At 36.6% G+C, this 65226-nt stretch overlaps 4 non-coding genes across 4 annotated transcripts; 3 read left to right on the top strand and 1 right to left on the bottom strand.

Moving 5' to 3' along the window:
- The first annotated feature begins 20218 nt into the window (after positions 1–20218).
- On the top strand, positions 20219–20290 carry trnap-agg (transfer RNA proline (anticodon AGG)). Its single transcript has one exon. It is a non-coding gene; the product is annotated as a tRNA-Pro (tRNA).
- A 13292-nt stretch (positions 20291–33582) lies between these two features.
- Positions 33583–33655, bottom strand: trnav-cac (transfer RNA valine (anticodon CAC)). Its single transcript has one exon. It is a non-coding gene; the product is annotated as a tRNA-Val (tRNA).
- A 121-nt stretch (positions 33656–33776) lies between these two features.
- trnag-ucc (transfer RNA glycine (anticodon UCC)) lies at positions 33777–33848 on the top strand. The gene has a single exon. It is a non-coding gene; the product is annotated as a tRNA-Gly (tRNA).
- A 19775-nt stretch (positions 33849–53623) lies between these two features.
- Positions 53624–53695, top strand: trnap-agg (transfer RNA proline (anticodon AGG)). Its single transcript has one exon. It is a non-coding gene; the product is annotated as a tRNA-Pro (tRNA).
- The last annotated feature ends 11531 nt before the right edge of the window (positions 53696–65226 follow it).

Raw genomic sequence — 65226 nt, 5'->3', positions numbered from 1 at the left:
GTCAGGCTGTTTATAGTTAAGAAATCATGAACATATTTAATAAATGAAGTGATCGATAATCATAAACAATTGAATTTTCATTAGGTCCATTTCATTAGGTGGTCATGGGTTTGAAAGTTCAGAGGCTGGCTCAATCTGAACTTTCACACCCATGACTACTGGCATGGCTAGCACCTTCATCTACCAGTTTGACTACAGGAACACATTTCCACTGTAATTATCTATGACATTATTACAGTCTATAATGGGGGACTCTTCTAAAGTTAATTAAAATGGAAAGAAGGCTAAACTTAACCTTTAAGATTATCTCTAATGTTAGCTCACCATGTTAATTAGATGATGTTTATTCAGTTGCTTCTGCTAACATTATGTATAATAGGATATCATATTTTCTTATGCTATTGCAGTTTTCAAGAGTAATGTCCTGTTAGCTTTTCATGCTAATTATAACTGAAACCATTGTTTAGCTAAGGTTAGATAGTTACCATGAGGAGACAATTATACTAGCTGAGATGATAATGCTGACTAGTGAGAGCAGGTTAATGTTGGTCTACCAAAACGTTAAAACTTAGAAATTTCGTAAATGTAACATTATCTTATATTCTTGTTTTCAAATGTTCTTAAAACTTTGATGCCTTTAAAGCCATTAAAAAATTGTGCTTTTTACAAGCAACCAAAAAGTTTCTATATAAGACAGTTAGCATTTTCCAGTTATTTTTGCTAGCTAGCTTGTATTCCTCAAGGCATATATTGCAACTGTTATTTAATATCTCATTTGTAACGGTAAATGTTATGTATTCATTTATTTCAGGATTTGTTTGTTCTCTGATATAACTGTGAGAATATAGCTTGCAAGCTAACATTAGCTATGTCTGTTTATAACAGTAGCTTGCAGAATCAAATGCTGCACTCATACAATAATTTGAAATGATCAAACTTGTTACCTATACAGCCTGAATACAAGTATAGCTTTTCTATTCCAATTTCTGAGTTAATGATCATTTATTAGGACAGTAAGCAGCTGTTGATATTATTTATAAGGTATAGTTGGTGTGATCATGCAATGTGTCTCATAGCAAACAAAAACCTAGTAAATCCTAGCAAACCTATTAACAAAAACCTGCATTATGACCAAAGCCTCTGATGCTAATTAATGAAGCTAGTGAACATGTAACACCAGCCATACAACATCATCCATGATTGTTCATTAAGTTTGACAAAAGTGGATCTGTTCATCTCCTCTGCAGCAGTGACAGACTCTAAACTGTACTACTCTGGTGCACACAGTGACAGGAAACCCAACTAGACTGTAGACAATGTACTACACATGATTCATTCATTCTGTGGAAATGCTTTCTTTATATTATGTTGGTAGATGCAGCTCAGGCTCTTTTGGTGAAAGCAGGAAAAAGAGCTGAGAGAGAAGAGGGACAGAGTGATAGCAAAGCTAACAGAGAAAAAGATTCTCCTTTCCATTTTCTTACTCATTAATGTGTTAGTCCTGTGCATTTTGTATAGTACATGACCAACAAAACCTACATACTGTTCTAATGAACTGATGTTAAACAAAATAGCCTCACAGCTCTACATTTAATGAGTGTATACACCGACCAGGCATAACATTATGACCAGTGACATAACACTGATGATCTCCTCATCATGGCACCTGTTAGTGGGTGGGATATATTAGGCAGCAAGTGAACATTTTGTCCTTAAAGTTGATGTGTTAGAAGCAGGAAAAATGGACATGTGTAAGGATTTGAGTGAGTTTGAGAAGGGCCAGATTTTGATGGTTAGATGACTGGATCAGAGCGTCTCCAAAACTGCAGCTCTTGTGGGGTGTTCCCGGTCTGCAGTGGTCAGTATCTATCAAAAGTGGTCCAGGGAAGGAACAGTGGTTGGAGCGAAGGCTGGCCCATGTGGTCCAATCTGATAAACAAGCTACAGTTGCTCAAATTGCTGAAGAAGTTAATGTGAGTTCTGATAGAAAGGTGTCAGAATACACAGTGAATGACGGGTCAGGGCCGTTTTAGCAGGAAAAGGGGGACCAACATGATATTAGGCAGGTGGTCATAATGTTATGCCTGATTGGTGGAACATTCTGCTCATTCAGCCACTCAGAATAAACTGTTTAATGAAGTCACACAGGACATCTTTAAGTAGCAAAACATAACTATTAGATAAATACAAAATGAATTTTTTATGAGTTTCTGGTTGTCAGTGAAATGTGGTTATAGTGAGAATGTTCTTTTAACTGAGAAAAGTTTGTGTCTCCAATCCACTTACTGTCGTGTTTTTAGAAGGTGATAGGAAACTGGATAACCTGGAGAAAACACACACAGGACTTAAGAAACTAACTTGTGCTAGTGGCTCCTTTCTTCACAAGAAGGCGAAGTCAGTTAGTTTATCATGGGCTAAGTACAATACTAGTACTAGTTCCTACTCACATACCCCAGAGATGTAGATTTATTTGATTATGAATAACACAATGATATAGGCTATACCCTTTCTTCAATCATACACACATAGTACTTTCAGATATCATGCATTGCATAAAAATAGATTGTATATGATTTGTAATTTTATTGCAGTCTTAAGCAGCTAAAGAAAGCTTTCCATTATGTGTGACAGAATGAATAGAAAATGATGATATGGACACCCATAATTTTATATCATACACCAATAATCAATTCCAATCCTTCTTTTCTCTTGAGTGAACAAAGTTATCTTGTCCACCATGTAATCCTTTGGACACAGTGGTTTAAAGAGATATTTTGAGTTTAAAGTGAAATAAAAATATTTGTAAAAATATGCTTCAAGTGTCCTGTATTGATCATTTATTTTTCATATAAAACCTCAGATGGAGTGGTGAGTGAGCCTGTCGGTCACATTAGGTGTTTTCAGGGTAAAATAATGAATAAAGCCTGCTACTGCTTTCAGGTCAGCTGTGTTGAGCAAAGCTATCACTGCACTCAGAATACATGCTGCTCTTTAATCTTATTCTGTTAATACTTCTACTAGGTATGTTCGTTTTAATAGAATAATTACATTTTTTAATATTTCATTCAGTTTGTACATTTTTCTTTTCTCTTTTTTCCACAGGGAGCACATCAATGTAAATGACTGAGCATCTTATAGCAGAAGAGCATGTCTTGGAAGATAATTATGTCATTCTGTCCTCCAGTTTCACTGCTACTGCAGGTGATTATATACCAGAGTTTCGTGTCTCCATCTATGTATTTGATTCTGGAAAGCAGTCAAAGCTGAGAGATTGTGATTTTTTTTTTGACATTGATATTTTTTAAATAAATAACGTACTTGTAAACATATTCTGTATTTTAATTTTGTTATTCAGTGTAAAGAATGTAAATTCTCACTTTTATGCCGATGTATGCCAGGCAGCTGTGGAATTGTGTAAATAATACCTTACTTTGGATAAAATTAAAGGAAAGTTGAATGAAAGAAAACTTCAGTTTACCAATGCATGAGTTATGGTGTAGTATATGTACTACATGTGTAGCTTCTGAGAAAATCCATCAGATATTACTGTGAATAAACTCTGGAAAACACTCAAACATTATGAAAAAGATTGTGCTTGATAAAGACCCATATTAACAAATCTAGTAGTAAATGCAGTCAGTCTGCCTAAAGATGTCTAAAACCTGGTTAGTTATGCTGCATTTCTTCAGTAAAGATTTTATCCTGATCAGGGTCACGGTGGCTCCAGAATCTATCATGGACACACTAGGCACAAGGAGGAAACACACCATATCACAGGAGTGGAAAAAGTACTGAGAATCAAGCACATGGACACTAATACACATCATGAAGCCTTGTACATTGTTACTCTTTGTGTACGCCTATTTTTTATGCTGGCTACTGGAACCAGTGCTAGTCTATAGCATTAATGATGAAAAGAAACTTGTAATCAGTTATTTGTTAGCTGAATTTATACATATTGTAAGACTTTTTCAAATTTAGATGGTGTTCATACCTTCTGAGACAAATGGGACTCATTTAGTCAAGTATTTGTTTACTCCAGCATAGTGAAACATTTTATTTAGGGAGTGCTTTATCAAGGGGAGGCTCATAGCATTAATTACATTGTGTAGCATGTAGCACTACAGAATAACTTAAATTAATTTAAATATATGGTTGAATGCAGTTATTAAATACAGACACAACATGAGATTAATAAAGGGTGTCTTATTCTAGTGAACTGCTTAAAATTATCATTAAATTCAGCAAAAATCAGCCTTAACAGATTTAAACATGACGTAAAATATATTATGACCATTCATTGCTTGTTTCAGTCAATTAACTTAAACAATGGATTTATTACATATGATACCAGAACTGACATGACTATGAGTAAGTAAAAGTGGGTGGAGCTAGATGTGGTAAGATACAGTTTAGAAAGTTTCACAGAGATCCTGCCATTTATACCTACTGCAAGAGAGACACAACAGTCATGTTACTCTTCTTTATTTTCATAGTTGTTAAAAACATTGGTAAGTCGTTTATTACACACTTTATACACAAACTTTAGGTGAATGCTGGAAATAAACTGATACTTAATCTGATACCTAAACATGATTAATTAACTTACACAATGAAAATAGAAATGTTTATGTTGTTGTAATGTTTTATAGCAGGTGCTGTTGACAGCAGCATTACACCAGAACAAACCATCATATCTTCAAGTGAAGGCAGCAACATCACACTGACCTGCACATATGATGACTCAGCTCTCTATCTCCACTGGTATCGACAAAAACCTCAATCAGGACCCGAATATCTCCTGCTGATTCATAAATCCTCAGATGGTGTCACTAAATCTGAACATGACCCACGACTATCCACCAAAGTTCATAAAAAGGACAAGAAAGTAGATCTGGAGATCTTTCCTGCTGCAGTATCAGACTCTGCACTGTACTACTGCGCCATGGAGCCCACAGTGACACAAAACTCAAACAGACTGTACAAAAAGTCAAGCTGCATTTGTTTCTCAGCAGGGGGAGATGTTTACCTGTTTCATTCAAATACACTTTTCTTTCTTAATTCTCAGACTTTTTACGTTCGTTTGCTTGAATATCAACAATGATCGTCTTGGATATGTTGCTAATGCTTATTGGTTGAATAACCAGAGAAGAATAGATCCGTTAAAAATAAATGTTAATATTTAATAAAAAAATATATATTTTTGCTAATGCTCATGGTGTTATTTTGTTATTCTCCTGATGTAATAAAATATAACACAAGGTTTAATAACAATATGTATTTAAGTATTTTAAGGTGCTGATTTTTAATGTAACACGAGTGAACTGAAGACTTCACTCTTCATTATTTGGCAGATTATAAAATAGCACTTGAAATCACAAGTTGTGGTTGAAATGGAAATGGTTGCTCCACTCCAGACTCTCACTGTGCTGCCACATGTTCACTCAGTCTCCACAGCACTAAGGGCAGTTCTCATAGTCAGTGGTGGCAGCTTTATTAATATTAATTCTAAAATATGAATTCTTTGATGAACAGTTATTTCTGTGTTTATTGTGCTTGAGATCTGACGTGTTCAACATATGTTCCTGTGCAGGTTTACTTTGGTCTTGAGTCTTGAATAATAAGAATGTCCACTAGTTTGATTTCCCAGTGTGTTTTTGACATTGATTGAAATACTTCAGCACTTAATTGCTGTGGGTTTTGGGAATATGTCTGTTACCCTCTGAGACCCTGCATCTGCAGAACTTGTAAAAAAAAAAACCTGTCTGTTTAGGAAACTCAGTCAGATTTTTGTTTCAGGCCCCAAGTCACAGATGATCCTAATTATATTTGATAATAAATCTGTACTACTGTTAATAATTAGGGGTGAATCAATACTTTTCTGTGAACTGCAAAGTGCAGCTGCTGTGCCTGGATCCATCAGCTAAACTAATTTTTTCACAGTGGCTTTATTAAGCAGATGTCTATATCAATTACATTAAAATCAAAGTCAGATCAGAGTCAAATGACATTCTTAATGGCCAATTCAGTGGAGTTGAGTTTTATAGCTGCTTTCAAACATGAAAATGAAAAATTCAGCAGTATTTAAAGAGAAATATATGGGGGTTATGAAGACATACTTTTGTGTGAATATTTCTTCTGTATTCTCAAATAAACCTTATTCTTTTAATGGTTCTAACAATAAGCCACCTTCTGCTGTACAAATGACACACAGAGGAAGGTAAATACACAAAACAGATTTCTACACACAAAACCAATAAATACCACTGCTAAGTACATTTAATCCAGTAAAACTGTCTTAGATAGAATTTCACAGAACAATTAGGCAATAGAACAATCTGTAAAATTACTAATGGAAAGTAGCACTATGCAAAACACTGTGATAACCGTGTGACCCAGTGATGGGTTTAGTTTACACACCACCAAAACCAGTGTCACACAGTGCAGTCACAAACACCAACTACTAAAGAAAGGACTTTACTGAATGTCCATCTCATTTTATTAATGAGAGAGAGAGAGAGAGAGAGAGAGAGAGAGGCAGAGAGAGGGAGAGAGAGAGAGAGAGAGAGATCCAAAAACAAGTGATGTAACTAACAATGTCAAAATATCACAGGAAAATTGAGTAAATGGTACGAGTGAATCCATGGCTTAGGACCTTAATACAAAAACATTTTTACAGATTTATATAAACAGTATACAGTATAGAACAGTTATCATGAATATACATAAATACAAGTAGGTGGAGCTAGAGGTGGAGATGTACATCAAATAGTAACACTGACATTCATTTCTAAAGCTAGAGGTTTGAACTAAACACTCAGGAAAACAATGTTGTTCCTCTTCGTGGTGTTTTTCACTCTTGCTGATGTTGGTAAGTCATATACACTGCACACAAAATATTATTTTTTCTAAATAAGAAGACACAAATTTTCATGTGAAATGTGTCATTTATGATTAAAATAATCAAAATATTGTTGTAATGTTTTTATAGCAGAGGCTGCTGACAATAACATTAAACCAGAACAAACCAATGTATTTTCAATGGAAGGCAGCAACATCTCACTGTCCTGCACATATACTGGATCAGTTGACAGACTCCACTGGTATCGACAAAAACCTGGATCAAGACCCGAGTTTCTGCTGCTGATTGATGAAAGCAGTGAATATGTCACTGAGGCTCAACCACCTCATCCACGATTGTCCATAAAACTTAACAAAGAGCAAGATAAAACGAGTAAGAAAGTGGATCTGATCATCTCCTCTGCTGCTGTATCAGACTCTGCTCTATACTACTGTGCTCTGCAGCCCACAGTGACAGGAAATCCAGCTGCACTGTACAAAAACTCTGACACAGTTTTGTTATACTGAAAGAAGTTCTCCCAATGCTTTAGAGAAAGTTACATGCCCTTTTGGGGGATTCTGTCATGGTCATGGTTGATATGGTATGAACTTTGTTCACATGAGGTAGGAAAACACCCTTTGGAGAGCTCCATATACAAACCATATACTTACCCTTTCACACACTCATTCATACAAAAGCATTATTTCTCCTAGAAAAATGTCCTACTGTCATGTTTTTGGAGATGATGTAAAACTGCACACAAACTGACAGTAACCTGAACTCCTGCTTTCAGTATGTGTTTACTTAAATGTGCTCTGGACAGGTTCCCCATATGAGGCTGAATGTAAAGCCAGGATGTTTCAGTAAGAATCAACAATCTGACAACAACATTGGTGACACTGTCATGTGATGCTGTGGGGTGGAGCAATTTTGAAGCTTTATGGTGTTAACATATTAGATTACAGAAAGATCTCCACTATTTTCACTGAGCTAAGACCAGTCATCATGTTCACTGTTATATTCATGTATCTGTGGATTTCACTAGGTGAGTTAACATTGACTTTTTATTATTACAGAAATATTAACTATATTATATTAAATATTAGTCTGTGTGGTGATGCAGTGTGAAAATGCAGAGTGTGGGTCTGACTTAAGTATTTCCTGTTGATTATTTCAAGGTTAAATGCTTTATGTTCTCTTCTCTATGACAGGTGACTCCATGGCAGATTCAATAGAACCACGTTTCACTCCTGAAGCTGTAGATGAAGGTGATGATGTTACTCTGTCCTGCACACACAAACCCAGCACAAGTTCAGCAAACAACTACCTCCACTGGTACAGGCAATATTCAAAATCTAAACCTGAGTTCCTTCTGTATATTCACCAAAGAGGAACACCAATCAGTCCCAACAATCCATCAAGAATGTCTGTTAAAGTTGATGATAAACAAGTGGATCTGATCATCTCCTCTGCTGCTGTATCAGACTCTGCTCTATACTACTGTGCTCTGAGGGCCACAGTGACAGGAAATCCAGCTGAACTGTACAAAAACACTGACACAGTTTTGTTATATTGAAAGTAGATCTACTAATAATTTTGCATTACCATAGCATTTTGAGAAATTACTCCTCTGCTGGTCTGAGGTATGGGGGTGCAAATCACCTAGGATCTTTTCTGGGCCAGAAAATCCCAAAAGCGATTCAATTTCCTGCAGAGACAGAACAACAGACATCTCCCTCAGTCTCTGAGTCCCAGAGTCTCAGAGCACAAGTACCTACAGCAGAACAAAAAAACACTAGAAACATCAGGGTCTCTCTGACGTTTAAGATAAATATTGTAATGAGTAATGCAAACCTTTTAACCGGTAAACAAACCTTTCCTTTATTTTACTCAAGCTGTTTTTACTGTAAGGAACGTGACAGAATGTTAGATGTGTTATTATGAAACTGCGATGAGAAGAAGCACTTATGATGGGGCGGCGGGAGGAAATGTACAGTACATCATCTTTTTTGGAGAACAGGACATGTTTAGGCTTACATCCTGCTTCGTGTTAAGGTGTAAATTAAGTAGCCATCTAGAACACCATAAGTGAATTACAGAGATTTTTTTTGTTTTCTTTACGTTTTAACAAGATGCGGTTGGCGTACAGCTGGCCTCCGTGGCTCCGATTCGGTTCCTTGAAAGATTCGTTCATTTTGAATGAATCCGTTAATATGACTCGGGAGAGATTAATTTTTTATTGACCGCGCATGCGCAAGATCCTATCTGGTTCTGTGCGGGGAAACTTGCTCGTCACGTGACAGCCTCATAGACTTCGGCTCTGCAGTCAGTAACGTCTTCGGGTCTGGTTCGTTCGTTCGTTCATCACGTGACCACTTCCTGACTCAGTATCTGACAGTCAATATTACTAATGTAATGTTGAATGATATTTAGGAATGATCATAAAATTATCAAAACTTCCGCGGATTTCTGCAGCACTTGAAGAGCTGGACACTGGGTGAGATCGCCTGTGCTGCGGGTCTGTCAGTGTGTGTGTGTGTGTGTGTCTAAATAGTGCCCTTTGCACTTACCCATTTGTTTTGGGTTTTCTGTTTGTTAATGTATTAGTTATCACAGTATGCATTTGGGGCTGCTATTTTATTTTATTTTATTTTATTTCTAAATGGACGGGTTTTAAGCTGTAGCTGGGCTGGAAATCTTAGGTCCAATCCGGAAATCACTGGTTACTATGGTTACCGCGTCCTGCGGTCTTCACTGGTGTCCTCAACCGTTTAATAGCAAAGTAAAATAGAAATTAGGCTAGAGTATTTCACACCTCACAAGGAATAGTCAATTTTATTACAGTCTGCCTTGAAAATGCATGTGTAAGGATGTCTGCCACCAAATCGATTTCTTCTCCTCTGTCAGTCATTGTGAGTTAAAATAATTTTATTTAGTTTGTGTGGTTCTCTGCCTCTGACTACTCCAGTTGTCCAATCAATGGACGGGAAATTGCTGACGTAATCGTATGCCTGCTAGATGGCGCCAATGACGCCAACTCGAAATCTGATTGGTTAATGTAACAATTTTAATTGCCACTTATAATAAGCTACGGGCGCCTGCACTATTCATTCTGAAGGCCTTAAGACAGATTTCTTTCACTCTGGCAACACATGATGTCAGCCACTGGCTGAAATATGATTAGATAAATATTCTTATCATTACTGGAAGCAGCGCAACCAAGAGCAAAGCTAGGAAATGTAGAGAATAGACTATTGGGAATAATTTAATACACACGCATGGAAAAATATATTAAAATGCAAATCAGTGATTCAGATCACTGCTGTTTAGGCCAGCAGAGAAGGCCTTGCTGGCACTGATGGCCCACCACTGGTTTAGATACTTCAGAAACTATTTTGGATTGGAATATTCCAGATGTAGATGCAGACACCACTGATTACTTTTTAACATTTCATTTCTGTACCACTTATCTGATCTATTCTCAGGTCAAAGGGAGCCTGTGCCTATCTCAGGCATCATCGGGCATCAAGGCAGGATACACCCTGGACAGAGTGCCAATTCATCGCAGGGTGCACACACACACTCATTTACACACTACAGAACTCCAATCAGCCTAGAAGCATGTCTTTGGGAGGAAACTGTAGCACCCGCAGGAAACCCACCAAGCAACATGCAAACTCTACACACACACACACACACACACACACACAGTGAGCAGGAGCAAGACTTGAACCCAGGACACATGGAGATGGACGCGTGGAAGTGTGAGGCGAACATGCTAACCACTAAGCTGCCTGATTGTAAACATATAATGTGTAATTAATTTAAAACTTGTTTAATTTTTATATTATGGCTTAACAATTGTATAATTATCATTAGAATAATTACATTTGTTTAATTATATTGTTGCTATTATCTGTATATTACAAATAGTTCCTGCTTTGGGTTTGCTTAAAATATATATAGGTCCTTTAACTAAAGTTGAATGTAAATCCTGGATTTATCTGTAAGAATCAACAATCTGTCAGCAACATTGGTGACACTGTCATGTGATGCTGTGGGTGGAGCTTCATAAAATGAACATATTAGAGTACAGAAAGAATATTTCTATTCAGCTAAGACCATTCATGGTATAAAAAAAACTAATAATCTAAGGTGCACAAAATCACAGAAAATAATGAACTGCTGAAGTGCGTCTGATGTAAAGTTTTGTTATTTATTTTATATGGTGTTTATTTTAAATCCTAAACTTTTACACATGCACTCACCAACTGGCCTGCACTTCACCTAGCATTATCCTGTCATCATCATCATCATCATCATCATCAGTGTCATGAGATTTTATAAACACTACAGTTGACTAGAACTGGATCATTCATTACTGCATTGGTTTGTTTTTGTATTCAGTGTGAGAACATTTGAAGAAAAGACTAAGAATCATTTCATAAAAGTATGTTGGTTTAAAATATTATGTTGAGATTCATAACCAAGCATCTAAGTAAATTTATCTAAAGGCAGTTGTGTGTGTTTAATCCCCTGATAGGACAGAAAGTATATCATGTGAATATAAAGCATTTCTCAGTGGCCAATTTAGTTTAGTTGTTGAGTTTTACAACCGTGTTCAACATCTGTTTTCTTTTAGTTTTCCCTTATTATTTATTTTTTCTGCTTTGTATTAAGTAATGTAAAGAAAATATAAAAAACAAAGATACAGTGACAAACCCAGCAGTATTTAAGAGAGAAATGGATGACACCCCAAACTGTAAATACAACTTAAATATAAGGTCTAATAAAAATTAAAAATCCAATATGTGTGGCTGTATGACCTTTTTGCAGGGCTTTATTTATTAGTGTGTTAAGGTTTTTCTCTTCAGTGAACACAAGATGGCGCAGTCACTTATCTTATTGTGGGTCTAGATCTAGAGCACCACACAACCTGCTCACATTCTCTGAGATGATGGAAGCTACTTTTCACAGGAAAACCTTTGTGACATAGAGTATACTTGTTCTTCTATCATACATACTGCTGATATAATATCCTAACCCCTGCCCTGGTTACTCTTAGATGCTGTGGGGTGGAGCAATTTTGAAGCTTTATGGTGTTAACATATTAGATTACAGAAAGATCTCCACTATTTTCACTGAGCTAAGACCAGTCATCATGTTCACTGTTATATTCATGTATCTGTGGCTTTCACTAGGTGAGTTAACATTGACTTTTTGTTATTACAGAAATATTAACTATATTATATTAAATATTAGTCTGTGTGGTGATGCAGTGTGAAAATGCAGAGTGTGGGTCTGACTTAAGTATTTCCTGTTGATTATTTAAAGGTTAAAAACATTATGATCTCTTCTCTATGACAGGTGACTCCATGGCAGATTCAATAGAGCCACGTTTCACTCCTGAAGCTGTAGATGAAGGTGACAATGTTACTCTGTCCTGCAAATACAAAACAAGCTTTCCTACAGGAAACTTCCTGTACTGGTACAAGCAATATCCAAAATCTAAACCCGAGTTCCTTCTTAATGTTGACCAAAAAGGAGATCTAATTTCCAACACTGACCCAAGAAAGTCTGCTAAAGTTGATGATGAACAAGTGGATCTGATCATCTCCTCTGCTGCTGTATCAGACTCTGCTCTATACTACTGTGCTGTGCAGCCCACAGTGACAGGAAATCCAGCTGCACTGTACAAAAACTGTACACTGTTTATCTTGAATGCAGTAAATCCATATGTATAATACTGAAACTGTATATTGTGGCCATTAATAACAACAATTTAAACCTCATCAGAATGAGATAATCCCCAAAACAAAGGAATATGGTTCAGGAATTAGACCTTCTGTTGCTTCTGTTAAGATGAATAATTAATTGCTGCAGTGCGTCTGATGTAAAGTTTTGTTGCTTTATTATATATGGTGTGTAGTTTGATTTGTTTGTTTGGAAGCGTAATCTTTTACAGATGAAACCACTGACTGGCCTGAGCTTCACCTGACATCTTGTCAGTCTTATTATACTGTATTTTGTAAACATTTTTTCAAACAATTAAGTAGAACTGTCTCATTTATTAGTACATTGTTTTTTCTACACTTTTGCACAGTGCTCAGTGTGAGAGAATTTGAAGAAAAGACTAATTTAATAAAATTATGTTGGTTTCAAATTATGATTCATGATCAGGCTTCTAAGTAAATGTATCTAAAGGGAATTGTGGCTAATTCAGTGGAGTTGATGCTCCACATCTGTTTTCTTCCATTAATAATGTTGTTTTTTGTGGAAAAGAAAATGCAAAATGACAAATCTAGAGGTATTTGAGAGATAAATATATGGGGGTTATGAAGATATCTCAAAGTATCTTAATATATAAAATTATTAATCCAGAGCATATGTAAGTGGCTGTCTGGAAAAACATGCCAGATGTTGCTGTGGCTTCTGTTTCTACTGTATTTTGACACCTCCATGTACATATTTCAACAAAACTATGTCTAAATGTTTTTATTTTCTATAGAATCATGCCTAGGCTGTTTGCCTGCAGAGTAAAAGTTGAATAAAGAGACAAACATGGCAGTAAAAACAGCAAAGCTGCTTATGGACTTGTAAACCTTGCTATCTGAGGCAGAGCACAAACTACAAGAAAAAATCACTGACTCTTTTACACTACACAATTGTACACATCTGACCACTTAAGACTAAACTGTAATAAGAATAAATACTCATCTAACGTCATTTCTGTGACAAACAAAAGCACCTGCTGTTTCAGAAACACTGAACTCATCTGAAACTCTGTCTTTATTGTTCTTTCACTTCTGATGCTATCTTGAGTACAGGAACATTTTATATTTTCTATTTAACTCCCTGTAACCTTGTGTGGTTGTTAGGGCTGAGCATTATGGGGTTAATTAAAGTTTGTAAAAATATTTCTTCCTTATTCTCAAATAAACCTTATTTTCTTACTTAGTGGTTCTGACAATATGCTGCCTTCTGCTGCACACATGACCCACAGAGGAAGACAAACAAACACAACAAATTTATACACACAAAACCAATAAATACCACTGCAACATACATTTAATCCAGTAAAACTGTCTTAGATAGAATTTCACAGAACAATGAGGCAGTGGAACTGAGAAATGGTATTAGTGAATCCAAGGATTCTTAGAACCACATTTTATTATTAATGCAAAAACATTTCTACAGATTTATATAAACAGTATACAGTATAGAACAGTTATCATGAATATACATAAATACAAGTAGGTGGAGCTAGAGGTGGAGATGTACATCAAATAGTAACACTGACATTCATTTCTAAAGCTAGAGGTTTGAACTAAACACTCAGGAAAACAATGTTGTTCCTCTTCGTGGTGTTTTTCACTCTTGCTGATGTTGGTAAGTCATATACACTGCACACAAAATATTATTTTTACTAATTAAGAAGACACAATTTTCAATGTGAAATGTGTCATTTATGATTAAAATATCACAATATTGTTGTAATGTTTTTATAGCAGAGGCTGCTGACAATAACATTAAACCAGATCAGAAAGAGCTCCTTCTGACAACACTCGGCCCCTCACAATAGGATGATCTTTATCCTTTAATGTCACACTGATTTTACAATAAATATACAATATAATATAACATAATATACAATACAATGTAATATTTACCCCAGTAGTAGGACACCTTTAAGAACCCTGGCTACTGTTTAAAACTTAAACATGCTAAGTCTTGTGATTGGGCAGCTTGCTAGCTAGTGTAAATAATAAATTATAGATTAATGTTATCTACTGAGAGAGCTTGTCTGTTTGTTGTAATTATTACACAATTGTTTGGGTCAGTTGATGTAAATATAATATTTAGTTAGCCTGCTAGCAAACTTGCCTACTGGTGCTAATGCTAAACTCCTGAACCAAGCTGATGAGCTCGGCTAACGAGAATTTATTTCCACATTATAATATTTACCCCATCAAACAGGTCACTTTTCCCAACCCTGAGTACTGGTTTCACACTAAATCATGATTAGACTAGTGATTATCCAGTTAGCGCCCCAAAGGACTTGGTTACAGATGTATGTTATCTAGCTAGCGAACCTCGCTAATCATTTCATTTACACAATATCATGTAGAGTGTAAAGCTTGCTGAACTCGGGTGAAGGTTTTAATAATTATTCCGTATAATATTTAGATAGATTTCGGATGATGGACTGGGACAGGAGGTTTTTGAGACTTTAATCGGTCACCATGTACGGTGAATTTACACAAGCTAATGCTAACTAATGCTAATATTTGTCTGTTTATTCTCAGCTTAACTAGCTTACAAACTCACAGGTTTATTAACGTTTCGGCGTTAAAAAGGAAATTTTTGATTTTTTACTTCTCCCTTTTTAAAAAAACAAAACAAAAAAACAATCAAAATCCTCTATTTCTGGGTGTGGGTGAAAAAAACACTGGTTTATCTACACTGTTAGCAAGCCTGGATAATTAACTTGGTAGCATCATTAAGATAAATATCGTAATGAGTAATGCAAACCTTTTAACCGGTAAACAAACCTTTCCTTTATTTTACTCAAGCTGTTTTTACTGTAAGGAACGTGACAGAATGTTAGATGTGTTATTATGAAACTGCGATGAGAAGAAGCACTTATGATGGGGCGGCGGGAGGAAATGTACAGTACATCATCTTTTTTGGAGAACAGGACATGTTTAGGCTTACATCCTGCTTCGTGTTAAGGTGTAAATTAAGTAGCCATCTAGAACACCATAAGTGAATTACAGAGATTTTTTTGTTTTTTACGTTTTAACAGGATGCAGTTGGCGTACAGCTGGCCTCCGTGGCTCCGATTCGGTTCCTGAGGACTCCTTCTCATCGGGACTCCATCAAAGCAGAGCTCTCCGGGTCCTGTGTAAGCTTATGAATGCCTGTGTAACATGACAGCTGTTTAAATCTGAAAGACTTTGATAATAGAGAACTCCATTAGGACTCCATTATGTAAAGTTAATTTCTTTTTGTAACTTTTCTGCTCTCTGCAGGCCTACCACTACAACCTCGTGGACGTGTTTTACGAGCTGCTTCTCTGCGGATACTTCACGAAGGGCTTAACGCCTCAGCCAGTAAGCGTCTTATAGGGAGATTTAAAAGCGATGCTTGAATGTAGTTTGAGAACAGGATTTATTTTATTTCATTCTGTTTTCCCATATTTTAAACCCTGACATTAACGGAGCTTGTCGTCTCCCTTTCCTAAAGCTTCAGGGAGGACTCTCGGAGCGCCTGCTTGCTCTCATCAAGTGGGATGTAGACGTTCGGGAGCCTGGAGCAAAGATCTACTTCACAGTGCTTATTGTAAGTGTTCAAATATCTTCTGATGCCACGATACACAAATGGTCAGCATTGTATCTCTAAGACAGTGACATTACACTGGATTTGTGTTTGTGTCATTTGTTGATAGGATCAGCTTACAGGCCTTTTTGTGGTACTGTTCTCTCAGCCCCTGGAGCTCTACACCGACCCGCCAGCTTTAGCCAGCACGGTTAGGCATCTCCTCGGGCAGCATGTCGAGAAGAAGATGGTGAAGACTTTGGAGAGGCTCTTGGCAATGTCCTTCCCTTACTTCTACACCTTCCCAGTACCCACCAACACAACACACACACACAAACACACAATTTATTGCACAAGTTCCCATTCCATACTTTGTTACAGTTCATATTTTGTCCCTACATTGCTCAAGCGCTCCACAGATGAGTATAAATTGATTTTGTAACATTTCAATTGTCACATTTTAAAATATCTCTCTTCTTTTTCCCCTTGACAGGTCTGCACAACGATCCCAGGACTTTAGGACCAGAATTGCACAGTCAGTTGTAGCCTGTGTAGCATTTTATCATTCTCACTAGAAATAATTGCTTTCTCGTTACATTTCCTGGTTTAGTGTTAATGAATTTTCTGTGTTTGTCTTTCATCTAATATCATTTCATCCAATATTAACCCTCCTCTCATCATCCTCCTATCCTAACTCTAATAAAGTATTTCATTTGCATCTATTACAGCCTCGGTCAGATCATTTCTATACATCAAGATATGTGTATATATATAAAATGTTGATTTTCAACTCAACTCCAATACATGACATTAGGTTTAAACTTTAATTCATGATAAAGGCACATGGTTACTTTTTGTTTATTCAGTACACTGTTACTCTGAAATGTTCATATAAGTGAAGCAGAGATAACATTCTGCTTTATTGGTACAAACAATATCCTATAATTATATATCCTGTAATTTATTTTCCATTTATACATTTATTTATTCTTTCATGTGTTTATTATACCTGTGTGTATAAATGTATGTTACTTTACCAAATGTGAACTAAGATCCAGAACAAAATGTGAGCACTCCAGACCATAATTCCATTGTATAGTTACAAGAAGTTAAAATGGATGAATAAGGAAAGTGTTAGTCAAATTTGCTTTCCTTTTATTGATCATAATGAAATTCATCAAGATTGAGTGAAAATGAAATGAAAATGGAAATTTTGTATTAACATTTGTATTTTCAGTTAGATGGATGTACAATGTCTGCCAAATTTTAAATGGATCAGCAAAAATCCATTCACAGTTGCATTTCCCAGGACTTAAGTGTTACGACCCTGACCTGTGGAAACAGCACTTACTCTTCACTTAAGTACTTAAGAAGCCCTTTCTCTACAAAAAAACAAGGCAGCATCTTAACAAATTTGGGAACAATATTTTTTTGGACTGATGGTTAATCATTATTCATAGTTTCATGTTTGGTGAAGGTCAAACAGAGTTTATCACAACAAACACCTCATACCAAGTGTCATGTTGGTGGAGGGGTGAGGATTTGGTTGTATTGCAGCCACAGGCTCTAGAAAACTTTTAATCATTTGGACATTGATGATCTCCACTTTATATTAGAATATTCTTGAGACAAATGTAAGACTATCTGTCCATGAGCTTATGTTGGGCTGAAACTGGGTCATATTAAAGGACAATAATCACAAGCACACCAGCAAATTTGTCTCTTTAAGGATGCTGAATCTGAGGACTTGTTTTTGTCTAGGTTAATGTCAGAAATACAGATAAAAAAGAAAAAGACGGGTTATTCTTGTGTTCTGATATGCTGAAATGCTGTAATGATTCCAAATGAATCTGTGAATTGAAACTGTGAACTATTCCCAGCGTGGTGAGCAATACTTTTGTTTTAAATATATTGATGGTTCTTGAGGTAAATAATGTATATGTCTATTTAAATTCAGCTCCTGCAGATGGCAGTACATGACATGAAAATACTCTAGAACTGAACCTGATTGGACCTGGACACAACAGAACCATGTGGAGTGTTAAAGTAGCCATGAACATTAAACCTGAACAAAGCTTCAGCACAGATACATGGTGTGTGGAGTGCAGTCCGACTGAAACACTTGAATTACTGCAGAATCTTGAGCTTAATACAAGATGCTTATGTATTTGTGCACATGCTCTCAAACACCACCTTGTTAGCGGTTTTATATTGTTATAATTTGGTGTTTTGTTTAGACTTTAAGGGTGTACTATAAATCTGCTGAAGAATTTAATTTCACAATAAGAATTGTTTGTAATTGCAACAATATATTTTGTAGATTAGAAAAGGTTTAAGTTCATAGAAATAGGAAATACAGGAAGTAAATATATGAATCTTTTGCTCATTAAATTCTTTTAGAACATGTGTGTGTATTTTACATAATGTGGCACATCCTGCACTCTGATTGGTTAAAACAGAGGGAATCTACAGTTGAGGCTTTGTACACAAGAAATGCTTAGATGCTTCACTGAAGACAGAGTAGAAGGAAACTTGACATTTACAATAACATAAAAAGGAAACTTTCAGAAGAACAGAGGAAATTAAAACATGATGGTTTTCTGTATGTTTCTGTTTTTTACCATGTTCATAGGTAAGCTTATATTTTATTTATCCCCATATATCATGTTTAAATGTTTTATAACTAGTAAAGAAATGTTTCCATGTGTGAGTGTTTTAGATTGTAAGCATGTACTGTATGTATACTGTATAATATAAAATGATAATATTCTGAAATAAATGTCCTCTTCAGGTGAGAGCACACAGGACAGCATTACTCCAACATCTTCTGCTGTCTATGGTAAAGAGGAGCAAGCAGTTACACTCTCCTGTGATTATAAATACACTGTTTCTATGAACAATCTACAGTGGTATCAACAATATTCCAATGCAGCACCAGAATTCCTCGTTCTATTGACGGAATCGGGAGGGAATCAGACAGGTGATACTCCTCATCCTCATTTGCCTGCTAAAGTTCATAAGAGTCTGAAGCGTGTGGATTTGGAGATCTCGCCTGCTTCAGTATCAGACTCTGCACTGTACTACTGCGCCTTACAGCCCACAGTGACAGGAAAGTCAACTTCACTGTCCAAAAACCTACAGAGACCTCAAACATGAAAGTGTTAAAGAATCACAATAAGAAGAAAAGACTGGAAGCTATGCATAACATCAGCATTCTGATTATTGATCCAATAGAAATGTATGTATATAACCATATATGAATACTTTATTTGAAGTGAATAGACAAAACATTCTAAGTGAATCCAAATACAGATAGAAAAGTTAGGTGTGTGTTTGAAGAAGCCACATGTTCACTCCCTCTGCAGTATTAAGTGCAGTTCTCATAAACAATAGTGGCAGGTTTGATGGTTTATTTACTTAATGACAGTGTAAAGATCACATGCTGGAATTTGATTCTGTTCTAGGATTAAAAATGTGCATATTGTAAACTCTTTTGACAAGCAGCTGATCTGATTTATTTTTATTTTATGTTTGTTTGTTTGTTTATTTTACTGAGCATGCTATTTAATGTGTTCATCATGTGTGTCTTTGCAGGGTGTTTAATATATTTTTGAGAATTACAGGATACCTGAAAGTATGTATAACTAAGAATAAGAACTGTGGAAAATAAAAACACAGTTTCCATCACACAATCAGGAAATAAATAAGCTCTACTGAAATAGTGCTCCATAATCAATTCTTGAGGTAGATGAGCTACAACAGCTAAAGACCACATCGGGTTTCATTCCTGTTCACCAAGAACAGAAATCTAAGACTACAGTAACAACCCTGTAAATGACATAATTTGGCCCAATGGCAAGAGCTGCTTACTTGGTTCACACTTAGCGTCTGGATTCCAAAAAGGTTTGAATCCCACAGGAGCCTCGCTTTATTGTTAACTTGACTTTGTGTAACCGAGTTCCTTTTACTCGGACCCCAGTCCATATGAACAAGAAGGTCATACAGTTACAGAGTGCAGTGAACCTTCATTGGCGCACATCAAGGTAATGGGGATGACCTGGCTCGTTGGTCTAGGGGTATGATTCTCGCTTAGGGTGCGAGAGGTCCCGGGTTCAAATCCCGGACGAGCCCTGGTTTTAAATGGAATAGAGTGGTTGGGATAAAACTAACGGAAACTTGCACTGCTGGCTTGGTTCTCCCTTGGAAGCTTGTTTCTCCAGAGGTCCAAGAAGGTTCAAATCCCGCTGTAATTACCTCTGAAAATTAAAGCTCCAACCTGGAGCCTATCTCTGGAATACAGGGAGCGGGATGGAGAATGTCACACTTTGTGGAGACATGAACCTCTGAAATATTAATATAATAGAGTACAGAAAGACCTCAGAATATTGTCATTTTACTAACACCATTCATCATGTTCACTGTTATATTCATGTGTCTGTGGCTTTCATTAGGTAAGTTAACATTGATCTTTTCAGAAAGGAGGGTAAAAGGTAAAACCCTATGCCACCACGTCTGTCTGCTTGATGATAAAACTAAACAAGTGGATCTGATCATCTCCTCTTCTGCTTTTAATGTTTGATAATATACAATTAGAAGGTAATTAATTCATAATCACACTCTCTGGTATCACCCAGATGAGGATGGGTTCACATTTGAGTCTTCCTCATATCGTCTCACAGAGTTTTTTCTTGCTGCTGTTGCCTCAGAGTTGCTCATTAGGGGTAAAGTTAATTTTCAACTTTGTAATTTCTATTCTGAATTTCTGTATTTCTGTAAAGCTGCATTGAGACAGTGTCTATTGTTAAAAGTGATATGAATGAAAATGAAGTGAACTGAATTTAATTACCTTTTGGGAACAGACACAGCAAATTTACTTATGAGAGACTGGATCCAGTTTCCTATGATTTTCCACAGCAAATTATCATAATTATTTATAAATGTACAAATAATTAAAAAAACACACAAACAGATAAAGGCTTATAGTATGGTATAGATGATGAATCTTAAAATACAACACAGCCATAGTAATGACTCTACACTACAGCAGCATCACTTCCTGGGTGTGTCCTTCTAGAGACGTGTAAAGTTCAGAACATACAGCACTATTATACAGAATCCTCACAGAGCTGTGTTCAGAAATGGATCAACTATACAACTTACTGTACATAGTGAGATACATACCACTGATTCTCACTCTAGTTACAGGTCATTTTCAATCAGTTATTAATTATTACAGTGATATTTAATCAGTTAAATAATTGCATTAATTAATAAGCATGTTTGTATTAATCTAGTAATTTCTTGATTTCTTAAGTCAATATTGGAATTACAAAAAATACTTCACTGACATGTTTCTTTATATTTTTGTCACACCAGGTAGCTTTGCAGATAAAATTGAGCCAACAGATGCAAACATTGTCAGGAAAGAAGCAGAGACTGTTATTCTGAAATGTTCATATGAGTCAAGCAGTGATCGTATTTATCTTTACTGGTACAAACAATATCCTAACAGCGCACCACAGTATTTACTGTATAAAGGTGCAAGGTCAAATGCAGGTGCTGGGAGCACTCCTGATGATCATCGACTAGAGTCGAAAACAAGCAGAGACTCTACTGAACTTACTATCAGAGGTCTAAAGCTCTCAGATTCTGCACTCTATCATTGTGCTCTAAGAGACGTAGCACAGTGATACAGAGTCACTGAAAGTCTTTACAATACATCAACATGGTATATTAAGATTCTAAAACCACAGAAGACGAAAGAGACTCACTTTACCAACTTATCAGTTAACCACAGATACAAACAACATTTGTGAAAACATTTGCAGCTGGAGCTAATAGCCTAAAAAGAAAATGAGGGATTAACACAACTATACTTTAATTCATGAATCTACATCTACATTCATTTATTAAATCTTTCATTTGTTCATGTGTTTATTCTGCATGTTCATTTGAACAGATGTGAGTTTGATCATTCAGATAAATATAATAATATAAAAAAAATTAGTGACAAGATTTGATTGCACATAAGGGTAATGTCTATAATCTTAAACATAATTATTTGATGGAGGGATGATGACTCTAGCCTTTTGAGCTTGTCCTCTGTTTTCTTATTTGTACTGTGATTTAAACGTTCCAACTTAAGGTGGACTGCTGACACTAAATTTCCCCTAAGTCTGAATGAGTGTGTGAATGTGTCTGTGCATTTTGTCCTGCATTAGACTGCTGTATCATCCAGGGTGTATTCCTGAATCATCCCTAGTGTTGCTGGGAGAAGCTCCAGATTCACCTGCCCAGGACAAAGCATGAATGAATGAATGAAGGTGTGTATATATAATGTATATAGACAGTTGTGGAAGTGTGACCAGGATAAAGTAGGTACTAAAAATAAACTCTGATTAAATGACCATTCATTAGGTTGCAGCTGCAGCTTATGGATCTGGGGCTTGGTTTTACTGTAGTTTTAGCAAACTAAGATTTGCTAATTGTCTAGTAGATGAGAAAGAGTTGCTGTGTGAGGTAAAGCAGAGTTGTCATGAATATGAATAAATAAGATGTTTATTTCAAAAAATAAACAAACAAACTATGTAACGTCTGGGACCCCCGCCCTATGCGGGGCTCGACTCCAGACGCCCGTGGTGTGTGCGCGCACGCCAGCACACGGTGTAATGAGACCCATGCGCAGGATTCAGCGAAGCACTGCTTATTACATTTAAGACGCGACATAGGGAAACAAACGTAACAAGACATGGCGTGGTTAACTAAACAAAAAAACAAAACCTAGACCTTAGCTTGGACATGGAACCTAGCAAACAAAACCCCAACAGAAACCACGGTACAGATAACAATCATGGACAAGGACACAAACGCAAGGATCCCTATTTATAGGGGTGGACATTAGGGCTAATGGGATACAGGTGACACAATCAGGATAGGAACAATAGGAAGGGCGTAACAAGACACACAAAGAAGCAGGCTTCCAAGGTTCACCTGCCAGCGCCCTCTCTGGGCCTGGCAGGGAACTGTCCAGCTGTTCCTGACAAACTAACTAAACACTCAGGATAACAATGTTATTATGCCCACTTGGTTTTCTTCACTATTGCTGATATTGCTAAGTCCTTTAGTTTGCAAGTTACAAACCAAAAGAATAAGTATTTTAAAAAGTTGCTTAATAATAAATTGTTGTCAATAAATTCAAATAAATTGGTGTATTTATATTAAAGGCTGTTGACAACAATTCATCCACCCAGAATACACTGTTTAATGTAATCACAATCATCTTTAAGTAACCAAACATAACTATAAAATAAATACATATCAGTTTCTGATTGCCAGTGAAATGTAGTTAGAGTGAGAATGTTCTTTTAGCTGATTGTTTATAACAGACGTGTTCTTGAACATTAATGAGGAAAGGCTCAGGTGCACAGTTTATTCTCCTCTTGATCAATAGATGAAGAAAATTGTTGGAGGAAAAGTTTCTGTTCCTCTGCAGCTCTTTTTCTCTATAGACAATATTCTGTTTGTGAGACCTGTATGATTGTAATTAACACCAGTGCAATCATAGCTCCAGTTTTGTTCTTTGGTCACTACACTTAATTAACCCTACTGAATAAAATCAGATGGAAAAATATTTGAAGTGAACTGGAACAGCGATTTAGTCCAGGAACTCTATGGAACTCTGTATGGGAAGGCTATACAAAGAAATGCAAAAAGTAATATATACATTATATAATATTAATTATAGTTCAGCAGTTTATTTATTAATGTCATTAATAAATAAATTACCTTCAATTACCTTAAAAACCAAGTCTTTCTTATTTCTCCACAAGATGGTGTAGTGAGTTATCTTATTGTGGGTCAGGTGCTAGGACTCTGCTCACATCCTCCAAAGATGTAGACTCTGTTATAAATACTTCTTTGCAGAATAATATGAACTCTAATAAACATGCTTTATCACAACAAACAAATAAATGCCACAAGTCAAGACACTACTTATAAAATATAAAAACTAAAATATTTACTAATTTTAATTGTCAGTAAATTTTTATAAAATTGAATAAATACAATAATAGAATAATTTATTTGTTTACTATGTAAACAGTTTCAGTAGAGTTTCCCAAACAAGGCAGAATGTTTCAGTAAAGATCAACAATCTGTCAGTAACACTGGAGACACTGTCATGTGATGCTGGGGGGTGGAGCTTCGTGAACGTTTATCATGTTAATATTTCAGAGTACAAAAAGAGTTCAGACGCTTTTACCTTTCATTCAGCTAAAATCATTCATCATGTTCACTGTTATATTCATGTGTCTGTGGCTTTCACTAGGTGAGTTAACATTGACCTTTTGTTAGTTTATATATTATGTGTTGTTTATTAACTGTGTGCTGTTAGAAATCATGATTTCTGTATGTAATTCTGGCTTGATTGTGTAAAGGTTAAATACATTACATTTTCTTCTCCATGACAGGTGACTCCATGGCAGATTCAATAAAGCCACTTTTCCCTCATAAAGTTGTAGATGAAGGTGATGATGTTACTCTGTCCTGCAGCTACAAAGACTTCAGTGATACTGTACAGACTCTGCAGTGGTACAGACAATATCCAAAATCTAAACCTGAGATCCTTCTTTATATTTATCAAAATGGAGATCTAATTCTCAACACTCCCCCAAGAATGTCTGCTAAAGTTCATGATGATAAACAAGTGGATCTGATCATCTCCTCTGCTGCTGTATCAGACTCTGCTCTATACTACTGTACTTTATGATTACACTTTACACTTTATCTGTTGTAAATACAACTTGCACATACCTCTATATGCACACTCTGACATAGCCTTATTTATTGTTGTACATATTTACATATTTATCTGCAATTGTTCATTTGCACAATTTCTACTATTTGCACTTCTGGTAGATGCTAAACAGCATTTCGTCACTATGTACCTGTACTTTGCAATGACAAAGTTTTATCTATCTATCTATCTATCTATCTATCTATCTATCTATCTATCTATCTATCTATCTATCTATCTATCTATCTATCTATCTATCTATCTATCTATCTATCTATTTATCTATCTATCTATCTATCTATCTGCAGATGTTAAAGGACGCCAGCCTTCTAAGGAAGTCCTGGCGGCTCTGTCCTCTCCTGCACAGAGTGTCTGTGTTGGCAGTCCAGTCCATTTGATCATCCAGCTGTACTCCAAGGTATCTGTAGGTCTTGACAAACTCCACACAGTCACCGTTGATGGTCACAGGCTCCGGTTGAGGCCTGGGCCTCCTGAAGTCCACCACCATCTCCATGGTCTTTGTTGTGTTGAGGTGCAGATGGTTACAGTCGCACCATGCAACGAAGTCCTGTATCAGTTTTCTGTCCTCCTCCTCCTCATAGCAAGGTTGGGGATTTTTCAGGGTGGATCTGGGGTTTGGTTCCACAAGGTTTAAAGCTGTAGTTTTTTTTCATTCTAGGCTGTGCTAATGGTGTAGTAGATGAGTGAAATATTACATTGCACTATATAAAAAATATGAATAAATATGAGTGGGCAGAGCTACATTTGGAGACATCTGAGACAGAAAATCAAATATTATTATGGTTAATGTAACTGTGTGAAGTGAAATATTGGAGCTGAAATTAATGAATGGATATGAGATTAAAGTGCAGACTTTCAGTTTACTCTCACTTTACTAAACACACTCTAAGTGAAAACCAATGCACTAGAGATGTGCAATGAGAATGAATTTCTGCATGAGTGATTGATTTAGGCAATGTTACTTTATTAAATATGAATATTAAAAAAGAGACACACGTTTTTTCTGTCTCTTGTCAGTGGTAATTTCTACCATAGGTCTGTTCAAACTGGTTCAACATTTAAAAAGGAATATTGTTTGATTTAGAGAGTTGTCATGCTGTAGCTCACACAGTTCACCTGCTGTACAGAGCAGCATCCCTGCTGGATCTCAAAATCATTACCAAAAAATTCATTTTATGCTTTTTTGACTCCTTTATTTCTTCATTAATTAAAAAGTTGTAAATTGTTATATAAAGATAATCAAACATGCATAATGCAGTAATACACAGATTAATGCAGCCCAGTTTGAATCACAGCTGCACTGCATCACAATGTTATAGCAGATACTGAACCCAACCCAGTGAAGTTTCTGGAATGTAAATCATTCTGACAAAATATAATTAGATGGCTACTTTTGTCAACTATAAACAACAGTTTGTTGATTTGGGAAAAATATTGTTGTTTTGAAATATTCTGTAGTTCCCTAGTTTACTCAGTTACATTAGATAGAAAGTTTTCTAGAAAAGTCCACGGAAATTCTGAACTTAATTAAAGCAGAAGTTGATTAAAGTTCAGGAGTTGAATAAAGTTATTTTCTGCAAATTATTATTTGTTGTTATGATTTGTGAATAAAAATAGACTTGTTTGTTAATGTCTTTCTCTTTTCTCCAGAAGATGGTGTAGTGAGTTATCTTATTGTGGGCCAAATACTAGAACCCTGCTCACATGCCCAAATATGTAGACTTCTGTGATTATACATAATTGTTGGCAAAATAATATAGACTCTATCTGTTGTTCAATCCTACATACATAGTGCTAGACCTATATGTAGAATTTACATACAATTTCATTAAAAATGTTTGACTTATATTTGTAATATTTTTGTCTCCACCAAGGACAAGCACATTACAGCTGCATTGAATAAAATGGGCTCTGGACAGATTCTCTTGTCATAGGATAAGAAACTTTACCCTTTCTTTATAAACACAGTTTCATGTTTAAATGACCAATCAGCAGATATGAGATCAAGTCAACTAGTTTTACACAGCGGTTTTATTAAGCAATGAGTTAAATGACAATAAAGAATAATAGATAACAGAAAGAAAAGAGCCTGGTTTGTTCCTCACATAATAAAATACCACCTCATGAAAATGTAATTCTATTTAATAAACATGCTTTCAAATACCTTATTGTCCAGACACCACTTATAAAATATAAAAAATAATAAAATAAAATATTTACTCGTTTTAATTATTAGTATTATTTTTTCCTGCTGTCAGTTTTTGTTTGTTTACTATGTAAAGAGTTTCAGCACAGTTTCCCAAACAAGGCTTAATGTAAAGCCAGGATGTTTCACTGTCATCAACACTGGAGACACTGTCATGTGATGCTGGGGGGTGGAGCTTCCTGAACATTTATCATGGTAATATATTAGAGTACAGAAAGAGCTTTTTCATTCAGCTAAAACCAGTCATCATGTTCACTGTTATATTCATGTGTCTGTGGCTTTCACTAGGTGAGTTAACACCTTTTGTTAGTTTAGATATTATGTATTGTTTATTAATTGTCTGGTGTTATAGAAAGCATGATTTCTGTGTGTAATTCTGGCTTGATTGTGTTAAACTTTATGTTCTCTTCTCTATGACAGGTGACTCCATGGCAGATTCAATAAAGCCACTTTTCACTCAGAATGTTGTAGATGAAGGTGATGATGTTTCTCTGTCCTGTGAATATGAAACAAGTGATACAGGATTCTACCTGCACTGGTACAGACAATATCCAAAATCTAAACCTGAGTTCCTTCTTTATATTCACCAATATGGAGATCTAAGTGCTAACATTCCCCCAAGAATGAATGCTACACTTAAAGATAAGAAAGTGGATCTGATCATCTCCTCTGCTGCTGTATCAGACTCTGTACTATATTACTGTGCTCTGGCGCCCACAGTGACAGGAAATCCAGCTGCACTGTACAAAAACATTGACACTGTTTTCTTTCTCTCTCAAAATGTATATTTTTAATTTAGTTTATATTACTGGTAAATGTTGTATTATTTAGAGACAGCTCCTTTCTTGATGGGATGCCAGTCTTTCACAGTGCATCATGCACACACATTCACACTCTCCTTCACTCTTAGGAGCAATTTCTAATTAAATTAGAAGTGCACTAAAGACAAGCTATGGCTCCAGATATATAACATTGAACTATATATAGCATCTAGGATAATTCACTCAGACCAGTGATGAGGTAATGAGGAAATCTCCAGAACTAAGGAATGAGTTTGAGGCTTTGCAGGATATAAGAATTAGACCTCTCATGCTTTGTTGCTTCTGTTGGGATGGAGTATATCTGTGTAATTTAACACTGCAGTGTTTTGTCGATTCATTTCATATGTTGTGTGTACTTTAATCTGTTTGTGTTAAAGCATTACACAGGAAACCTGCACTTCACATAGAATTATCTCTTCAGATGGTATAACCACTACAGACCAATTCCTGGTATTTTTACACAAGTGACTAGAACTGCCTTTATTTATTAGTCCATCGTTTTTTTTTCTCTTGTGCACAGTGTCCAGTTTGAGTTCAGTTCAATTCAATTCAGTTTTAACTCTGAACACTGTTACAAACCCAGAGACCACAGATTATTAGGTATGCTCTTGTCATGTAATGGACTGCAAGCAAAGACTCTAGCAAAAGTTTGGAAAAAGAAGAAAGTGTGAAGCAAAGACAGAATTATCTCTTAAATCTTCTGAATGGTTTAAAATATCCTGCTGTGATTTATAATCAGGCGTTTAAGCGAATTCATCTAAAGGGAATTTTGTGTGTTTAATCCCCTGATAGGACAGAAAGTATATCATGTGAATTGATAGATTTCTGAAACAACCAATACAGTTTAGTTATTGAGGTTTATCACTGTTTTCAACAACTCTTTAAAACAATAACATGCCCAAATACAAACTCAGCAACATTTCAGATAGAAATACATTGGGAATTATAAATCCATCACACTACCCAGTGCTGTAAATGCAATTTAAATATATGATCTAATATAAAATTATTAACAGAGAAGATCTGGATGACGTGGATGACCAGAAAAAAATGAACCATGTCAAGCATGTCATATAAACATACATACATATATGAATATGTCTAGGGATGTAGTTTCTTTACAGTTTATACGATTCATTGTAACAAATGTTTATTCATCTATTCAGACAGTCATTATACATGTACACACAACTGCATGTTACTTTGCTGCATTTAAGCTAAGACAATGTCCTGATAATATTTGACCTGATTATAATACTAGTACTCATGCTTTACTGACAACATATTTTCATCCGCTAACATTTTTAAGCTGCAGTTGCAGGACAGTAAGCAGCTGCTTATATTGTTTATGAGGTAGAGAGGGTTTGTATGCACTTATCATGTATGTATACATGATTACACCTACATAACTATAACTGCTGTTGGTAGTGTCAGGAATCACTGGGACAGTTCCACTGGAGAGGTGCTGACAGGTGGATCAGCAGAGCCTGCTTTTCTGTTTGTTTTCCCTTGCACTTTGTGCCACACCCTTCCTATTGTTTCGTCTTCCCACCTTGTCACTCTCAAATGTTACTTATCCACCCTGTTATACCAGCTGTTATTAATATCAATAAATCTATATTAACATGACGTACTAATTTCCATTTGAATGTTTTGAAGTGATTTATATTGTATGTGTATATTCATGTGTAAACAAGATTCAGACAAATTCATCTGAAATGCATTTAAATACAAATAGTTTAATAAGAGAAGCTCTGAAGAAGCAAACTACAGAATATATGAGCAAAGAATTGTGTTTAATAGAGAAAATGTATTCAGTCATAGCTTTATTAACTGCTGTTTATATTCTTATTGTATTATCTGACTGCAAATGAAAGAGAAAAGAACAATAATTCCCGACTGTGGTTATTCAGCTATACTGGAATAATGTTGTATTGTGTTGGTGATAGTTCACTGATACTGTGTGAAGTGGTGATCTGTATACAGTTACAGCACAACAGTGTCACTTCCTGGGTGTGTCCTTCTAGAGACGTGTAAAGTTCAGCACATACAGCACTATTATACAGAATCCTCACAGAGCTGTGTTCAGAAATGGATCAACTATACAACTTACTGTACATAGTGAGATACATACCACTGATTCTCACTCTAGTTACAGGTAATTTTCATCAGTTTATCAATTAATTAATGGAATTAACTAATATTCATAGAATTAATTCATTTATTTTTAATGTCAGTGTTTTTGGTGTTACACAAAAACATTTTTTGAATGTTTTGATATTTGTATTATATCTTTATTAATAATTTTTCAATATAACAGGCAGTTTTGCTGATAAAATTTGGCCGAAGGACAAAGATATCAACGTTGTGGGGAAGGAAACAGACACTGTTACTCTGAGATGTTCATATGAATCAAGCAGTGATAGCATTCTGCTTTACTGGTACAGACAATATCCTAACAGCGCACCACAGTTTTTACTGCTTAAAGGTGCAAAGTCAGCAAGTTCAGCTCAGCACAACCCCTCTGGCTCTCGATTCAATACAGAAACATCCCCAGACTCTACTGAACTCACTATCAAACATCTGCAGATCTCAGATTCTGCACTCTATCACTGTGCTCTTACAGTAGTAGCACAGTGATACAGAGTCACTGAGAGACTGTACAAAAACCTATATAATAATTCATTTGAAGTTCAACGTTTAATATCAAAGATACTTCCTTTAGCAACTTATCAGTTAACCACAGACACAAAAGACATTTGTGGAAACATATGCAGCTGAAGAAAGAGAATAAAATAAAGAGGCACTGTGTCACTTGTTGCTGGTGTGTACTGTTTAAAATTTAATTCATTGTACTTTGCTGCAGTTTTTCCCCATGATTAATTTGAATGAATTTTCATTCATGTATATGTACAAACACAAATTAGGATTTGTCATGTATTCTAAGAGGCACAAGATTGTACAACTTGTTTGGGGATTCACAACATTCAGAAGTGTCTAATTTAAGAGGTGTAGTATAATCTAGGGAAGGAGAATAATATTTTCAAAGGTGTCCCAAAGTAACATTGTCAACCTTGCAGAAAATATCCCAATGGCATTTTCCCCATTGTTCTCTTAAAGGTTTTGTGGAGGACAGGGGAGTCAGGGAATCAAACCTGAGGTAAATTTTATGCAATGTGCTTGATGATGATGATACTTATGTATTTTGATTAAAAAAAGCACTTGTCTGGTGCCTCCATTGTCTTGGACTTCCAAATGTCATCAAAATGCAGACAAAAGCCATAAATATCATTAAAATAAGTTCAGGTGCTCTAACTGGCAGACTGTTACAGATTTGCAGTTGCAGGTCACCATGTCAACATGACAGATGAAGAATATCAATATTGTATTTATACTACACACTTATACTGATCAATGCGTACTGTATCAGTGGCCGAGCAGAAGATACTGAATCAGAAGCAGTAGGTCCTGATAAAGTCATTGAAAAGTAGGGAACAGGTGTGCAGTGGTGGGGCGGTAGGGTGCATACAACGTTAACAAAAACACATGGGAACATAATTAAACCCTGCCAGACCACCCTCTGGTGTCCTGACAGGGAAATGTCCAGCAGTCCATGACAGTAAATGCAGTCAGTCTGCCTAAAGATGTCTAAAACCTGGTTAGTTATGCTGCATTTCTCATTCTATAAATGTAACACTTTGATCAGTTTAATTATGTCTGTGATGGACCTGTACTGCCAGAGAGAAGAGCTTACACACTGTACAGATGGCAGTAGATAAAGTTTTAAAATGTTTTACTGACCTAAACAGAAGACGGGAAATTTTGCCAACAAACATAATTCCCAGGCTACAACACAAACATGTTAATTATGACTAATTATGTATTTACATGTGTATCATTACATAACTGAATTCCACAATGGGTTCATTCATTAATCTTCCTAATCAGAGTCACTGTGGCTCCAGAATCTATCATGGACACACTAGGCATAAGGAGGGAATACACCAGTGGTGGGCCGTCAGTGCCAGCAAGGCCTTCTCTGCTGGCCTAAACAGCAGTGATCTGAATCACTGACTTGCATTTTAATATATTTAATATATTTTTCCATGAAAGTGTACTAAATTATTCCCAATTGTCTATTCTCTACATTTCATAGCTTTTCTCTTGGTTGCGCTGCTTCCAGTAGTGTATATTTATGATGAGAGTATTTATCCAATCATATTTCAGTCACTGGCTGACATCATGTGTTGCCAGGGTGAAAGAAATCTGCCTTAAGGCCTTCAGAATCAATAGTGCAGGCGCCCATAGCTTAAAATAAATGGCAATGGAATTGTTAAATTAACCAATCAGATTTCGAGTTGGTGTCACTGGGGCCATCTATCAGGCATACAATTACGTCAGCAATTTCCCGTCCTTTAATTGGATAATCAGAGAATATATACTTTGCTATTTAAAGGTTGATTAGTATCTATTGCCGTGGCGTCATAATGATGGTATAGAGGTGGATTAATTCAGGAAGGACACCAGTGAAGGCCTAGGTGTGAAATGCACAGCCCACCACTGGAATATACCATATCACAGGTGTGGAAAAAGTACTGAGATTGTACATGTACATGAAGCTTTGCACATTGTCACTATTTGTGTAAGTATTTTCATCTCTACTGAAACCAGTGCTACTTAATGAAAAGAAATTAATTTGTATTTAGTTAATGTTGATTGTTTGCATGAAATGAACCAAGGTCCTGCCACTTAATATTGGCTTCCTTTCATTCCTTTCTGTTCTTTGGGCACATCCCCAAGAACACTGCTTGTTGATGTCTCCTTTCCAACAAAATGGAGTTAGTGAAATTATTACAATAGTCATCAACTGAAAAGTTTAGCATGAGCCCATAGAACAGGAAGATGTACATTTGCAGGGTACAATGAAATTGCATCAGTGTACAAGTTCCCTGTCCAGGGCAATCTGGCTCATTGGTCTAGAGTTATGATTCTCACTTTGGGTGTGAGAGATCCCAGATGAGCCCTTCCTATATTGTTAAAATGTTACATGGAATAGCCTGAGTGGGACAAAACTAACGGAAACTTGGAGTGCCGGCTGCTTGGTTCTCATTTGGAAGCTTGTTTATCGAGAGGTCCCAGGAGGTGCAAATCCCATGGTGTATTTCACCAAATAACCTCTGAAAATCAAAGCTCCAACCGTGAGCCTATCCCAGGAATGCTGGGAGTAGGGTGGGTCCTTGGATTGAAGCCTCTTATAGGACACCATGCATGAACCGGGGGGCCTTTCGCGTGTTAGGCGAACGTGATAACCACTACACTACAGAAACTACAAAGAAGCTATTCGGGCTCTCATCTTCAAAATAAATCAATTAAACCAAAAAAGAAAACAAAAAAAAGACAATATCAAGACTTTTGTTCGCCAGTGCAAATGAGCAGAAAACGTGAAAACAGTCACGCTACAGAAACTATGTGGGAGTGGGGCCGGATCTCAGTTTCAGCTTGTTCCCAAGGCACGGGTGCTACAGAGCGCAAAACTCGAGTCTTATTCGACACAAAGCACAAGCCCCTGACCACCAAAAGATGTTTCTGCCCGGTTTCGAACCGGGGACCTTTCGCGTGTGAGGCGAACGTGATAACCACTACACTACAGAAACAGAAGCAAAGGAAAGTGTTTCCTTTCGGCGGGGGAACCGCAAAGTAAGTAAATAAATAACTATTCGATCAACGCAAAGGCTTAAGCGTTCCTTCAACCGAGTAATGAGTGCGCGGCCTCAGGCGTTGGTGGTATAGTGGTGAGCATAGCTGCCTTCCAAGCAGTTGACCCGGGTTCGATTCCCGGCCAACGCACTACTTTTAAGCCGCATGTTGGAGCGTGGCAAATGTATGAGGGCCGCCCTTGAAAAGGCAAACGGAACAGGAAAGTCCGCCAGCTGCATTTAGCAGACTTTGGCAAGAGTGTGACGAAGGCTTCTCTGCTTGTGAGAGGTCTTTCCACAAGTGATTTCCACTTGTGTTCTAAGTGGATGCTTGCTGCCTGAGGCCAAAAAAAAAACAGCCCTACTTGTTGCTCGACTCGAAAAAGCAAACACTTGTTCATGCACTAAAGCCCATTTGAAGCTAGGCACCACATAGTGGAGAAACTGCTCTAGTCACCTTCAGGGTCCTGATTAGGACAAGTGGGCTCTTACTGGAGCAAAGCTCAAGGCTTGTTTCTGCCCGGTCTTGAAAGTCAAAACGGAACGGCAATGTTTCTGCCCGGTTTCGAACAGGGGGCCTTTCGCGTGTTAGGCAAACGTGATAACCACTACACTACAGAAAATATAAAGAAGCAGCTCGGGCTCTCATCTTCAAAATAAATCAATTATTACAGCTGGCATTATTGATATTAGAGAAATACGCTGACCAGCTGCTGTTCAGAGCAGTTCTGTATCTAAGCAGGTGTTCAGTGTAATCTATAGAGTGTACAGATTTGCTGGGTTTCCTTTATAATTGCTAAAATGGTCACTCTGACATCTCTTGGTGGGGACATGTTTTTTAAAATGGCAAGGTTAAAGCTAGGTAGAACCTAGGGAAAGTTTTGTAGACTCAAGAATATAAATAGCATAAATAGAGGAAAAGAAAGATATGTTTCTTGATGAACACAAGATGGCGAACTTGGTTATCTTATGGTCTGACAAGTACAAGAGCACCTTCTGTAATATAGGCTCTGCCTGTTCTTCTATCATTCATACTGCACAAATATTTAACCCTTGCCATTGTTAATCTCAGGAGCTAAACTAATTTCAGACATATAAAACAACTGTTCACTTTAGACTAAAGTGTTTTTTTCTGATTCAACATTAAAGTCCATGGAGAAAAAAGGGGGATTTGTTCATCTCCTCTGCAACTGTATCAGACTCTGCACTATGCTACTCTGCTCTAACCCTAACCCACAGTGACAGGAAATCCAGCTGCACTGTACAAAAATTTTGACAGTTCTGTTATATTGAAAGTTTTACTGAATTGAAGATACATGTTTTAAGGTTTTTCTTCTTGATAAATAACCTGAACAGGCTGTGCTGGTTCAGCACCATCAATGTTTTGGATAGCAGAGGAGCACATGGCTGCGGTGTGGAGTGAGTGAAGCATGGCAAAGCTGTTGGAGACCGAAGAAGACATCCCTAAGCCATTGCACTCGTCACTGCTCCACCGTACCTGGACCCCTTTCAGCCCCTTTCAGCCATCAACCAAGGCTGTGTAACCATGTTTTCCCTATTTTGCTCCTTTTTCTATTTTCACTGAATTTTGTACTCAAAGATTCTTTTTTTCCCTATGTGCACCAAATAAATACACTGTGAATTTTAACCTTCGCTGTCTCATGTATGTCTGTTAAGCCCTCACTGCCTGAGTAGTGTGGGAGATAATTTTGTAAATGAGGATATATGTATGCGGTGTGTGTTTGATGTAGTGTGAAATAATCGGGGGACAGCAGGAGTGAGTTCTCAGGTAAGGTTTACTCGTTAGGTCGTTTGAGCTTAAGAACAATATAAGGTTTAACACGGCATGTTGGCCTGTCACGGGCCTTGCACACAGGCTGCAAGGGCTTTGAAGAACAAATAGTTGTATGAATGATGTCAGTCTGGCAGGCCTTCTCTGCGGTACCAGGCTTTCCAAACTTGGACCAATCAATGGCAGAGATGCACCCTAGATTATTATGGTCAATCTTCGCTCCGCTGGTACCTGAAGCGGCAGTGATCTCATCATGAAGTAAACGCAGCGCGTGCTGGATGGCAATGGTGGTACCAGGCGAAATATCTAGAGTACATACGTAGAAGACAGTGGATAAATCAGAAAAGCCGTGAAGTGTAGAGTGTAATAAAAGAAAGGGTGTTGGCCCCTGAAGGACTGAGAACTTACCCATGCTGTCTCCTGAAGAAGAATGAGGTGTTGGCAAGAGTGAGGCCGAAGACAATCCCACTGGTGGGGGCGGAAACGCCCAATTTGTTAATATAATGATGTAGGGAAGTTTTAATTATAATGGTATTTGAAAAGTTGTAAATTCAAAGATAATGGTGTAAAAAAGAGTCTAAAAGGTCTAAAAAAGAAAGATGGGTGGGATTGTCTAGGCAAAGAACCAGTGACGTGTTGCATTGGGAAGATAAGGGAAATGTATATAAAGGCTGTAGTTGGAGTTCCCCGAAGAGAGGTTGTTGGGACGTTCATGCGTGAGCATCTCAATTCTTGTGTCAGCGCTGATTACAAAATAAAATCTCTTATCTGCATTCATCTAGTCTGCTTGATTGGCTTATTTAGTTTTGAGGCCTTACTAACTATGAGTCTCACTTAGACTGAGCTGTCGGGTCAGTGTGGAGCTGGAGTCAGATTTTAGTAGTGAGTACAGTAGAATTTTTATTCCACAGTAGCTACAACCTGTATTCTCTAATAAGTTAAAGTCATAAAGTTTCTTCCTCATGTCATCTCAAAGGTTTCCTCCATGTAACTGTTTCCTTTCGGTTACTCATGATTGATTTAAATCTACAATTGCAAAGTATTTCATTAAATTAAAGTTTCTGACTCTGTTCACGTTCATTACATTAAAGTATCTATAATTATGTTATGAACCTGTTTACCCAAATAAGTAGCTAAAAAAATTTAACAACCATGAAACCAGGACAACAGAGAAACTAGTTTCACCAAGAAAAGATAACATGGGACATGCCAAAGAAATGAACAAGTGGGCCAGAAATAAAACCAAACCAAAAAACACATTTCCTCTTGAATCCGTTCATTTATCAGCATCTACATACTATATTCTGATTGTACACATGGATATATCGCCAACATACTGCATAATCTATTGAAAGACATACTGCAAAGAAATATACATTTTTAAGTGCTTATATATTTTTTTCACATTTTGTACTGTTACAACCTGGACCTGAAATGAACTTAACTGGGATTACACAGTATATCATGATTATATATATAATACTGTATATTAAATCATGTTTGTTGACTTATTTTGCCACCTATTGGGATAATAGAGATAAGATAGTGTTTTTCCCCCTGAATGTTTTCATTCAATTACTTTCAGAAATGATCATGATTTATAACAAAATTCATTTTTGTGGGCCATATTAGCCAATATCAAGCTATGAACATGGACTTCGAGCAGTGACAGACTGTAAAATTACATCCAAATTCTAACAGCAACATACTGTTTTTCCAAACAGTACGATACAGTAACATACTTGTAAAATCTTAAGCAGGTTACCATAGAATTTAACAGTAATATACAGTATTTTCTTTTTGTGGTATAGACCAGTCAAACACATGCACTGTAAAAAGTAATTGTTGAATCTACTCAAGAAAAACTTGTAAATTTAACTGACTTTAGAAAATTTGTTGATTTAAATTGATTAGACTGTGTAGTGTGAACTAAACTTAAGAGTACTTAAGAGTATTTATTTATTTATTTATAGGTTCTGGGTCTTTTTCCCCTTTGCGCTATAAAATAACCTGGAAACCAGTAAGATTTAAGCTTATTGCCAATCAGCTGCTGCTACATCACAATCCACCATATTTGTATGAACAGAGCTTGATATATTTACTGGCCTTTGGTTAAGTTTCAGCATAGGACGAAACAATTACTATTACAATTATTATTACTATCACAATTAGAATTACTCTTCTAATTTCTTAAACACGCTTTTGTCTCATGCATGCGCAATGTGACAGAACACAGGTGTTTGGAGAATTGACGAAGAAGAACTCAAAGAACAGCACGTTTTAGGGATGTAGTAGAATGACTAGGTATGCTCACAATGATCTGTTTATAAACATCAGTGTCTCTTACAACTTAAATACAATTTTATTTGCTAGTTGTGTGGAAAGAGGAAAAGACATAAAAAGGCACACTGAAGTAGTTTTATGTCAAATGCGACCAGTGCTACGTTGCAAAAATCAACTTTTACTGAACACTTGTTTTATTACATTTCTAAGCTATTTTAATCGGTTGTAAGTTCATGGTTTATCATTAATGATATGTAAAAACCTGTGCGGCCTTTATGAACATTCTTTCTAGAACGTTTGATCCGCACGTGTGGTTCACATGGAAATGAACAACATGATGCCTGAATTAAGATAGCTTAATTAACAAGCATGTACCATATTTTGTGTTTTTTATTTAGTGTATGCTTATTTTGGGGACTTAAATTCATGCAGTGGAAGTGTAGGTTTTGCTTGTTTTCGTGTGAAAAGTGGGCTCAGCTGTTGAAACACTACAGAATAAAACATGGAAGCTACACTAGAAGTACTCCAATTCCATGTCTCTACACAGATTGTCTGTGCTCATTCAAATCATTTAATGCAATAAGTGTACACTTAACAAAACATCATTCACATCAGGCACATGGTAGCCTATCCAGTCCATGTGATAACATCCCTTTGATATTTCACTGCCCACTTTGCAGTTTTGAGGAGCCCTGCACAGAGTCTATTTTTTTTCTCATTTGCGGCAGCATCTCAAAAATCATAGAACTGTGCAGTTTCCCTACAACTATTGCAATTTTGAGAGCAATATCTACTCTACATTTAATTCCCATAAATGTAGAGAGCATGGAGCATTTGATCAGAGGCAGTTAAAATCTGACGTTCTCTTGTATGTTGCTACACACAGTGTAGATAATGTGCAACAAGAACAGCCCTTGAGCGCTGATCCTGTAGATGAACTTTTGGAGATAAATGATATAGAGATTGAAAACTTTGATGAATTGCGTCCTCAGTTGGAGCCTCACTCTTTCTCAAATTATAGCCTCACTCTCTCAAAATGCAGGTGATTTTGCATGTTTCTGACTTGGCTGCACAGGAAATAATTCAACATATAAATCAAATTTTACTTCTTTCATCTTGACAATGACCAAAGATGGTGAGCCTCTTTCCACAATAAGCAGAGGAGCATCATATTTTCAGAGTGAATTTCTGATTGCCATGCCAGTTGAATACAAGCTTGATTCAGAGTCAGTCTCTTATGTGCCAGTTCTGCAAATGTTGCAGAAAATGCTAAACTGGGCTGACATTCTATATAGGGTTCTTTGCAATGATCGATTAGTTAATGAATTTAAGACTTACAGAGATGGCACTCAAGATTCAAGATTCAAGAAGCTTTATTGTCATTTCAACCACATATAGCTGACGCAGTACATAGTGAAATGAAATAACGTTTCACCAGGACCTGGTGCTACAGAAACATACAACATAAAGATCAAACACAAAAAAAAACACAGAGCTAGGACAGAAGTTTGTCTTAGCCACATAAAGTGCACAGTGTGCAGCTAGGTGCAAACAGATCGAAGACAAGACAGTGCAAAAATAATAAATACAAACAAAAGGCAACACAAAAACACAGGACACTTAGTGCCGAAAAGAAAGAAAAGAACATGTGTAATGGAATATAAATGAAATAAAATAAGATCAAAAGAAATGATGTAAAAAATATTGTGCAAAAAAAATTCAACAGCAGCAGTTGAGGTAGTGTAAATAGAAATAAACATAAGTATAACTATAGCAGCGTATGACAGGTAGTGGTAGTGCCACAAGTAATGAACAATTTAAATTATGTGTGTGTGTATGTGTGTGTGTGAGTGTATCCATCCAGGTGAGAGAGAGAGAGAGAGAGAGTGTGTGTGTGTGTGTATGTGTGTGAGAGAGACAGAGAGTTTTGTACAGTTCAGTCTTGAGTGTGTGTGTGTGTTTATGTGTGTGTGAGAGAGAGTTGTTCTACAGTTCAGTCCTGGGTGTTGAGGAGGCTGATGGCTTGAGGAAAGAAACTGTTCAACAGTCTGGTTGTGAGGGCCCGAATGCTCCGGTACCTCTTTCCAGATGGCAGGAGGGTGAAGAGTGTGTGTGAGGGGTGTGTGGGGTCAGCCACAATGCTGTTAGCTTTGCAGATGCAGCGTGTGGTGTAAATGTCCGTGATAGAGGGGAGAGAGATTCCGATGATCTTCTCAGCTGTCCTTACTATCCGCTGAAGGGCCTTGCGATCCGAGACGGTGCAGTTCCCAAACCAGGCAGTGATGCAGCTGCTCAGGACGCTCTCGATGGTCCCTCTGTAGAACACAGTCAGGATGAGGGGAGGGAGATGGGCTTTCCTCAGCCTCCTCAGGAAGTAGAGGCGCTGCTGGGCTTTCTTGGTGATGGAGCTGGTGTTGAGTGACCAGGTGAAGTTCTCTGCCAGATGAACACCAAGGAATTTGGTGCTGTTGACGATCTCCACCGAGGATCCATCGATGAACAGCGAAGAATGGTCACTCTGTGCTCTCCTGAAGTCAACCACCATCTCTTTAGTCTTGTCAACGTTCAGGGAGAGGTTATTGGCTCTGCACCAGGCTGTTAGATGTTGCACCTCCTCTCTGTAAGCTGACTCATTGCTCTTACTGATGAGACCCACCACAGTTGTGTCATCGGCGAACTTGACAGTGTGGTTGGATCTGTGCATTGCTGCACAGTCGTGAGTCAGCAGAGTGAACAGCAGTGGACTGAGCACACAGACCTGAGGAGCTCCAGTGCTCAGTGTGGTGGTGCTGGAGATTCTGTTCCTGATCCTGACAGACTGAGGTCTCCCAGTCAGGAAATCCAGGATCCAGTTGCAGAGAGAGGTGTTCAGGCCCAGCAGGCTCAGCTTCTCAATCAGCCACTGAGGGATGATTGTGTTGAATGCTGAACTGAAATCTATGAACAGCATTCGAACGTAGGAGTCTTTACAGTCCAGGTGTGTGAGGGCAAGATGGAGGGTTGTGGTGATGGTGTCATCCGTGGATTAGTGAGGGTGGAAGCTGTGACTTCCACTGTGATGTGCCTCAGGACGAGCCTCTCGAAGCATTTCATCACAATTGGTGTGAGTGCGACGGGTTGATAGTCATTGAGGCAGGAAACCGTAGACTTCTTAGGCACAGGGACGATGGTCATTGTCTTGAGGCACATTGGGATGATGGAGCTGCTCAGCAAGATGTTGAATATGTCAGTGAAGACATATGCCAGCTGCTCCTCACACTCCCTCAGCACTCTGCCAGGAATGTTGTCTGGTCCAGCAGACTTCCGTGGGTTAACTCTGCATAGAGTTCTCTTCACATCAGCTGTGGTGAGACAGAGCACCTGGACGTTTGGAGGAGGGATGGTCATCCTCGCTGTTGTGTTGTTCTGTGCCTCAAACCGAGCGTAGAAGTCGTTCAGTGCATCTGGAAGGGAGTCGTCACTGTCACAGGCAGGTGGTGATGTTCTGTAGTTGGTGATCGCCTGGATGCCCTGCCACATGTGCCGGGAGTCTCCGCTGTTCTGGAAGTGGCCATGGATTCTCTCAGTATCAAGAAAATGACTTTTTCAACACTGAGACCTTCAGGATTGTCCTAGGTCTTTATTTTGATGAATTTGAGCTTGCCAATCCCCTTGGCACTTCTCAAAAGAAACATAAAATATTTGCTCTCTATTGGGTTCTAGCCAACCTTTCCTCAAAAGATCTTTCATCACTTCAGACAATTCAGCTAGCATTTTTATGCAGAGCTAGTGCAATTTAACATCATGGTTACAAAGACATCTTGCACCCACTTGTTAGGGACCTTGAAACTCTTGAAAAGCATGGTGTATATATTGAACAGTTAGGAGACTGTTTGAAAGGAAGTTTGCTTTTTGTTTCATCTGATAATCTAGGTGCACATTCTTTTGCAGGACTACAGGAGAGTTTCAGTGTTGAGCACCCATGTCGGTTCTGCTTTGCAAAGAGGAGTGAAATCCAGGAGAAGGAGGTCTGGTCGGGAACATGGTGTGAAAGGTGGCTGTGTGTTAAGTGAAAGGTTGGAACATTTTCACACAGTTGGTGGTTTTCCACCTGACATAATGCACAACCTTATGGAGGGTGTCATCCCTATTGAAATGTCCTTGTGCATTAATGATTTGGTATCAAGGAAATTAATATCTCTTGAATCCCTGACTCAAGCTATCAAGCAGTTACCTTACAAATTCTCAGACAAAGTTTATCAGCCTCAGATCATCCCAGGCACATTTGCCTCATAAGGTACCACTGGGGGTAATGCCCATGAGAATTGGGCATTTATTAGACTTCTGCCCCTCATGGTGGCCCTTGATATCCTGTCCTCACAGCATCATCTGTGAGCATTGATGGAATCAAGTATAATCCAGATATGGTTGTATCTGTTGGTACTTTTCCAGGCCTGTCTGATTTCAGACAGTTTTTTCAAAATTCTTGTCATCAACAGTGCTGTTCTGTTTGTGTGTAAAGATCTGACATGTTGGTACATTCAGCACCTGCGTTCTTTTGAACTTTGCTGTCATGTGCTATCACTGACAATCACCAAACTCTCAGAACTCTTATAAACTTCGGGGAAGGACCTGTGTTACACTCCAACATTATATCATATGCTGAATGAATGATAATTCAGGCTTAAAGAGACTTGAAATTATTGAAAAATTATTTACTCTCATTCCTACTTGGAAGACAAAAAGGCTTATTTTTGAAATGATTTCTGATTGCTGATGTCTGACTACTATGTAAGAAGATAGCAAGCATTGCTTCTCAAACTTCAGGAGGACACAAAAGCATCATATAATTTCATTCAACTTCAAGTGTTTGAATAGTATCAATGGGTTTATTAAGAAACAAACTGAAATGTAATTCATTTTCTTTAAATGGTCATATCCTGCATGCACTCCTGAGAGAGCAGCAGTTAAATGCTATTCTATGTGAAGGGTTGATCCAGTGAAATGGATTATATATTGAAGTTGATTTCTCAGCAAACCAATTTATTTGCCTTAAATGCTTGGACTGTATGGCAGATGTCACATTAAATTATTAATTATTTTGTGTACTTTTTAAAGTACATTTAAACAAGGATGAGTGAAACTTTTCAAATCATTTTTTTCAAAGGATGGGTTTAGAATTATGCAATTGGACAACTGTTTTTCGGTTGAAGCTATTACTTTAATTTAAGAAAACCAACCCAATTCTTTAACCTTTGTAGAGAGAATAAATATGGAGACAAGGACTGTACTCTGAGTTATAGTTTGTGAAAATGACATCAGAAAAATCATACTTCCTGCGAAACCACAGACAGTTGACTCCCTGATGGAGCAACTTGAAGAAAAGCTTCAGTATGAAGATCCAGAATTCAGCAATTCCCTTGTGAATCTTACCTACATTGCTGACTTGCCAGATAAGCCCACATGGAACAGTGATGACAACAACCCCTAACACAGCTGACACTGAAGTCCTGTCTGTGGCTTCTGATGATCATTCATCTCATAGTCTATGGACTGCATGGCCAGAATATTTTGAGATCCCTACTTTTCCTGTTGACGTTGAATACAGATTACATCAGGGAAATCTACAATACATGCGAGATAAAACATATCTACAAGTGTCAGGAGAGCTCATCTAAGGGGCGGAATAGGTGGTATGATAGCCTCAGATGGAAAATGGGTAACTACCACTCAAAACTGCATCAAGCTGGATGTTTGGAGATATCCATAAATGGTTGGAAAAGAAGGGGACAGCAGCCTCAGAGAAACATCACAAGTCCCAAGAGGTTTGAAATCAACTTTCTACCGAACTTCCCTGATGGTGAAGATGAAGCCAGCATGGAGTCTAAAAGGAAGGAGATGGTGGAAGACATGAAGAAACGTCATGTTAATTCTGCACTAGCCCAGAACATGAATTCTACATTTGCCTTGTGTAGAAAGGAACTGATAGAGAAGGAACCTGCAGTGAAGAATACAGTGGAAAGGTGGCCAGCCCTTTTCACACAGAGTCAGGTGAATAAATATTCTTGGTTTTATGGATCATTAAAGAAATAGTTCACCCAAAATTAAAACTGTCATTTACTCAGATAGTTTCAAACCTGTATAAATGTTTTAGTTCTGCTGAACACAAAAGAACGTATTTGTAAGAATTTCAGTAACCAAACAGATCTCATCCCCCATTTACTTCCATAGTATTTATTTTTCCTATTATGGTAGTAAATGGGGGATGAGATCTGTTTGGTTACTGACATTCTCACAAACATCTTCCTTTGCGTTCGGCTGGACAAAGACATTTATACAGGTTTGGAAAAACCAGAGGGCAAGTGAATGATGACAGAATTTTATCCAAACTTAAGAAGATTTTGCACCAGATTAAAAATGATGTAAGCTCCTCACACACATCACAATTTTTTTTTATATTAAAACAACTGTTGCTTTTGCTGTTGTTCTTTGCTTTGTGTTGTGTTAGTGCCATGAGCGCTATTAAATAATAATTTTCATAACTTTGCAGAAATCCAACATCAACGTGAGACGAACAGCCGTTCTCTATGGATTACCATTCCTTCTTGGAGAGGACCCCACCGATTTTTACAAGACCTGTTTTGTAAGTAGTTTCGACAGGCAAACTGCTCTTTAAACAGTTTTGAGATCTAAACAGTACGGAAACTGAAACACAGAAGGGGTAGAGCAGGGGTAGGTCCTAGAGAGCCGCAATCCTGCAGAGTTCAGCTCCAACCCTAATCAAACACATCTGAACAAGCTAATCAAGGTTTTCAGGATTACTAAGGCTACAGGCAAGCAAATCTTTTTTTCAGGGTTGGAGCTGAAATCTGCAGGACTGCTCTCTAGGACCGAACTTGCCTACACCTGGGGTAGAGAAAAGAAAGTAAAGATAAATTAAGAAAAAAAGACAGTAAGAAGACATTTTATAATACATAAAGAAAAGAAAGAAAAACAATAGTAAGAAGGACAATAAACAGGAGGTTGGAAATTTAGACAGGTAGGAAGAATAAAGGACAGATGCAACAGAGATGAAGTCAGTAAAAGAGGTAAAAAAGTACAGTAAAATAAATATAAAATACAGAAAGGAGATTAGATTGAAAGAAAGAAAATTTTTTAAAAAATTCAGTCAATTCTCCTCCATAATTATGTATTTTGATAACTTTTCAAATATCAAATTGTGAGTTTTAGAATAGGTTTTAATTTATATAGCTGGCCTTCCGTTTGATTTATTGTCTTTTCATGCAGTGGTTTGAATGTCTGTATTCGTTCCTGCATCCACTGCTGTGTCCTGATTGAAAAGGCCTGTACATTTAGACATATTGTAGTGTTATTAATTTTGTTTCACATTTTACTGTGAGTATATGCTCTTAAAAGATGTTTTGTGTCTTACTTTGACCTTATTTTTGCTATATGCCCTGTTTTTAGGACTGTGATGACAATGAAGAAATGTCCGAAATTGCAATTGGAATTTTGACTGGTGATTCCCGAGCACTCTGCAACTGCAACACTACCCTACTCCCTGCATCTTGATGCCAAAACAACAGCTATCATTTTGGAAGGTACCATGGTTGTGGATGATGTGGAAAATCTTCCACAAGCAATGTGTCTGCTCTTTGGACTGATTTATGATCTAAACTTAGAGTATCCTGCAGCTCTGAAGAGCACATTTGATTTCATACAGAGAGTGATTTTGTCTCTTGGCCACAAGTCACTCAAACCTAAAATCCAATCACTAAAAAATCGCCTGATGCAGTAATAGTAAAATCATTGCTATGATGTGATTTTTCCCCCATGGTAAACCATTCCTGAGTTGAGCTAGAGTAAATAGAGCTGTCTTTAAGAGAACTCTAAAGGAAATTTTTCAGTACTACATTGATAGTTCAGTGATTTCCAATTGTTGAAAAAGAAAAATATCTATAAGGATGTTTTGAACAATGTCAAGTTTACCTAATGTTAAATTGGTCTTAGAATAGTTTTATTAGAAGACAATTTTAAAGAGAACTGAATTAGGAAAGCTGTACTAAACTTACAGACAATGTTCAGTGTTTGCAAGCTCTGCTTTTGACCACTTTGTAAAGAATTTTATTGTCCTTTATTTTATGAGTGCAGTATGTGCTTTTATTGTCTAAAATGTTTTAACTATGTGAGATATTAAACAATATAAAAACAAAAGGGAATGCTGTTATATCAGCACCCTGAGATCTGGTCGGAGGTAATCACAGCCGATATGTGTTTTGAGCAGAGTTGTGGTAAAAAATCTTGGTTTTAAATGTTTGATTTTATATTGGAAAATTTATGGGAAGTAGCTAAGTAGAGTTTGGTCACATTATACCATTATACTCCCAAAGCAACTGCACTGTAAAAAATACAACGTTGACTCAACTTAAAATTTTAAGGCAACTTGCTGCACAGCATTTTTGAGTTAACTCAACTTTTAACCCAAGTAGTTGACTTACTCAATTTACTAAGTAAGGTCACAGGTCTCCTAACTAATATTCTTTTGTTAAGTTGATAGAGTTTTGATAGTTTAAAAGGTTTAGTAATTTAATAAATGTGAACTTATGTTTTTTGACATCCCTGATTTAAAAAATGTATTTGGATTTACTGAAGCAGGTACTTTGTTTTTAATTAACATTTAACATAAGGTTATGAAAAAAGCTATAACTGCATGCTTGAAAATTTGAAAATTTCAGCTCAGTGGCTAGCTAAGACCTGAAGCAACAGATTTGATCAGATTCACCAGCTTTAGCATGATTAACTGTATACATTAAAAAATGCTGGGTTATTTTTTCTACCCAAATGCTGGGTTGCCTCTGTTGGGTCATTTTTCTGGGTTATTTACAGAGAATTGGGTACTTTTTGTGTAACCCAGCCGCTGGGTTTGGGTTGGGTTAGCTAGTGACTGCTGACACATCACAGACAAGACCGCCCCTCCCCCAAAGTTCAGCGGTGTATTCAACAGCTGTGTCAACTTCGTGTCTTCTCTTTTGGGCTCCAACACCGCTGACGGTTCATCTCCCTCATGCATTTAAGCGAAAATAACGCTAAATACAAGGTCTGTATACACATTTTCTCCCACTTAAGTCACATATGACAGAAAAAATTATCATTGTGTTTGTAACATTTATTACTGTTACCGTGTTAACGTTACACTCGAACTTTCAGCCTGGTCTGAGCTATATAGCTTGATAGTTTAGCTGACTCTAGCTGACAATAGCTATTAACGTTACCCTCTCCCCATTTACTCCGTGATCAAAATTCTCCCGCATTTCTCCCGAGCTATGACAATATTATTATAACTATTATTATTATTATTATTATAACTAGCTTCCATGATTTTAATGTTGACAAGATGTCTTTGTGTTCTGTGTCGTTTTGTCTTTCAGATCAGGCAATAGATGAAGAAAGCTTTCTGCTTTTAGATGAGGGGACCATCAACTGCATAATCCCAAAAATTGGCCCAAGGCTAAAGTTCATGAAATACTTCAGAGAATTTGTAAGTAGTTACGGTCACTGCAGATGGAAAGGGCTTAATTTTCCCCACTTTTTGCACTATTATTTTAGCAGATCATTTTTTAAACATTCCCAAGGCATATGTTTGCTTTTGGTGTAAAAGGCAAATTCCTGGGGATGTCAGGAGTATCTTTAAACATTTACAAGCAGTACACCATATAAACAGTTCATCAACATATTTCCAATGTAGTGAAAATGGTTGTGGCAGAACTTTTTCTTACATCAGGTCTTACAGAAGACACCTAGTGAGCAGCATGAAAACCAAGTTGAACAGATTCTTGATGAGCCTCTCGAACAGCTGGCCCAGCCTGATGATGAACTTAATGCCGAAGAGGAGTTAGGACAGGAAGTTGAGGATGAATGGGATGAACTACAGCAAGAGGACATTATCGAATGGGTGACCCTTTTTTTTTTTAGCTAATCTGAAGTCTAGATCTGCCCAGACATTTTCTAACTTAAACTTTGTGGTACAACAGACCTCTAGTTTAATCTTCGATATTGTGAGCAGACTACAATTGCAGACTATGTCGTTATTTAGTCAGTTTGGTCTTGATCAAAGCCCAAAAGTAGAAGAGCTCATGCTCTTGCAGCTGAGCCTTTCAGAGAACTGGAAACAGACTATAAACAGATGCAGTATTTTGCTAAATCAGGAAACTTTATTCAGCCAGTTGAGGAGTTTTTGCCTGGGGTTTCCTATGTACAGCAATGGGATTCCACCACTGGCACTGTCCGACAAGTTGCAGTTCCTGATTCCTATCAGCGTATTCCACTACAGTGCCTTCTTGTCAAGCTACTTGAAATTCCTGGTATTTTGAAGGCCATGATAGAATGGCAGCAGAGAGAGGGTGATGCACTTCAGGATGTCTTTGATGGGGAGTTTTGTAAAACGTATCCACTATTCTTGAGGTTTCAGTTCTGCTACTGCTGTATAGTGATGACTGTGAAACTGTCAATCCTCTTGGATCGAAGACTGGGATTCACAAGTTAGGATTTATATATTTCATCATGAAGAGCTTGCCACCAGACCTGCTATCAAGTTTACGGTCACACTTCCTTCTAGCAGTTTTCAAATCAGATAATGCAATTCAACCTATGGTCTTGATGCAGTGCTGTGCCCTATTGTTGAAGAGATCAGGTGTCTTGAGAGGGATGGCATCACTGTTGATACCCCCGAATTTCATGGTGTTGTTAAGTTCACAGTTGTCCAGGTAGTGGGAGACAATCTGGGCTTGAATGCCATTCTTGGCTAAACTGAAAGCTTCCAGGTATGGGGGTGCAAATCACCTAGGATCTTTTCTGGGCCAGAAAATCCCAAAAGCGATTCAATTTCCTGCAGAGACAGAACAACAGACATCTCCCTCAGTCTCTGAGTCCCAGAGTCTCAGAGCACAAGTACCTACAGCAGAACAAAAAAAACACTAGAAACATCAGGGTCTCTCTGACGTTTAAGATAAATATCGTAATGAGTAATGCAAACCTTTTAACCGGTAAACAAACCTTTCCTTTATTTTACTCAAGCTGTTTTTACTGTAAGGAACGTGACAGAATGTTAGATGTGTTATTATGAAACTGTGATGAGAAGAAGCACTTATGATGGGGCGGCAGGAGGAAATGTACAGTACATCATCTTTTTTGGAGAATAGGACATGTTTAGACTTACATCCTGCTTCGTGTTAAGGTGTAAATTAAGTAGCCATCTAGAACACCGTAAGTGAATTACAGAGATTTTTTTGTTTTTTACGTTTTAACAGGATGCAGTTGGCGTACAGCTGGCCTCCGTGGCTCCGATTCGGTTCCTGAGGACTCCTTCTCATCGGGACTCCATCAAAGCAGAGCTCTCCGGGTCCTGTGTAAGCTTATGAATGCCTGTGTAACATGACAGCTGTTTAAATCTGAAAGACTTTGATAATAGAGAACTCCATTAGGACTCCATTATGTAAAGTTAATTTCTTTTTGTAACTTTTCTGCTCTCTGCAGGCCTACCACTACAACCTCGTGGACGTGTTTTACGAGCTGCTTCTCTGCGGATACTTCACGAAGGGCTTAACGCCTCAGCCAGTAAGCGTCTTATCGGGAGATTTAAAAGCGATGCTTGAATGTAGTTTGAGAACAGGATCTATTTTATTTCATTTTGTTTTCCCATATTTTAAACCCTGGAATTAACAGAGCTTGTCGTCTCCCTTTCCTAAAGTTTCAGGGAGGACTCTCGGAGCGCCTGCTGGCGCTCATCAAGTGGGATGTAGACGTTCGGGAGCCTGGAGCAAAGATCTACTTCACAGTGCTTATTGTAAGTGTTCAAATATCTTCTGATGCCACGATACACAAATGGTCAGCATTGTATCTCTAAGACAGTGACATTACACTGGATTTGTGTTTGTGTAATTTGTTGATAGGATCAGCTTACAGGCCTTTTTGTGGTACTGTTCTCTCAGCCCCTGGAGCTCTACACCGACCCGCCAGCTTTAGCCAGCACGGTTAGGCATCTCCTCGGGCAGCATGTCGAGAAGAAGATGGTGAAGACTTTGGAGAGGCTCTTGGCAATGTCCTTCCCTTACTTCTACACCTTCCCAGTACCCACCAACACAACACACACACACAAACACACAATTTATTGCACAAGTTCCCATTCCATACTTTGTTACAGTTCATATTTTGTCCCTACATTGCTCAAGCGCTCCACAGATGAGTATAAATTGATTTTGTAACATTTCAATTGTCACATTTTAAAATATCTCTCTTCTTTTTCCCCTTGACAGGTCTGCACAACGATCCCAGGACTTTAGGACCAGAATTGCACAGTCAGTTGTAGCCTGTGTAGCATTTTATCATTCTCACTAGAAATAATTGCTTTCTCGTTACATTTCCAGGTTTAGTGTTAATGAATTTTCTGTGTTTGTCTTTCATCTAATATCATTTCATCCAATATTAACCCTCCTCTCATCATCCTCCTATCCTAACTCTAATAAAGTATTTCATTTGCATCTATTACAGCCTCGGTCAGATCATTTCTATACATCAAGATATGTGTATATATATAAAATGTTGATTTTCAACTCAACTCTAATACATGACATTAGGTTTAAACTTTAATTCATGATAAAGGCACATGGTTACTTTTTGTTTATTCAGTACACTGTTACTCTGAAATGTTCATATAAGTGAAGCAGAGATAACATTCTGCTTTATTGGTACAAACAATATCCTATAATTATATATCCTGTAATTTATTTTCCATTCATACATTTATTTATTCTTTCATGTGTTTATTATACCTGTGTGTATAAATGTATGTTACTTTACCAAATGTGAACTAAGATCCAGAACAAAATGTGAGCACTCCAGACCATAATTCCATTGTATAGTTACAAGAAGTTAAAATGGATGAATAAGGAAAGTGTTAGTCAAATTTGCTTTCCTTTTATTGATCATAATGAAATTCATCAAGATTGAGTGAAAATGAAATGAAAATGGAAATTTTGTATTAACATTTGTATTTTCAGTTAGATGGATGTACAATGTCTGCCAAATTTTAAATGGATCAGCAAAAATCCATTCACAGTTGCATTTCCCAGGTCTTAAGTGTTACGACCCTGACCTGTGGAAACAGTACTTACTCTTCACTTAAGCACATAAGAAGCCCTTTCTCTACAAAAAAACAAGGCAGCATCTTAACAAATTTGGGAACAATATTTTTTTGGACTGATGGTTAATCATTATTCATAGTTTCATGTTTGGTGAAGGTCAAACAGAGTTTATCACAACTCATACCAAGTGTCATGTTGGTGGAGGGGTGAGGATTTGGTTGTATTGCAGCCACAGGCTCTAGAAAACTTTTAATCATTTGGACATTGATGATCTCCACTTTATATTAGAATATTCTTGAGACAAATGTAAGACTATCTGTCCATGAGCTTATGTTGGGCTGAAACTGGGTCATATTAAAGGACAATAATCACAAGCACACCAGCAAATTTGTCTCTTTAAGGATGCTGAATCTGAGGACTTGTTTTTGTCTAGGTTAATGTCAGAAATACAGATAAAAAAGAAAAAGACGGGTTATTCTTGTGTTCTGATATGCTGAAATGCTGTAATGATTCCAAATGAATCTGTGAATTGAAACTGTGAACTATTCCCAGCGTGGTGAGCAATACTTTTGTTTTAAAATATATTGATGGTTCTTGATGTAAACAATGTATATGTCTATTTAAATTCAGCTCCTGCAGATGGCAGTACATGACATGAAAATACTCTAGAACTGAACCTGATTGGACCTGGACACAACAGAACCATGTGGAGTGTTAAAGTAGCCATGAACATTAAACCTGAACAAAGCTTCAGCACAGATACATGGTGTGTGGAGTGCAGTCCGACTGAAACACTTGAATTACTGCAGAATCTTGAGCTTAATACAAGATGCTTATGTATTTGTGCACATGCTCTCAAACACCACCTTGTTAGCGGTTTTATATTGTTATAATTTGGTGTTTTGTTTAGACTTTAAGGGTGTACTATAAATCTGCTGAAGAATTTAATTTCACAATAAGAATTGTTTGTAATTGCAACAATATATTTTGTAGATTAGAAAAGGTTTAAGTTCATAGAAATAGGAAATACAGGAACTAAATATATGAATCTTTTGCTCATTAAATTCTTTTAGAACATGTGTGTGTATTTTACATAATGTGGCACATCCTGCACTCTGATTGGTTAAAACAGAGGGAAGCTACAGTTGAGGCTTTGTACACAAGAAATGCTTAGATGCTTCACTGAAGACAGAGTAGAAGGAAACTTGACATTTACAATAACATAAAAAGGAAACTTTCAGAAGAACAGAGGAAATTAAAACATGATGGTTTTCTGTATGTTTCTGTTTTTTACCATGTTCATAGGTAAGCTTATATTTTATATATCCCCATATATCATGTTTAAATGTTTTATAACTAGTAAAGAAATGTTTCCATGTGTGAGTGTTTTAGATTGTAAGCATGTACTGTATGTATACTGTATAATATAAAATGATAATATTCTGAAATAAATGTCCTCTTCAGGTGAGAGCACACAGGACAGCATTACTCCAACATCTTCTGCTGTCTATGGTAAAGAGGAGCAAGCAGTTACACTCTCCTGTGATTATAAATACACTGTTTCTATGAACAATCTACAGTGGTATCGACAATATTCCAATGCAGCACCAGAATTCCTCGTTCTGTTGACGGAATCGGGAGGGAATCAGACAGGTGATACTCCTCATCCTCATTTGTCTGCTAAAGTTCATAAGAGTCTGAAGCGTGTGGATTTGGAGATCTCGCCTGCTTCAGTATCAGACTCTGCACTGTACTACTGCGCCTTGCAGCCCACAGTGACAGGAAAGTCAACTTCACTGTCCAAAAACCTACAGAGACCTCAAACATGAAAGTGTTAAAGAATCACAATAAGAAGAAAAGACTGGAAGCTATGCATAACATCAGCATTCTGATTATTGATCCAATAGAAATGTATGTATATAACCATATATGAATACTTTATTTGAAGTGAATAGACAAAACATTCTAAGTGAATCCAAATACAGATAGAAAAGTTAGGTGTGTGTTTGAAGAAGCCACATGTTCACTCCCTCTGCAGTATTAAGTGCAGTTCTCATAAACAATAGTGGCAGGTTTGATGGTTTATTTACTTAATGACAGTGTAAAGATCACATGCTGGAATTTGATTCTGTTCTATGAATAAAAATGTGGATATTGTACAACTCTTTTGACAAGCAGCTGATCTGATTTATTTTTATTTTATGTTTGTTTGTTTGTTTATTTTACTGAGCATGCTATTTAATGTGTTCATCATGTGTGTCTTTGCAGGGTGTTTAATATATTTTTGAGAATTACAGGATACCTGAAAGTATGTATAACTAAGAATAAGAATTGTGGAAAATAAAAACACAGTTTCCATCACACAATCAGGAAATAAATAAGCTCTACTGAAATAGTGCCCCATAATCAATTCTTGAGGTAGATGAGCTACAACAGCTAAAGACCACATCGGGTTTCATTCCTGTTCACCAAGAACAGAAATCTAAGACTACAGTAACAACCCTGTAAATGACATAATTTGGCCCAATGGCAAGAGCTGCTTACTTGGTTCACACTTAGCGTCTGGATTCCAAAAAGGTTTGAATCCCACAGGAGCCTCGCTTTATTGTTAACTTGACTTTGTGTAACCGAGTTCCTTTTACTCGGACCCCAGTCCATATGAACAAGAAGGTCATACAGTTACAGAGTGCAGTGAACCTTCATTGGCGCACATCAAGGTAATGGGGATGACCTGGCTCGTTGGTCTAGGGGTATGATTCTCGCTTAGGGTGCGAGAGGTCCCGGGTTCAAATCCCGGACGAGCCCTGGTTTTAAATGGAATAGAGTGGTTGGGATAAAACTAATGGAAACTTGCACTGCTGGCTTGGTTCTCGCTTGGAAGCTTGTTTCTCCAGAGGTCCAAGGAGGTTCAAATCCCACTGTAATTACCTCTGAAAATTAAAGCTCCAACCTGGAGCCTATCTCTGGAATACAGGGAGCGGGATGGAGAGTGTCACACTTTGTGGAGACATGAACCTCTGAAATATTAATATATTAGAGTACAGAAAGACCTCAGAATATTGTCATTTTACTAACACCATTCATCATGTTCACTGTTATATTCATGTGTCTGTGGCTTTCATTAGGTAAGTTATCATTGATCTTTTCAGAAAGGAGGGTAAAAGGTAAAACCCTATGCCACCACGTCTGTCTGCTAAAGTTGATGATAAAACTAAACAAGTGGATCTGATCATCTCCTCTGCTGCTTTTAATGTTTGATAATATACAATTAGAAGGTAATTTATTCATAATCACACTCTCTGGTATCACCCAGATGAGGATGGGTTCACATTTGAGTCTTCCTCATATCGTCTCACAGAGTTTTTTCTTGCCGCTGTTGCCTCAGAGTTGCTCATTAGGGGTAAAGTTAATTTTCAACTTTGTAATTTCTATTCTGAATTTCTGTATTTCTGTAAAGCTGCATTGAGACAGTGTCTATTGTTAAAAGTGATATGAATGAAAATGAAGTGAACAGAATTTAATTACCTTTTGGGAACAGACACAGCAAATTTACTTATGAGAGATTGGATCCAGTTTACTCATGGATCCAGTTTCCTATGATTTTTATCATAGGAAATTATCATAATTATTTATAAATGTACAAATAATTAAAAAAACACACAAACAGATAAAGGCTTATAGTATGGTATAGATGATGAATCTTAAAATACAACACAGCCATAGTAATGACTCTACACTACAACTGCATCACTTCCTGGGTGTGTCCTTCTAGAGACGTGTAAAGTTCAGCACATACAGCACTATTATACAGAATCCTCACAGAGCTGTGTTCAGAAATGGATCAACTATACAACTTACTGTACATAGTGAGATACATACCACTGATTCTCACTCTAGTTACAGGTAATTTTCAATCAGTTATTAATTATTACAATGATATTTAATCAGTTAAATAATTGCATTAATTAATAAGCATGTTTGTATTAATCTAGTAATTTCTTGATTCCTTAAGTCAATATTGGAATTACAAAAAATACTTCACTGACATGTTTCTTTATATTTTTGTCACACCAGGTAGCTTTGCAGATAAAATTGAGCCAACAGATGCAAACATTGTCAGGAAAGAAGCAGAGACTGTTATTCTGAAATGTTCATATGAGGCAAGCAGTGAATACATTTTGCTTTACTGGTACAAACAATATCCTAACAGCGCACCACAGTTTTTACTGTATAAAGGCGCAAGGTCAAATGCAGGTGCTGGGAGCACTCCTGATGATCGTCGACTAGAGTCGAAAACAAGCAGAGACTCTAATGAACTTACTATCAGAGGTCTAAAGCTCTCAGATTCTGCACTCTATCATTGTGCTCTTAGAGACGTAGCACAGTGATACAGAGTCACTGAAAGGCTTTACAAAAACATCAACACGGTATATTAAGTTTCTAAAACCACAGAAGATGAAAGAGACTCACTTTACCAACTTATCAGTTAACCACAGATACAAACAACATTTGTGAAAACATTTGCAGCTGGAGCTAATAGCCTGAAAAGAAAATGAGGGATTAACACAACTATAAATAAAAAAATCTACATCTACATTCATTTATTAAATGTTTATTCTGCATGTTCATTTGAACAGATGTGAGTTTGATCATACAGATAAAAAAAAAAATAATAAAAAATTATTGACAAGATTTGATTGCACATAAGGGTAATGTCTATAATCTTAAACATAATTATTTGATGGAGGGATGATGACTCTAGCCTTTTGAGCTTGTCCTCTGTTTTCTTATTTGTACTGTGATTTAAACGTTCCAACTTAAGGTGGACTGCTGACACTAAATTTCCCCTAAGTCTGAATGAGTGTGTGAATGTGTCTGTGCATTTTGTCCTGCATTAGACTGCTGTATCTTCCAGGGTGTATTCCTGCATCATCCCTAGTGTTGCTGGGAGAAGCTCCAGATTCACCTGCCCAGGACAAAGCATGAATGAATGAATGAAGGTGTGTATATATAATGTATATAGACAGTTGTGGAAGTGTGACCAGGATAAAGTAGGTACTAAAAATAAACTCTGATTGAATGACCATTCATTAGGTTGCAGCTGCAGCTTATGGATCTGGTGCTTGGTTTTACTGTAGTTTTAGCATACTAAGATTTGCTAATTGTCTAGTAGATGAGAAAGAGTTGCTGTGTGAGGTAAAGCAGAGTTGTCATGAATATGAATAAATATGATGTTTATTTCAAAAGATAAACACAAACTAACTAAACACTCAGGATAACAATGTTATTATGCCCACTTGGTTTTCTTCACTATTGCTGATATTGCTAAGTCCTTTAGTTCGCAAGTTACAAACCAAAAGAACAAGTATTTTAATTAAGTTGCTTATTAATAAATTGTTGTCAAAAAATTCTAATAAATTGGTGTATTTATATTAAAGGCTGTTGACAACAATTCATCCACCCAGAATACACTGTTTAATGTAATCACAATCATCTTTAAGTAACCAAACATAACTATAAAATAAATACATATCAGTTTCTGATTGCCAGTGAAATGTAGTTAGAGTGAGAATGTTCTTTTAGCTGATTGTTTATAACAGACGTGTTCTTGAACATTAATGAGGAAAGGCTCAGGTGCACAGTTTATTCTCCTCTTGATCAATAGATGAAGAAAATTGTTGGAGGAAAAGTTTCTGTTCCTCTGCAGCTCTTTTTCTCTATAGACAATATTCTGTTTGTGAGACCTGTATGATTGTAATTAACACCAGTGCAATCATAGCTCCAGTTTTGTTCTTTGGTCACTACACTTAATTAACCCTACTGAATAAAATCAGATGGAAAAATATTTGAAGTGAACTGGAACAGCGATTTAGTCCAGGAACTCTATGGAACTCTGTATGGGAAGGCTAGAAATGCAAAAAATACTAAATATATACATTATATAATATTAATTATAGTTCAGAAGTTTATTTATTAATGTCATTAAAAAAAAAATTACCTTCAATTACCTTAAAAACCAAGTCTTTCTTATTTCTCCACAAGATGGTGTAGTGAGTTATCTTATTGTGGGTCAGGTGCTAGGACTCTGCTCACATCCTCCAAAGATGTAGACTCTGTTATAAATACTTCTTTGCAGAATAATATGAACTCTAATAAACATGCTTTATCACAACAAACAAATAAATGCCACAAGTCAAGACACTACTTATAAAATATAAAAACTAAAATATTTACTAATTTTAATTGTCAGTAAATTTTTATAAAATTGAATAAATACAATAATAGAATAATTTCTTTGTTTACTATGTAAACAGTTTCAGTAGAGTTTCCCAAACAAGGCAGAATGTTTCAGTAAAGATCAACAATCTGTCAGTAACACTGGAGACACTGTCATGTGATGCTGGGGGGTGGAGCTTCGTGAACATTTATCATGTTAATATTTCAGAGTACAAAAAGAGTTCAGAAGCTTTTAGCTTTCATTCAGATAAAATCATTCATCATGTTCACTGTTATATTCATGTGTCTGTGGCTTTCACTAGGTGAGTTAACATTGACCTTTTGTTAGTTTATATATTATGTGTTGTTTATTAATTGTGTGCTGTTAGAAATCATGATTTCTGTATGTAATTCTGGCTTGATTGTGTAAAGGTTAAATACATTACATTTTCTTCTCCATGACAGGTGACTCCATGGCAGATTCAATAAAGCCACTTTTCCCTCATAAAGTTGTAGATGAAGGTGATGATGTTACTCTGTCCTGCAGCTACAAAGACTTCAGAGGTATTGTACAGAATCTGCAGTGGTACAGGCAATATCCAAAATCTAAACCTGAGTTCCTTCTTTATATTTATCAAAATGGAGATCTAAGTCCCAACACTCCCCCAAGAATGTCTGCTAAAGTTCATGATGATAAGAAAGTGGATCTGAACATCTCCTCTGCTGCTGTATCAGACTCTGCTCTATACTACTGTGCTCTGAGGGCCACAGTGACAGGAAATCCAGCTGCACTGTACAAAAACTTTCACACAGTTTTGTTATATTGAAAGCAGTTCTACTGATAATTTCGACTTCACACGCCATATTTGGGGGAAATCTCTCTCTATTGTGATTTATAAAGAGTTTATATTTTGACACATGTTGGATTATTACTAGCGATCCTCAGTAATCAGTCTGTGCTCTGTTGCTGGTCTTGGATTTTAATTTTTTTTTATTTTGTATTACTATACTATATGATCACTTTCAAGTTGATAATCTTTACTAGTTTTTGGTTTACATGGTTCGTAGGCATGAATTGTAAACTGATCAATCTGTCTGAATATTATAAACACCTTTTCTGAAGCACAAATCTGCCTGAAAGCACAGCGAAAATATATCTTCAAGTATGCTGATGACAATACAGTGTTGAGTCTCATCAGCAAAATATTGAGTTTACATACAGAGAGAAGGTGGAGAAGTGTGAGGACAAGTGTAGAAGGATAAATCCATAGGGTGAACTCTTAATTTCCTGCAGACATGTACGAGAGAAAACATAAAAAAAGGAATAAATGGCATCCTGTGCAGCTGTACCAGTGTTTAATATGAAAAGAGTATTCTGTCTCAGAGCACAAGACACTACAACAGATAGAGAAAACCACTGGAAACATCATCAGGGTCTCTCTTACTTTAGTCAAGGATCATTACCAGAAAGTGTACATTAATTAAGCCGTCAGTTTTCTGAACATCACTTCCCCCTTCTACCAGATTCTTTCCTCACCTGCCATCTTCAGAAGGAATGAGAACATCTGGACAGAACATCTGCCAAACTCTTTAACAGCTTCTTCTCCCAGACAGTCAGGCTCAGTAACTGAACTAATATCAATAAAACAATATCTAATCAGCTTGACACAAGTGCAGGATTCCGTATAGGTTTAGTCAGACCACAGAAACTAAAATACTCTATACCAATACCCAACAGTTTTATGTGTTAATACTGATAAATCAAGTGTTGTAGTAATTCTAGATCATATTCAGATATTATCTGTTAGGAGAAATTGTACAGCTAATCTTTGTTACTCAATTAACTGGTTAATAAACATTAATTACCAGCTGTTTTTAATTGAACATCACTGGCTAAGGAACCATTTAGGACAAAATGATCCCAAAACCTTTTATTTGTGTCCATACTGGAAAATAATAATAAAAATAGCTAAATAAACATTCACCTAATTATTCTTAAACTATTCAACTAATAATAATAATGTCAAAAACAGTCCACTAAAGATATGGGAAACTTCTAACCCATCTATATTAACTTGTTTATAAATTAATTTTGGAGTTTGTAAACACTAAACAATTATTCTCATGTATATACCTGCAGGTTTTTTATTCTGGACAATGTTGTCTTGTAAGTATTCAGTATATAGACAGCTATATAAGTTTAAAATAATGTCGACACTGAATCAATTTCAGACCTAAAGTTTTGAGCTCTATGTGTAACTAGGTTTCATTTATTTTAGTACTCAAATAGGTCAGAAAGTCAAATTGAAATCAAGATTTATTTATTGTTATTAGTGAGCCAAGATTTCATCCTGAACAGCATCACTTCCTGGGTGTGGCCTTCTAGAGACGTGTAAAGTTCAGCACATACAGCACTATTATACAGAATCCTCACAGAGCTGTGTTCAGAAATGGCTCAACTATACAACTTACTGTACATAGTGAGATACATACCACTGATTCTCACTCTAGTTACAGGTCATTCATTTTCATCAGATAATTAATTTTATTAACAAAAATAATTTTCTGCATTGATTTTAGCTGATGTTTTAGGTATGTTTACAGAAATGATTTGAATATTTATTTTTGTTTGTATTTATTTATATATTGTTGTTTACAGCAAGCATTGTTGCAGATAAAATTGGGCCGAAAGATAATAACGCCAAAACTGAGGGGAAAGAAAGAGACTCTGTTACTCTGAGATGTTCATATACGTCAAGCAGCAGATATGTTTATCTTCATTGGTACAAACAATATCCTAACAGCGCACCACAGTTTTTACTGTTTAAAGGTGCAAAGTCAGCAAGTTCAGAGTATAATCCCACTGGCTCTCGATTAGAGTCAAAAACAACCCCAGACTCTACTGAACTTACAATTAAAGATCTACAGATCTCAGATTCTGCACTCTATCATTGTGCTCTACAAGAAGGAACACAGTGATACAGAGTCACTGAAAGGCTTTACAAAAACTTATTGTTTATAAAAAACACAGAAAATGAAAGACACTTCCTTTACCTACTTATCAGTTAACCACAGACACAAATAACAAATTCTAATAACAGATGTGACTAAAATAAAAGAAAATGAAAGAAAATAAAAGAGAGATGAGCAACTACACATTATTCACAGTAAATTCTACAATTTTAAGGGTAAAAAAATAAAATAAATTAATGACACTACCAGAAATGTTAAAGCTAGGTGCCACTGAAGCATACATTGTGTAATTAAGTTAATTCATTAATTCTTTTTTGCTCAGCTTCCCCAATGATACACTACATTAATTAAATAAGTCATTGACTGATTGATTGATTCATTGTTATATTTATTATGCATATATATACAAATGTCATTTAGTTAGATTTGGCAGTGGCTATGAACAGATGTCAGTTTGATTAAAATAAGGAAACTGTTAGTAAAATCACCTTTTTCTTGTTTTATGATTTATGTTTATGGCTTGTACACAACTCTGATGAATATACATATAGAATCTTAAACATAATTACGTGATCAGGGATAGCTCTAGCCTTTTGAGCTGGATGTTTCTTTTTCTTATTCATGATATAAACTTTCAAAGCTGCCTGTAGATCCTTGGATAAATTACTCATGAGCTTTATGGCCTAGGGTTAGAATATAATTCAGATACACTACAACCCTGATCAGGATAAAGCCATTAATGAAGATGAATAATAAATAAATGAATTTTTGTCTGCAGGACAATAAGCAGTTACTTATATTTTAAGGTAGAGTGGATTTAAACATTATTATATAACAAGTAGGTCTCAAGGTTGATGTGGGTTTTGGTTTAAAGCTGTAGTTTTATCAAAAGTCAAAAACTTGAACTGACAAAAGATAATCTGCATACCTAATAGATTTAAGAGGAAGTAATTCACTTAGGGAACAAAAGCTGTGATAAATATGAATAGATATGAGTGGGTGGAGCTAAATGTGGAGACATTAAAGACAGAACATTAATATTTCTTTCTAAAGTTCCAGGCGAGAAGGAAACACACAAGTAACAATCTTTTCTTCACTACTGCTGATAATGGTATGTCATGTTCATTACACATGAAGCTCAGTGTTCATGTGCATATTGGCATTTATGAGTAAAATATTATAGCAGAGGCTTCTTGATTATCTCCACTGGTATCGACAAAAACCTCAATCAGAACCAGAGTTTTTGCTGCTGATTATTGTGTCTACAAATGATGTAACCAACGCTAAGCAACATGACCCAGGACTATCCATCAAAGTTCATAAAAAGGACAAGAAAGTAGATCTGGAGATCTTTCCTGCTGCAGTATCAGACTCTGCACTGTACTACTGCACCATGGAGCCCACAGTGACACAAAACTCAAACAGACTGTACAAAAAGTCAAGCTGCATGTTTTTCCTCAGGAGTTGGAGCCGGTTTAATTCCATATAATTTTCTTTTTTAGTTCCTAGACTCTCCTAGATATTTATTTGGCTGCAAATATCAACACTCATCTTCTTACCTATGTTGGCAATGCTTACTGATTGAACAATCAATAAAAAAAACTGTATGATTTCTCTCATGTAGATGTAACACAAAATTCAACAACCTTAAAATGAATTTAAATGATTAATTCTTAATTAATCAATATGGCTTTCATTATCACACATGAAAGTCCCATACAGCTTACTGACAAACAGTAAACATCAATGTGCTCTATACTGGTATTAATTCCTCACTATATGCTCTTACCTCAGCTCTGAAAATAACCTGAATTTCATTCAAAATAGCTACAAATGACACAGAAATAGGTTTAAAAAGAAATTATGCATAACACATAAAAACTTAAAAATGTGTCTTTCTTATCAGTACAGTTTAATTTACAAGATGAATCTACATCCAGATGAAATGTAGGTATTAGTTAAAAAAACATAATATACACTAGATAGGATGTGTAAATTGTAGTGAAGCATCACACCATTTGTGTACTATTTATTTTAACTAATGTGAATATGGGAAATACCCCAATTATTCCAGACTATACTGATTATAAAAGATAAAAAGAATAAAGCCCAAGGATGAAAATATTATTGTACACAACACTGAGACTATCACAGGACCTGAGCAGTAGTAGTAGCTGGTAAGCTGGTAAGCTTTCTCTGGCAGTTGTATGCTTTTTCTGTAACTGTTGTTCCTTAGGGTTCTGTTTGTTCTGCATGTTATTTCAGATCATTACAGAGCCAAGAGCTGACTTTAGCAAGCCAGCAACTAACAAGCTAGCAATCTCACAAAAACACAAGGCCTTGTTGAATAGAATTCTTCAAGCAGCACTATGAAGCACTAATCTTAACTACAACAGTCTTATGGATTAAAAAACAGAAAGTGGACTGTGAAGGATCATATCGTTGGTCAGACGCCTCTTACCTTGAGACTGATGGTAGAACTATTGATTCTGATCGAACTGCTTCATTTGTGAATTAAATGATTGGACTAGGAGAATGAAGAAGGATTTGCAGACTCGCTGATGTCATTTGTTCAGATCGTCACAAATGACATCAGTAACTTATAAAGAGTCACTGAGAACATCAGTAAATGAATTTAAGAAATCTTTTTGGTGAACGGGATCAAAAGGTCCCACAATTCTTTTTCTTATAATAAAGGATTTAACAATACACATACATTTTAAAACATTTCATTTTTAATAACATTTTTTTGCCTTTTATTCTGCTAAATAAACTACTACATAGAAGCAGAAACTGCAGTAAAATAAAGCAAACCAAAACCTGATTCAGAATTACACTAGGCTAGGCTATGCTAAGCTAGGCTAAGCCAGTTTAGGCTAGGCTAGGCTAGGTTAGGCTAGGCAAACAAACATGCTTCAAACAGAAGCTAGGCAATTACAAGGTAGAGCAAAGGAGCTTAACTCGGGAAGCTAATTCCTGTGTCACTACTCACATAACACTAAACAGGTGAACCAACTGAACAGGGGAAATGAACATAGAACCAAAATAGAGTTCAACACTAATGTTCAGTGCTGCCCTCTGGTGGTCTAGAAAGGAAATATTCCAGATATCCATCATACTACTCATAGGCTGTATTTTAAGTTGGTGTGCTATTATTATTTTTTAAACCATTGTAGTAAAGCAATAAAGAAGCAGGTTTGCTTGTAGCCTTTTCTACATTCAGACACATGAAAAGATAATTCATTATTTAAAATTGTTTTCTTTTTTAGATTTTTTTACACGTTTAGATTTTTTTAATTATCTGCCTTGAAATTGACCCAATTCAATTTTTAACCATCATCATTTTGCCTGCAGCCAATTTACATATCTTAGATATCTCTTTAAAAAGGAGCACCCACAATACAGATTGCTCTTGACAAGCAAAACAAAGCAAAACAGACAATTATGATATAAAAGCAGAAGATTCTTCACCTTTAGGAAAAGTTTGACTCTCTGACAAATGACAGAAATGATCTCTGACTAGACGACATTAAGTAACAGGGTTGTGAACTTTCTTTCACATTGTGTGGTGTTATTTGATAACTTAGTTGGAAAGTACAGAGTCATGTGCCACATTGATATTGAAGGGTAGTGACCCAAAACATGAGCAGTGTAACTGTTGAAGGATTGAAAGCCAGCAGACCTGATTAACATAGACCCAGTAGTTAAAAGTAACACAGCCACATTTAAGACTAAAACACGGAAAAATAATGAATGTTATGTTGTGTTCAAAGGAGCAGAGCCCTGGACCCGAGTCACCCAGCGCACATACTAATACTACAGTGGGATCGGAAGAGAAATGAATGGAGAAAGATACAAAATGGGTTGAGATGAAATTACTGGTGTTTATTATTAGTGTGTTCTTCTATGTTCAATAAAGAGGATCAGATTAAATGATAAAAGTAATCCAGTGTCATCCATCATGTGCAGCTTCATATGGCAAATTATATAAATAATGTGAAATGTATGTGAATTATTCCCACATGAATTTATAAAAGTCACAGCATAGTTAAAGTTAGCTCTTTATTAGTTTGTGATTAGTACATGCCTTAACTCATGCATTAGTTCAGATTTAAGCAAGTGTTAATTCAGGTTTTTTTTTTTCCTCATTGTCTTTACCTCTAATCCGATCTATCATCAGGTCACAGGGAGCCTGTGCCTATCTCAGGCATAAAGGCAGGATACACCCTGGACAGAGTGCCAACCCATCACAGGGCACACACACTACTTCCAATTTAGAGACTCCAATCAGCCTAGAAGTATGTCTTTAAACTATGGGAGGAAACCCTCCAAGCACGGAGAGATGGATATGCAAACTCCACACACAGTGAGTGGGAGCGAGACGTGAACCCAGGATACTGGCGGTGTGAGGGGAACAAGCTAACCACTAAGCCATTAAGCTTAGTTCACGATTATGTATGTACTGTTACTGTAAATTATTACAATAAAAATAAAATGGATTAAACATGACAACTACACACAATCACACTCAATTCTGAAGTCATGATTTATCATGTTACATAATTTTGCAGAATGTGGCACAAATGGCACCAAATGACAGCAGCAACAACAGAAGCTTTTTTAAAATTGTGATTTAATGTTTGTATAATAATTATTTCAATAATTACATGATTAAACTTTATTATAGTGATTATTGCAGTTCATTATCAGTTCCTGCTTTTAGTTTAGCTTTTTGTGTTTGTTTAAAATAGATTTAGGACATGTTCCCCATGTGAGACTGAATGTAAAGCCAGAATGCTTCAGTAAGAATCAAGAATCTTTCAGTAACATTAGTGACACTGTCATGTGAGTGATGCTGTGGGGTGGAGCTTCATGAATCCTGATGATGTTAACATATCAGTGTACAGAAAGAATAGTTTCCTTCAGCTAAGATCATTCATCATGTTCACTGTTATATTCATGTGTCTGTGGCTTTCACTGGGTGAGTAAACATTTTTCTTATTGCAAAAATAATATGTTCTGAATCAAGGATGAACACATGTGTTTTTAAACAGTAGTAAATTGTGAGTATAATTTATGTAATACCTTATTATTAAATTATTTAGAAAAAAAAACAATATGTTGTCTTCTCTATAACAGGTGACTCC

The sequence above is a fragment of the Hemibagrus wyckioides genome, unplaced genomic scaffold, assembly GCF_019097595.1.
Source record: "Hemibagrus wyckioides isolate EC202008001 unplaced genomic scaffold, SWU_Hwy_1.0 Contig2, whole genome shotgun sequence".
NCBI classification, from domain to species: domain Eukaryota; kingdom Metazoa; phylum Chordata; class Actinopteri; order Siluriformes; family Bagridae; genus Hemibagrus; species Hemibagrus wyckioides.
The sequence above is the reverse complement of the archived record's forward strand: the minus strand, read 5'-3'. Positions and strand labels throughout refer to the sequence as shown.